Here is a 72089-nt window from a genome sequence, read left to right on the forward strand (position 1 = left end):
GCGTACACACACATAAAAATGATGCCAGTGGACACGACTTCATAGACTCCCTAGGACTCTTGAACCTAGAGCTCTGATACCAAGCTTTGTCACGCCCCGAATCGTGGCCTGGGCGTAACACGACACTCAGTGCCTGACTGCATGTGACCGAGCGAACCAACTGTATGGATGGATCAACATGTGGTATAACTGTAAGCTAGATGTAAATATATAACATGATGATTTACTAAAGAGTCTGACTGAAATATCATAGATGCGGAAAATACTGAAAGGTCTGCAAGTATAAATGAGTAGCCGACAAGGCTAACACATAAAGGCCTGCTAACATCTGACTGACTGAACTATAGCCTACGAAGCCTCTAAAAACACTGAATATGCTAATTGTTTATTGGAACAAGGTCCCCGGTATACCTTATTAACTGAAATACTATAAGAACTGAAAGAGAGAGGGATAATGCCCCGAAAGACTAAGGCTCACCAATAACTGATACGAGATGTCCTAGCAATCAAAAGCATCAACCTGTAAATCGTTGCCTGCATTGCGAGATGCATGCCCCGGGCAAAAAGGGACGTCATTACATTTGAATTGCACTGGTATGTAAAACAACTGAAGGAAATAATTGTAAATACTAAAACTAAAACGGAATTGCTAACTGATAAACTGATAACTAAACAAGGAAGTAAGGATATGAATACTCCTTCTGAATGATGAACAACCTGTTTATCTGATAAACTACAGCCTCAAGCCCTATATATATAAAGTATACATACTGCGGCCTCGGGCCCAAGTATACGTATACATAACTGCGGCCTCAGGCCCAATGATGCATAAAGTATAAACTATGGCCTCAGGCCCAAATACAAGTGTTCAACATTCATGAATTTAGAAAAGGAACTGAGAATCATACTGCAATACATGATACTGAAACAATCGACCATACTGAGTCACATGATACTAGAATAATGAATAGGACTAAACTGAGATGTGTATTCATAATAAGTTGATTTGTCATAACAAAAACTCATAGAATATTGAATGATTATGAAACTATGCCATCTAGAGAATAGAAGTTCTACTACTATTCATGAAACTAAGGCCTAATTATTTTCTGAGGAAACTAGTAATAGTCATAATGAATGAGACGTAGGGGAAATCATAGACATTCCCAAATGTAAAGAGTTAGCCTCACATACCTCAATTTCGCCCCTTAGTGATACTATAATTATCCACAATACTAAGAACCTTCAATCTATAATGGCAACATCCAATGGAACCAATATTAATAACAAATTCCATAACTTAAGCCATTTAGGCATATTATCAAAAACCTTGTAGGCATAAATCTCTATTTCTCATCACCATGTAATCAGTTCATCCAATTACTATCATTCATCAACAATTTATCCCACCATCATTATTAAACAATTTATAACTTCCAACATCACATATATGACCATCCATCCACACCCAACCAACAAAGTTCCATTAAATAATCATCTTTCAATATCTACAATAGTTATGTAATTAAATTGAGAACTTAAGGCTTCTAATCACTATACCAAGAGTTCCAATACTTATTCATTCTCATATTCCCTTAATAAATCCATACATGTAGTCTAAGGGTGTAGGATTACCTTTTTGGAAGAAATCTTGCAAAACATTCCTTTGAGTTCTTGAAGAAATCTCTTGAAGATCTAAATATTTTATGTGTAGATTTCATCAATACTAGTGTATAAATGATGGAATTCACACCAAGATAATGGAGATTGCTTACCTTGAAGATGGGAAGAGTTGGAGTTCTTGAGAGAGTGGAGAAAACCCTAAAATTCGTCCAAAAGAAATGAGGGAAGTGAACCCCCGAATTTGCTTAAAAAGACCCTAGCTGGGGCGCGCCTGATCTGGCGAAGTAAGCCTCACTTTGCTGTCCAGCACCTTCAAGGGAAGGCAGGATCCAAGCCCGGTCTGGCGAAGCGAGTCTCGCTTCACTGTCCACCAAAATAACTGGGTGGTCTAATTTTGGTAATTTGATCATAACATTGAGTAGGAATATCTAAATAACGAACGACTTGATGCGTTAGAAACTAGACTTCAAGATCTTTCATTTGATAGGTTGTGTATCACATAAAACCTTATATAAATGTAGATGTGCTCGTGCAAAGTTAGGTCTTGTGCGCACTCATTTGGAATTTTAGACTATCATGTAATTTTCCTACTTGGCTTATTCTTAAGTCTCTCATTGGACCCGAAATCACTTATGACATGCCTCGTACACTTATTATCATATCAAATTGATAACCATCACATTAATACTCATTTAATGCATCCAAAAATGATTCAAATTTACGGGGTGTTACAAGTCTCACCATTGAACTTATACTCCAAGTATTCTGTTTTGGTCTTGATCAACTTAAAACCTTTAAACTTCAGGGTTTGCCTATATACCTCTAACTGTATGTTCACACCGCATTGCGTCTCGTTAATCAATACAATATCATCTGCAAATAGCATGCACCACGGCACCTCCCTTGGATGTGATGCGTCAGTACGTCCATCACCAGGGCAAACAAAAAAGGTCTAAGTGCCTACCCCTGATGCAACCCCATCAAACCGAAAAATGGTTTGAGTCTCCATCCACCGTCCTCACTCAGGTCTTTTAATCTATAATACATATCCTTAATCACCCTAACATAGGCAACAAGTATACCTCTAGCTTCCAAACATCTCCACAAAAACTCCCTCAGAACTTTATCGTATGCCTTCTCTAAGTCGATGAACACCATATCCAAGTCTTTCTTCCTCTCCCTATACTGATCCATCAATCTCCTAACAAAGTGAATGTCTTTTGTAGTCGAACGCTCCGGCATGAACCCGAACTGGTTCCTGGAAATAGATACATTCCTGATAGCTATAGGAAGATTAATCGTAACTGTTGTAGTTTTCCATTTTTTATTGAAGTACAATTACTTTAAGAATTAGGAAAACCAAATTTGTTTATGTCTATTGAGTTAAAGTAGTTTTGAATCTTGTCGGACTTCCGTAAACTTCAAACTTTAGGCTCACTTATCTACTCTGGATAAGTTAATCAACTTCACTTTAATTTCAAGAAAATTACTAAATTATTTTTCGTAACCAAACTGAAAGTAACTCAACTAGATGTTGAAGGACCCATTTTGTCCATATATTTCCTTTTTTTGATTTCTTTTTCAAAAAATGTGTTTGTCCATAAAGTTTTGCAAGATTTTGGAAATTTTTTGAAAATGAGTTTTTCAAAAATTTCATAAAAACTTTTTCCCCACGCACAAAACTGTAATATTTTTCAAGTAAAATGCATATCCAAACTGTCATGCCCCGACCTCGGGGAGCGCGACCGGTGCTCAACCGAAATACCCGGTCAAGCAAGCCTACTAGATGCTTTCTACCCGACCTTACCCATGAATAAAGTGAAGATGTATTCTCTTAATTAGAAAATGAGAAGATTACATGAACAATACCAATTTCATAACCATTAGTAACATCATTTGCAATTTCCAAAATACATTACACATTCATAGTTTTTGAAGTGGAAATATATGTTACAAATACAACTTTTCAAGTTGACTTACCCAAATCAAAATACAATCCATGATATGTATACGGAGCCTCTAATTGATACAAAAGAGTAATATGACGGTGCCGACAATAAGGGTCTGACAATACCTCAAAACACTATACATAAGGTGCAAAAAATATAAAACCCGAATATGAAGTGGGGCTCACCAAGTCATCTGAGAAGAGGATGCACCGCTATCACTGATCGATGTCGCCTGTTGTGGAACCACCTGCATCCACTAAATATGCAATGCCCCCGGTAAAAGGGACATTAATACATATGGAATATTACTAGTATGTAAGACTAAACACCCTCTCAATAGAACAAGTAGCAGTACAATAAGAAAGAAACATGGAAATCAATGAGAGGCACAAATAATATTAAAGTGTCAAGTTAAGATAAAGATAAATCTCAAGTAAATTTTAATATTTTTAAGTTGGGAGATCTTTAGTACCTATATACCACCGTATTATTAGCACGGAATCCGATCACGACCCAATGGACTAAGCCATCTCACCTAAAGATATCCAATCACAACACCACCATGTGCGCCGTATGGTGTCCGATCTCAGCCCGATCGGCTAAGCCGTTTCACCACAATGCCGTGTGGGTCGACATCACGTCACATTCCGCCAGCAATCATGTTATCCCAATTAAGGGGAATAGTCTTAACACATCAATCTCATCCCATTTAAAGGGAATAATCTCAACACATCATTACAGGGATTTACCCCTCAATCACTCCTATACTGGCACGTGCAGTTTCGGGGTTAGGTTATTTCAACCTACCCTTCCTCGGTGACTAAACGATACTCCCAAAATATTTATTATAAAAAGGAGTTACAATTCATTTTGTAGTCTTTCACACATCCTCTTCATTTCATCGGCACTATTGGCCACAAGTGTAATTTCATTCTTGGCACGTTGGCCGTATTTCATGTTTCATACTCACCCCTTTTACTTTTCAAGCATCGTTATGGATTATCAAATACAAGGTATTTCTAATCAAGACTTTAAGTTATATATATATATATATATGATAAATAAGAGTCTTAAGCACATTGAGTTTTTCTTCCACAATTAAGCATAATAATTTGCAATTGAAATATGATCTTAAATCATAACACCTTTGATATATTGGTCATACTTGGTTATATTCTTGGGGGAGGCCATGGTATGATAAGAAAGATTGGAACACATTTTGAGAAAATACATCTTTCAACACAACACTTATTTAGAATAATCAAATTTATTAGGAAGGACTCGGAACATGAGAAATGAGAACTTGAGCCGATCATAATTGGAACTTGACATCATGGAATTCGATTCTACAGGAGGAGTTTAGCAAACATAGCTCGCTTGAGCTTTCCTTAAATTACTACAACGTTCCGAAAATCCTAGCGATTTCAATCTATTAGAGACATGACAAAGTTGAACCATAATTAGGAAGAGGTTTATGGGTTCAGCCTTTTTAAGCATTTTAAAAAGCACTAGGTGTGCATTATGATTTCAAGGTTCTTTTATGGAGGATTTCCTTCACCCACAACTCATATTAACCAACAATTCTTCCCTGGTAATCCAACAACCTCCAAGACCCATCTATCGATACATGCATGCCATAACTTCTACTCCCTGACCCACTTAGACCCAAAACAAACTTGCATGGATGATGTAGGACAAGAACTTACCCGGATTGGTGATGGCCTAGTGAGTGATTCCCTTGAGTTTTCGAGATTTGGGGCAAGGATTGATGAACAAAGTACTTGGGGATTCCTCTCTTTCTAGAGCACTCCCCTCTATCTAAAACATCAGCTGGAACCTTCTAAAATAACCCCCAAGGCCGTTTTATAGAATGGGGTCGGGTTATAAAATAAAAAAATGGACCCTCCGAACTCAACTCTGCAGTCGTATAGTGCACCGCAGATTAGGTCTGCGGCCCGCAAAATGGACCGCAGAAAGGGTCCCAAAAACTGGGCTGGCTTGGTCAAGTCTGCGGTTGTTATGCGACCCGTAGAACAATTATGCAGTAGCATAACGCGCCGCGAAATCTTCCTCCGAAATTCTTCATGCTAAATCTGCAACAAATTGTGCAGACCGTGAAATGATTGCGGCCGCATAATGGACCACAAAATGACCTTCAAATTTGGTTTAGGTCCTGTTGCCTTCTGCGGCCGATTTGCGGTCCGCGAAGAGGTTCTGCGGTCGCATTGTGGACCGCAGAAACGCCATGTTCTGCAAAAATAATTCTTTCAACTCCCTAACGCATTGCACAACCCAAACAGTCCATAATCCTCAAACACATTAGCCTACCTCGGTACCACGAAACCCCAGGTTCTAGGTAAAAAATTTACGGGCCTTACACAAACATAGTTTCAAATTTCAAATACCATTTTTTAACTTAACTCCAAGTATTATTTTTTTTAAAAAAATATATTCCCTCCATTTCAATTTAGATGAGGTAGTTTGACTCGGTACAAAGTTTAAGAAAAAAAAAAGACTTTTGAAACTTGTGATTTTAAAAACTTAAAAGGTAAAAGCTTTTGGGGGCCATGACATTTGTATGATTATAAAAACTTTTCATTAAGAGTAAAATATGTAAAATGAAGAGTTTAAAGTTGAATTATTTTCAAATTTAAAAATATGTCATTTATTTTGGAACAGACTAAAAAGGAAAGTATCTCATCTAATTTGAAATGCAGAGAGTAATTTTTATGTCCAAACGCCTACTAAGTATCACAAAAGGAAAAAGAATGAAATATTTTATTTGATACTTAGATAAAATTAATACTAGTTTTTAATTTGATTACCAAAAAAAAAGTTGGATGACTTTTCATTAAAATAAATAGGTAGCACAAAAGTCAGCAACGCTTGATAAAACTCCACGTGTGACGATTTTGAAACTCTGCCCCCTTCCGTTTTATGCATATCCCCATAAACTCTCTCTACCATACGCTTGCATAGAGTACTAGTCATGACTCAATGAGTGTCGTACTAATTTCATATCCACACAAATTTACAGTACAAAAACATTCCGCCATTCAAATCAATCTTTCACTTGCCTTTATTTATTCCTAATTCTTCACCTCTCCCGCCTTGAAATTTATACTATATCATCAGGAATATATTTAACTATTGCAAGTTACAAAAGTATTAACCGGATCAGCAAAATAAAGAAGAAGATAAATGCGGACTGAAAATTAACAAGCGTCCGAAGCTCTTTTATCCTTGCTAAAATATGGTCCAGCAATATTCAGCCTGTTTCGAGATTCACTTCATTCATTTTTGGAGAAAAGATTCAGCACTCCTACTTTTTCAGGTCAGAATAAAATTGTTCCTCCCATTAATATATTCGTTGGAGATGATTATGCCGGTAGTAGTAGCGATATTCTAGTATTTTCATATTCTTAGAATTCTATGAGTACCTGATGTTACTTGTGTTTTGGGCGTTTACTATCTTCGTTGTTGTTACTGGTTTCCTAACTTTTGCACTACTCTATTTCTTTTTTATACTGGTGTGTTTTCGTATGCTTGTGTGGAGCTGATAGTCTATTGAAAATAGCTTTCTACCTAGTAGTGTTTTTACCCGGCAAAGGGAAGGTAAGGTATATACTCACTACCCTCTTCATACTTCTTTTGGGAGATTACACTAAGGGGTCATTTGGTATGAGGTATAAGAAGGTATAAAGTCTTCTTTTTAGAAGTTATGCAATTGTCATTTTTAATATAACATATCAAATAATGAATAAACAATAATTTCAATATAACTTATACCGACATAAACCTGATATAAATAGTATTCCAACCAAACGACCTCTAAATTTGTTGTTGTTGATTATGGTTTATCATGGGCTTCTGACGTATGAGTTTGCAACCACAAGATATTCTATAGTCAATTAATAGTCTTCGGCCTACCTAATCAGTCCACTTTAATAGCGAGAGCCTGAATTTTAGTTTTTTCTCACAAGCCTATCTTCTACTTCCCCAAGGACCTTTGACGTGTCCTCCATATATATTTGTTAGTGTATCAAAGGACATGTAATTGGCTCTGACACCTTTTCTTTTAATCTGTTTTATATAAATGCTTTGTTAAATTTAAAAATAATTTAATTATATTCTTTCCATTTATATCAAGAATCTTTATTTATTTCTTAAGTTTTGTGTCTAGTCAAATACAATAATAACAATCCAATGTAATTTCATAAGTAAGGTCTGGGAAAGGTAGTATATACGCAGCTTTACCCCTATCTTAATAGGGCAGAAATATTATTTCTGATAGATCCTCGACTAAAGAAGATAAAGAAGTTATGATAGCAAGTAATGTCTAATCAAACACACTTACATAAATTTACCGAGGGTGTTATTTTCATTTCGTCTGCCAAAGGCTTTTAGTTAATTAGTTACTAGTAGCAGGGGCGGATTTAGGGGGGCGCAAGGGTGTTCATTCGAATACCCTTCGCCGAAAAATTACACTGTATATATAAGACAAAATTTGTTTTTTATTTCTATATATTAAGTTTTGAACACCCTTAACACAATCCAAAAGTATAGTTTAGTGGTCAAGGGGGTTCAAAATCTACATAAGGTCATGAGTTCAATTCTCACTAGCTAAAAAAAAAATTTTTGAACCCCATTCGTGGAGATCCTGCCTCCACTTACTAGTAGTACTTACTATTACAAAACAATCAATTAATTCCTTTCATTACATTTGAAGGATTGAAAGGTAGACCATGATGCTACGTACTTTCAGCAGGAGGACTGTTATAATGACCACAAAAATTGAAAATTCTTCTTTGTTTATACGAGAACAAATGTTGAAGTGCTTAATCCGGGCATTTTGGGATGCAGATTCCTCCAATATTCGTTCTTCAAGGCAAGGTAATCTATAAGTTTCCAGTTGAAACCTAATATATAAAATATTGCTTTTGGTTCTTCCATATATTCCAGATGATGCTATAAGTTGTGATGGAAACTCAGTAGCAACTTTTAGTGAATATAAATACTGCATATTTTGGAAATATTCGGTAATATTAACTGGAAATCTAGCTTAACATTTTCCAAGTCAAACATCATCAGATAGCAAATTCTACCAGAATAATTCGAGTTAGAGATAAGATGAATACAGAACCAGTAAGCAACAGAGAATATCCTACATTTTGTTAGCTTTCTTTATTCCAAAAATAAATTGTGAAACGTTAACCAAAGCCAGAAACATAAAGGCTGAAGAAAATATATCTGAGCCCGCTGATTTCACAGTGTATTCTTAAAGAACTTAATTCCCTCCCAGTACCAAGATTTATGATTATTTCCTTTCAGAATAGAACAGATTAACCACACTGGTGTAACGGTACTTCAAATACACCAGTGACTAGCGAACACGAATGGTAGTAGAAAATCACACTTACTAATTTAGTTTGTTAGAAAACAATGCAAAAAAGAAGAAGACATTTCAGAATTTTTGTAAAAAATTTTGAGTAACCAGATATTTATAGCCAACATGTTGAGTTACTCAAAAAGGTGTAACTCAAAAGTTGTAGCTTTTCTGGTAGCTATTTTTGAAACGGCCTTATTAGTGGCTGATTCTGCAAAACCGGCTGGAAATAAAATGAGGGAAAAATTAAATAATCGTTACAAAACGTTCATAAAATGTTAATATACAATTAATATTAACAAATAAACTTATATTTGTTGGTCCAAAAAGTTAATCAATCAATCTGAGCGTGATGGCGCCAGATTTGCCTTTTTTTCAAGTCTTTAAGAGTTAAAAGAAGCCCATTTGTTTATAAACCCAACAACTATCTTTTCCTCCTCCAATATGAGATAACGAAATTCAAAAATAACCAGATTTACAAGTGATCATTCAAAAATAGCCACAGTTTCAAAGGTAATCGAAATTTAGCCACTTTTCATGTAAAGATAGATCTGAACGAAAACACTGTTCAAAATCCAGAAAAATACTCCAGCATAATATACTGGAGTTCCAGTATAATATACCGGTCCAGCATAATATACTGGAGTTTGGAGCACTGGTGCTCCAGTCTCCAGTATATTATACTGGAGCTAGCAAAGTACACCGGTCCAGCATAATATGCTGGAAGTTCATACACAGGTGCACCGAACTCCAGTATATTATGCTGGACCGGTCTCTGTTGCAGCAAAATAGTGGCTATTTTTCAATGACTTGGCAAACACTGACTATTTTTAAATGACCAATCTGAAAACTGGCTAGACCATGCTATTTTATTGTAAAGGAAGAAAATTTAATTTTTTATTTTTCCTCTGTTTCTCATTCACTCTAAGCCAAAAAACCAAACACATTCTAGATCGACCTCAGATATATACGTACTGAAAGAGCATATCTTTCTGGCATTTAATATCTTATAGGTTTGAATTATGCGGAAATTCTTTAATTTACGACAACAAGGGTTGTTTTATGTTTGTCCTTCATATATGATATTCCTAAAAACTTATATGGAGTAACGGTATAAATATCTGCAGTCACTAATATTTTAAAGTTAAAAATCCTAAAAGCTTTCGGTTGATGTGAAATGATAGAACTCATGAAATATTCTTCGTCTTTAAAAAAAAAAAAAAAAAGAAAGGAAACGAAAACAACCATATACACAGTCAAACAATTCTATAATGATCACGTTTGTTCCGATATTTTTTGAATGCTATAGTAAAGTGTTATAGAAAATATATATTATAATATAAAAGATCGGTGTTATACACTAATTCCTAAAATATAGGTGTACCCAAGAATAGAACTACTTTCACTTGCAGATGTAGTGCTGTATTCTGGGCCGGGGCCGGGCCTAAATGGGCCAAACGGGCCTGGGCTTAGCGGTTCCGGGCTCTGGCGGTCCCGGGCCTCACGATCCCGGGCTTTGTGGGCTCAACGGGTGGAACCAGCACGTGACAGGCCTAAGCCCATATGGTCCTGGGCTAAATGGGCCGGGCTCGTGGGCTTAGCGGGCCTAACGGGCTTTTTTATTTTCGGGTTTTTTTTAAAAGGTAATTTCTTGTAAACCATATCATGACTATATAAATAATATATATGTAATATATATGTAGAAATCAAATTATTAAAGTGCTTGACGAAAAAGTAAAATAACAAAACAATAGTAAAACTAAATTGCCATGCATAATAAATTAATAAGAAAGTACAACATGAAGCATAAATACGTCTAATAATTTTAAAATAACACAAATTGTTGAAATATCTTAAAGACGAATTTGCGGATAAATACCATCAACACAATACGTTATATGCCTCCTTAAAATGCCTGTGGTACACCCTGAACGAAAATTTAAGACTCTTCCATAGTTCTTGCATTTTAATATTTGGCCTTTTTCATTTTCTTCAAGCACTTCATAGTAGTGTGAAACAAATAAGCGCACTCTTTCCGAACGAGGCATGATGTAACTTGAAAATTAAGATTGAGTATATATATATTATACTATACTAGTATACGATATATACTACAAAACAAGATTTTTCAAAATTTAAAATGAGGGCCCCACCCCCAATGACCACCAACGGCCATATTGCACAAATAGCCGTTACACTTGCAATTTACAAAACTAACCTTCTCTAACACTATAAATACCCCCTCCCTCTTCTTCATTTCAATACTCAATACTCATTTCTCAATCTAAATTTCTCTCAATCTCTCAATCTCCAATTTTCAAGACTTATATATATATATATATATAGTATACTAGTATAGTATACTATATATAGTATGTTATGTATATATATTTCCAAATATAATTTCTTATAATGTTTTGTAGTATATATATATATATATATATATATATATATATATATATATTTTCTTGTAGTATATATTGTATGTTATGTATATATATTACCTTATATATTTTCTTGTAGTATATATTGTATGTTATGTATATATATTATAGCTTATAAATAATTGCAAGTTAAAGACAAAAAAATATTGCAAAAAGATATTCAAGGGCATGTCTTATAATTTTTATTACCAAAAATGGCATATCTTTCTTAGTCTTCCTCCCCCCAATGGAATGAGCACAACAAGGTACTAATACCACCATTAAAAGGAAAAAAAACTAAAAGAAGATATGCCAAAGTACAAGGTACACCATAATCTACATTGTATCTCTAACAAATTTCATAAATCCTTCAAGGTTCGGAGGAGGTTGCGTTGGTGGTGGTGGAAAAGAAGCTTGTTCATCACCACTTCCGGGCGAAGCAGCATCCTCCGCAATTTCCGCCATCATTTCTTCATAAGCTTCATCTATCGCCGGTTGTGATTCCTCAATTCCATAGTTTCTTCTTTCCGAGCGGATCCAATCTCTGAACAGTACAGATTTTTCCAAGCTCTCCCTCATTGACGCTCTATGATCACCTATTTGAAGTCTTGCTTGACTGAAAGCGCTCTCTGATGCAACAGTTGAAGCTTGAATAGATAAAATATCCCGAGTCATCCTTGCAAGAACCGGGAAATGTTTTTCCCTTGCCTTCCACCATCCCAAAAGATCAAAAGTGCCGTCTGGATTTTCCTTTTCAAGTCCCTGCGACAAATAAACTTGAAGCTCATTTAGATGTGAAGTTTCATCATAATTATCACCTTGAAAACACCTGAACTCCGTCCAAGATTTAAGTGTTTTTAAGCCCGCAACTCTTTTAGACGATTGTAAACTAGACGAAGTAGGGGTTGGAACATTTGGCCTAGCATGCTCTAAGGCAAGTTGATAATCATTATAAATTGTTTGAGCATTGATTTTAATTGAGGCTTTTGCATCTGCAAGTGTAGCAAATTCCTCATTTGAAAGATCTAAAGCCTTATAAATATTTGAGTACCAAAAATGAGGACCTCCTAATTTCATTGTAGGATTTAACATTGCAGCAACACCATAAATAGGAGGGATAGGGAAAAAATATTTTTTAAACTTTTCTTTCATTGCATTTATAGCAAGTTGATAAATTTCCCCACCCTCCGAAAATTCAACAAACAAATCACATAGTGCTGCAATATAAACTAAACAGTTTGAAATAGTAGGATAATATTGCCCAGAAAATGCATTTGTAGCAATTTGAAAATGTTCTAAAAAATCTATAAGAATTTTAACATTCGTCCAATCTTGAGTAGTAAGCATTTCATCATCATCCTCACCACCTACCCGAGCATTAAACGTTGCATTAATTGGGTTTCTATATTCATATGCAACATCTAAATCCGGTTGGGTTTCATCTTCATCCTCATTTAAATCATCATTTTCAAAGATAGTTTCATTAGGATAAAGAGCATTCATAGTTTCATCATCTAGATTTTGACCTGGTGCAACATTATGGCAAAATTGGCTATCGGAAAATTGAAAACAGGGGTTATCACTATCAAAAATAATAGGAGCAACAGGACGTCTACCAGGTCTGGGTCGGGGAGCCGGGGGAAGGGTAGTAGGTTGGCCACTACTTTCACCAATTTTAGCTTTACCCTTACCACCAAAAATATTTTTCAAAGAAAATGCCATATTAATTATAATTATACTAAATAAAACTAACAAAACTATAATATTAAAACTTAAGAGTTGGAACGCGTTTACCGAATTGCCGAACAACTTCTTGAAAATTGAAAATCGTTGAAGACTTGAATACTTCAATTCACCAACTTCACAATTTTTCACGAAATTTCAACAATAAAATAAGCAATTATAGTAGAGAGATTGATGAATTGGTGAGTAAAAATGAAAGAATGAGGGGTATTTATAGTTGAGAATTGGGAAAAAGTGTAATTATATAAAGTTTGGGGGCCAAATGGCTATTTTCTAAACATCCAAACGGTCAAAATTGCAGCCCAAACGGCTACTTTTTAAATTTTGACTTGGAATTTTTTTTATAATAAAAACTAGCCGTTAGGCCCGGCCCAGGCCCGACAGCCGGTCCCGGGCTCGTGTGCTTTCTAGGAAGACCGGCCCGCCACAAGCTTTAAATACCCGTTAAGACCGGCCCACGAGGACCGACCCACCAGGCCCGTTAGGACCGCGGGCCCGATCCGGTCCGGTTCAGGCCCGATCCACAATACACCATTATGCAGATGGCACAAAAACATTAAATTTGCATCATATATGTATTTACCGATTTGATATATATTAGCATATATAGTTAGGTATCTCTTTTAGTTTGGACATAAATATCAAGCTAAAAAGTTGAAATCTTCTTCTATTTGAATGAGAGTGGATGGCAAAGTGGCAATAAAGTTGATTCTTTGTCTATCTGAATATATAATATTTAGAACAGAAACTGGCAGAAACTCCAAAGAAAACTCTATATTAATAGTACAATCAATATACACTAAAGCACTAGATGAAATTAAACTCTAAGAGAGACCACCAATGGTTGTAATGGTTGTGGTGATGTGGTAAGTACTTTTTAGTCCTTAACCAGATGTTTGAGTTTTGAGTCGGATATGAAGTTACCATTTGGTAGGGAGCGCTTTATCGCCTAAAATTGAAGTTAATTTCTGATGCGAATCTTGATTACTCAGGCTTCAAAGTAGCAGTCGCAAAGCAGATACCGAACATCAGGTGAGAAGTTAAGAGCCTGTTTGGTCAAGTTTCTGGGAGGCCAAAAGTAATTTTTTGGGGTCAAAAAAGTATTTTTTTGAAAAATTTAAGGTGTTTGGCCAAAATAAAAAAGTACTTCTAAGCAACAGCAGAAGCAGTTTTTCTGCTTTTGCAGAGAAGCTACAGATTCTAGCTTCTTCCAAAAAGCAGAAGCAGAAAATTAATTTGTTCAAGACAAAAAGACTTACAATAAATTTGTATTTTATAAATTATCCCTCATTAATCTAACATTTTTCTTTTCCTTTTTCTTTTTATTTCTATACACATCTCTTCTCCTTTTTATTTTAATCATATATTTATTCTCTTTCTCCTATTCCTAATAGTATATTTCAAATTTATGCTGAATGATATATTTTGACATATTTAAATTATCATGTAAACAATAAGTAATACCAAACACTCAATGTTATTGCTTTGGAATAACTATATTTTATATTAATTTATATTTTTACTTTACATTTTGTATTTTAATTAAACTCTTATATAATAAGTATTTAAATTTATTTTTCTTTTTAAAATAATACTAATCGCAAATTAAATATTTATTGTTAGTTTTTTGATACATAAAAGTATTTTTTAAAAAGATGGCCAAACACAATAAGCTTGCAAAAAGCATCATTCAGACCAAACACAAACTGTTATTTTGCAAAAGTACTTTTTTACAAAGCATTTTTGAATAAAAGTATTTTTTAAAATAAACAATTTTTGGCGGCTAGTTCATTTCTACATTTCTAGGGAGAAATAACGCACACACTATATATTTACTTTTTGTTAATGATGCAAATTGCTGATTCTATTTTTAGCCCCTGGGAGAGTGATTGCGTAGACATCCCAAGACAAATAAGATTATGCCCTTGAACAGTTTAAGATTTTGAGTTTATGAGTTTGTATTTTAAAAAAGACAGCTTACTAAATTTTGAATAAATTATTTATGCATATTAAATAAATTTTTAACGCAAATAGAGGTTGTCTAGGCCAAAACTACTGGATCCACTCCTATAATTATCCCATCAATGTTGCTGAAGAGAACTCTATAATTGCAGCTTTTTTTGGGCATCAGCTTCTTTTGATTTAAACTTTCGGATATCAAACATACTGAAGTGCTTTTACTCTTGACACTTATTTTTTGTCTTTCTATCCGGTGTTCGGTACCCGCTTTTGGATTCTAGCTAATTCGATTTTGTATTGCGTAAGATCCATTAAAAAAGGAACCGCTCCCCCTACCAAAAAAAAAAAATTCATACTCACCACAACCCTTGATGATAAGCTTTGACACTCCTTTCTTCACCGCAATGTACCTAATCGTATTCATCTGGAACTTGCACAAGTAATTAACTAGGGTGCCAAAGTTATATTTCAAGCTTAATTACTCCTCTTTGCTTAAACCCAACGTAGTCGTCAAACTAGCTCAAACCCATGCTTTCTATGGATTACTGACTAATATCTACTTGGTGAATTACTAAACAATAATTACCTGCGGTAATATACAAATACACAGAAAGAGATAGGGAGAGAGAAGAGAGGGGATTACATGTAATTGTAGCTTCATAGCATCAGACGTTTCTCTTCAGGTACATGGCATAGGACTAGAGAGATCCACTGATCTGTTAAAGGAGAAGCTGCAACGGCACAAAATTGAGATAAGCATATAGATTTATAACATTAGCTGAGTAAATTTTAGAGTTGATAACTTGTTAAAGCATAGAAATTCAGGAGTATATATATATATATATATCTTACAAATCAAGTGAAAACCGTCAATCTGGACATTATTCTATGCTTAGCGCTAATCTTGTGAATACATAAAATATCAATCTCAGATCTTCTGTACAAAAGCTGCACAACAAAAGAGGAGTACTGCAAAAAGTAGCACTCGGTTATGTGAATCATGTCCCCACCATCCGATTTCTTTCCTTTTATAGAAGTTTGTTTTTGCAAGAAATATCCCCAATAAGAAAACCTAAATTATGAGATAATTTTGAAGAAAAGGGAGAAAGAATGGTGAAGGTGATGACGGAAGCATAGAGAGCACAAATGAATTGAGATGCTTTTTTGCAGGTGCCTTCCAATCCCAGATTTAGCAGCATGTCATCATCTGTGCTCTCTATCTTCTGTCAACAATCTCACACTAGTCTCTTCATCCGCCATAAATTTATATGTAAAAATTTACCAACAGGTCTAAAAAAATTAAATGCGTAATCGTAGTTCCGCTTTTGATTCAATACACTATAAACAGGAAGGATTTGCGGAATGAAAAGCAGCAAAGAGTAGTTGATGTTTTGTTCTTTTATCACGAACAAGAATTTTCTTGGGTGGGTGGGTGGGTGAGTGATTGTGGTTGGTGTTTAATGCAGAAAGAGTTGTGGTAGGGCTATTTTTGGGGTTGCGGAAATATAATTATTTGTGGTGGACTACCCTATTTAGGACTAGCAGCGGCGGGGGACCTATTTATAGAAACAAATATGCCTGGGAATTAAATGTCCTGGTTAAAAGGGTACCACAGACTCTTCTCGAAATAAGTATGGGGGTATGGATTCCTGGTAGCAAGTGTTCTCTCTTTCTACGAGTCTTAGCATGTGTGAATTCAGATTAGTCGAGGCGCTAATCCACATATGGAACATCGGGCAGGAAACCAAACAAAAAATATAATTCCTCCGTCTCAATTTATGTGAACTCATTTGACTGGCACAGAGTTTAAGAAAAGAGAGAAGACTTTTGAACTTGTGGTGTAAAATGAAGCACATATATTTTGTGTGGCTATAAATCATTGCATAAAGGTAAATTGTTTCCAAATAGGAAAAGAGGTCATTCTTTTTGGCACGGACTAAAAAGGAAATAGGTTCACATAAATTGAAACGGAGGGAGTATGATAATTGCATATTGAAAGTGCTCGGTCAACGTTACAAAATGATAGTAGAAAATATTAACAGGAGGTAAAAAGTTCTCCGGTAGAAATAACAAAAAAAGATCTTAATTTTCATTATTTTCTCGAAAGTCAATTGATTATCTTTCTGAGGGGACTTTGTACCGTCAAATTAAACTAATAAATTGATACTGTATGAGATTACAGATGATATTATATAAGTATGTGGCTTTGACATGTACCTGGAGGTAACTTTAAAAGAGAGTGCGAAACCGACATAAAATGAAAACATTATAGCCCAATCATTCTAAATTCATGCTTGGCTCAAGTATCTTCTAATTGTGATATAATTAGCTTTAATTTGCTGCTGCATCATGCGAGTTTAATGGTTTCTTTACCTGAAGATTTCACCTTATTTTTCTACTCCAAGATCCTAAGGATACGTTTGGACATAGATTCTCAAATATTTTTTGAAAAAAAAAAACTTGAAGTTTGATCGGAAATTGAAAATATGTTTGGACTTGAATTTTGGGACAAGTTTTGACATATTAAAAAGATTTTTTATTCAGCTAAAAAGTTCCAAATGATCATGATTTGGCCCCAAAAGAGGTATTAAGCTATATTTCGGATTTGAAGGTTTGATTTTTAAAATTTCCCAAAGACTAAATTAATTCTATAAACACATATTTGAAACTCTTTTCGGAATTTTTTTTTTTCCAAAACTTATGGCCAAACGCCTATAAAACAATTAACTTTGTTAGATTACCCGGGCTGAAAATGTTAGTGATTTGTCAACCCTTTTCCCCCTAATTAAACGTTGTTTTATCCACAAACTCCCCGCTCCTTTTTTTTTTTTGGTTGGTAGGGTTGGGTTTGGTAAAACCCCTTCCATATTCGAAAGTAGATTCTATCTTCTTCTTTTGGGGTCTGTTTGGAAAGTCATCATTGGAATTGGTGTAATTACTATATAGTAATTATACAGCCTAGTAATTATACGGTATTGTAATTACGATGATATATTTGTTTGTCATAATATCATTATAGTGTAATTACAAGTGTATTGTTTGGTTGCACAACTGTAATTACATTGTTAGATTAAATTTGAAATATAAAGTTAATTATCAAAATTTAAAAGTTAAGATTTAACAAATATATGCCTTTATAAATAATATTAAATATGACATTTAAGATATACAGTGTTTCTTGAAAATATATTAATCACTAATCATATATTTGTAACTAATATTGTAAAAGTACTTGATATATATGTTTGAAATTAATAATATTTTACTTTAATCAACTATAAAAATTAAAAGTACATATTTTGTAAGAACATTATGTAATGCACGCCTGACAAAATAAATATTTATAAATATAATATTATAACATCACTCAATTTTTTTACGAAAAATAATCTATCAATTCTAACTGAAAAATGAATGGCTTGCAATATAAAATAATAAGTGAATTCTACTAAAGCAAATAAAATAGAAGTGAAAATATAACATAAATTAAAAATCCAAATAATTAATATAATACTCTTATGCAAAATTACGACATAACATAAAATAAATTTCAACATAATTTAAATAAATATAATTCATAATAAAATAAAAATATAAGTCTATAACCTCATTAGACAATGAAATTCTACTTTAGTGACATCACTCATTATATGCTAAGTTTTTTTTAATGATTCATTATTTCTAATATTAGGAGGAGGGGTTTCAAAACTAGAATAATAGCACAATTACACTAAATAAAAATAATAAAAACAAAATATAAAAAATATGAGCAACTACATGGAGTCACAAAACATAAATGTTGAAAAATGTTAATATTATTTATATATTAAAGAGTAATCTATCATTTTAATATGGTTAAGTTTGTATATAACCTCATCCTCTAACAAAGTTCAACTCTAATGACATCACTCATTATAAATCAAGTTTGTGGATGACTTATTCTTTATAAGATTACTAAGTATAATGTTGTAACGACCCAGCCGGTTGTTTCATGAGTTATAGTTCTATTCTCCCCGTTTCTGCTTCTTTATGTGTTGCTCAACTGTATTTTGTCACACCTCCTTTTTTACTACCCCGAAAGGGTATATAAGAGAGTTTTTCTAGTTTAAGTGACAATTGAAACGAGATTATTATTTAAGATCAGAGTCGCCACTTGGGATAATTTATGATGTCCCAAGTCACCGGTTTAAAATTTCGAATCGAGGAAGTTGACTCTTATTTATGGTCTGCGAACACGGAAATTCGGGTAAGGAATTCTGTTAACCCGAGAGAAGGTGTTAGACATTCCCGAGTTCTGTGGTTCTAGCACGGTCGCTTTGATCATACTTGCTTAATCAAATTGTCTAATTACTCATTTTAGAACCTATGTGTATTTGCCTTTTTAATTAAGCAACTATCTTGAAACGGGTCATGCGCACGTGTACCCATTTGTTTGGCGCGTCAAAAATCATGTCACGCGAACGTGTCCACGATCAATAACGCTTTGTTATTATTACGATTGTTTTTTTACCAAAGTTGCACGAACGCATACCTCAATTTATTTTTAAAAGAATCGTAATCATGTCACGCGAACGTGTACACAATTACAATAGTTTGATTAAACAACAACAAAAACTATAGTTCGATTATGAGAATCAGAAATTCAAGCTTATCAGCCTTATTCCAAATTAATGATACTACGACCTACTTAAAAATGAAAGAAGCTGCTTTTGTGAAAAAGTTCATTCCAATCTTCTTTTGTTAGTTTATTTCCTCAAAATGGGTAAACTAAGATTGGCGACGATGCAATAAACTTATCTTTACAATCTCAGGATCAAATGCAATAAACTTACTTTTACAGACAATACAAAATAATCACTTATAGAAACCATATAAAATATAATTTGTAACTATAATAGGAATAGAGATGGACCTTAGAAGGAGTAGGTGAGTCCATGAACAAATAAGAAACCAGTACAGGATCACGATGAAACGGAATCTCGTCGGACGACACTCTAACCTCGACGGAACTGAACAGACCCAACGAACAGAGCTAGCGACCTATGAACGGGCTTTAAAGGGACTCGATCTCAACAGAAATGTTACACTAAATGGAACAACGAACTTGAAACTCAGTCGACAACATCAAACGAACTCTCCACGAGCTTTAAATGAACTCCATTGACGAAACAAAATTTTGTCGCCGGTTTCCGGCCATCTCCGGTGGTGAAGGAGCAGCAACCGGTCTGCTGTGAGGTGAAGAAGAAGGAACGGTGACGAGGGGTGTGTTGGTGAAGGTTTTGCCGCTGGCGTGAGGTCGGATCGTTCGGTTGCTTCTTCTCCTTTAATCTCTATGTGTTTTTGTTAATGAAGATGGTGAAGAAGCAGAACGGATGGGAGGGTATGACTCTTGGCTGAAGAGAGATTCCTTTGGTCTCTAGTGTTGAAATGGACGATATGGAGATGGAGTTTTGCTAGGGTTTTGTTTGTGAAGAAGGAGATGAACTGGTGGGGGGGTCTCGTTTTGTGTATTGCGGCGGATCTCTTAGGCGTTAGGAAATTAGCTCCTCATTTTTTTTGTCCAAAACGGTTGTCCGCCCCTAGAGTGTATAGGTTTAGGTTAGTTTTGTAGGTTTTTTAGGTTAAGGGGTATGAACCTAGGAATTATGGGCTAGGGACGAAAATTAGGCTTAAAATGGGTTGTTTGAGCCCAAATTTTATTCTTTCTCTATGTACAAGACTAAAAATACGAACTCATTTGCCAATTAATCCTACTTAAGTAAAATAACTATTAAGATAAAACTAATCGTTAAAACAAACATATTTTTTTTTGGTATTTTCAAATATCATATTAAAATAAAATAAGGTACTATTTTTTAGTTTTACGAAAGGTATATAAAGTAAAAGCAACTAAAAAGAAGAAATATTTTTTGTAATTTTTATTTTTTTGATAAAACAAAGTGAAAGAACCAAAACTAATTGAAATATCGATATTAAGCATAAACTAAATATTTTACGCCAAAATGGGTGAAATCTCGGGGAGGGTCAAAAATCACATGTCTACAGCTGCTCCTCTTTGATTGGAAATGCGAAGAGTTTTCAGACAAAGAACGACTATATAGGTTTTTTTTACCCGACCCTTATTTAAGGAGACCAAAAACTAAGAGAAAGGAGAGTGTGACTGAGTCCTGGTATCTGAGTTGCCTACATATCCTTGGCTATCAAGAAATCAGGCCACGTATAGTTCAGAAGTAGAAATAGTGATGGCGTATACTGAGGTGGAGAGCCGGTCGAGGTGTCGTTCTGTCGAGGTTCCGGTCTGCGGTCCTGTTGTTACATCACAATCAAAAAATGAAAAAGACTAACTAAGTTTGTCAACTATGAGTTACAAGATTCCTATTTATAAGTCTTCTGAAGCATGAACTTGAGTCTTGAATGGTTCTTCATGCAGACTTTGGATTTGAACCTTGATTCTTGCTAGTTGCAGGTGCTAGTTCATTCTTCTTCAGCTTTTCGGATCAAAACCGGACATACCATGCTTGTGACTTCAGTCATATCTTGAGCAGCTCACATCTTTCATCAACTTCTGCATTTGGATTCACTTCTTGCGTTTTTTTATTCTGGACTGTGACTAACTTCCGTTGATTATCTCGGACTTTTGACTCGCATTCTTGCCGCGAGCTTCTTTTGTTGTTGACTTGAATTGCATTCTGAAGTGAATTCCCTTGTTTTTCAAGTGGGTGCCTGATTGCCAAAACTTGAACTGTCTTCCTTCCAAACTTGAATTGTCTTCCCTTGTTCTCCAGGTGGGCGCCTGATTGCTGAACTTGAACTGTCCTCCTTCGAAACTGCTTTCCCTTCAAACTTGAATTGTCTTCCCTTGTTCTCCAGGTGGGCGCCTGATTGCTGAAACTTTTTGTGTTCCCTTATTTTCCATGTGGGTGTCTGCAATCAAAACAAACAACACAAATGAAATTTTCTGTCCCAGTTTGCACTAGGAAGATTTGTGAGTTGTTAGCAAAACTGTAAACCACTTGTGCTATTGATGCAATGATGAGAGTAAACTAAAGACTCGACTAGGATATGCATCTCCTGTGAGTAAAACCAAGAAACTTTTACCAGCAAATGCGTCTGCTAAAAATAAAAACTAAATGACCCAGATCAGGAAATGCGTGTCCTAAGGGTGAAACTTGAATGAACCAAACTAGGAAGTGCGTCTCATATACATTGAATTTAAATGACCAAAGCTAGGAAGTGCGTCTCCTAGGGGTAAACTCTCAATTTAAGAAGTGCGTCTCATAAAACATAATATAACTTGAAAGACCCAGACTAGGAAGTGCGTCTCCTAAAACAAACATATAACCTGAAAACCCAGACTAGGAAGTGCGTCTCCTATGGGTGAAACTTCAATGACTCAAACTAGGAAGTGTGTCTCCTATGAATGAACTCTCAATTTAGGAAGTGCGTCTCCTAAAAGTATATCCTGAAAGATCCAGACTAGAAAGTGCATCTCCTAGGGCTGAAACTTCAATGACTCAAACTAGGAAGTGCGTCTCCTACGAATGAACTTTCAATTTAGGAAGTGCATCTCCTATGGGTGAAACTTCATTGACTCAAACTAGGAAGTGCGTCTCATACGAATGAACTCTCAATTTAGGAAATACATCTCCTAAAAGAATAACTTGAAAGACCTTGATTAGAAAGTGTGTCTCCTATGAATGAACTCTCAATTTAGGAAGTGCGTCTCCTAAAAGTATATCCTGAAAGACCCAGACTAGGAAGTGCATCTCCTAGGGGTGAAATCTCAATGACTCAAACTAGTAAGTGCGTCTCCTACGAATGAACTCTCAATTTAGGAAGTGCTTCTCCTATGGGTGAAACTTCAATGACTCAAACTAGGAAATACGTCTCCTACGAATGAACTCTCAATTTAGGAAGTGCGTCTTCTATAGGTGAAACTTCATTGACTCCAATTAGGACGTGCGTCTCCTAGGGGTGAATTTTAAATGACCAAGACTAGGAAGTGTGTCTCCTAGGGGTGGAATCTCGATTTAGGAAGTGCATCTCCTACAACAAAATATAACTTGAAAACCCAAACTAGGCAGTGTTTCTCCTAGGGGTGATGTGTGATCTTCCCAATAGCCTTTGCGTAAGCAGAATTGGGGCATTACACCTGAAAAATTCAAACTTCCAATCTTTGATATGAACATAACTTTCGTCCCTGTTTCAGAAAAAGAAACCTTGTGAGTTTAAACATGGTAGTTGGATTTGTGGCCTTGACTTTGAGGGGAATTACTCCTTCACTTGCCATGATAACTTTGATTTCAACACGAAAGACATTGCTTGTGTATTGACCAACCACTTTCTCTGTCACCCTTATCACAGAAGATACCTCTGATTCATTTAAACCCAAACCCCCTATATGTTGCATTGTGCTCATTAATTGACATATACCGAACCTTTGTATTTCACATGAATCCCAAAGCACGTTGATTGTTACCAACTCAGTGCGCTTGCTGTTCTTTCCTAACGTATGCCACTGGCCTTGGCCTTGAGGTCTATTGCTCCTTCACTTGCCATGATAACTTTGATTTCTACTTGGAAGACCTTGCTTGTTATTGGTTAACCACTTTCTCTGTCAACCTTATCACAAAAAATACCTCTGATCCGTTCAAACCCAACATCCTCTATTTGTTGCATTTTGCTCATGAATTGACATTTACCGAACCTTTGTATTTCATATGAATCCCAAAACACGTTGATTGTTACCAACTCAGTGTGCATACTGTTCTTTCTTGACTTATGTTGCTTTGATGTGCTAACCAGATTCCGTTTTGCGCAATCGAAAAACTGGTAGCAAATTTTGAAGTCATTTGTCACTTGTTCTAACCAAACAGACTCAGGAAGAAGAAGTAAACAAAACAAAAGGACCAGAGTAAGGGACAATGGAAAGAGATGATACCTAACGAGAAAATTACGAAGTAGAAACTTATGAGATGTGGATACCAACTTTAATGACCATGACATGCACCTTTGGATTAAGTGGCCTAATCTGTCAAGTAAATCTACTGTTAAACTCTTGTTGTACCTCTTTGCCATGAAACTGAGCTTCAATGCTCCGATTATCCTATCTGATTTACGATCCTTATTCGACTTGTAGTACCCGAAGGGTTTTCACCATCAAGCCTCTCTCATTTTGTTCTTTCTCTCAACTCACTGTCGCCTTATGGTGCCTGTGAAGGTTTTCACCAATAAGACTCTTTCATTTTGTTCTTTTTCTTCTTATTTCCTCTGATTTTGCAGATGACAAGGCCTTAACCATGGTAAAAATATCATATGCTCTTGGCATGGCTAACTCAGCACTCTCAAAGATTATCTGGGAGGTCTTTTTTGAACTGTAATGTGGCTTTTGGACAGGGTTAGAAAGAAAGGATATCATAGAGGCTCAAAACAACTAAGATAACAGGGTTAATTTATTTACAACTTTTGGAATCCATTTTAAACTTTGCCCCAATTTCTAAAACAAGAGAATTTGATTTTCTTTTTTTTTCTTTTCTTTTTCTTTTTTGAGATGGTCTTTCTACGAAAGACTGCCCCACTCTTGGGTTTGTGGGATTATGGAATTTTTTATTTGGTATGACCGAACCGTAAGACTGCCTACGTATCTTGTGGTGACAAGAATCAGGTCAAACGTAGTTCACAAGACTACTTTTTTTTGTTGCTATTCTTCTTTTTTTCTTCTCTTTTTTTTCTCTTTTTTCTTTTTCTATTTTCTCTTTTGATTTTTCTTTTAGAATGAACTTTCTAAAATAAACCTATGGGGACATGGATTTTTTTCTTTTCTTTTTATGAATCTGACTTGATTCCAAAAGAGGGGAGGTCAAGAAAATTAGCACAGGCTCACAAAGGGGTAACGAATGGTATAAAGTGTTTGGGCAGCTGAAAGAGGGCCTCCTAATCCCTGAAAATGCCAAGTATAACACATGCGACTTGAAAAATGAAAAAGAAAAATCATGCACAACATTTCTTTTGCAGCTTCGACATTGATATCACTGATATTCCTTCCATTTTCTTTAGTGCCTTGTCAAGTACAGAGCTCTCGTTGGGTAATTTCTTCTTCACAATGAATGCCCTCCATCTGTTTGGAGAAAACTCCCTTAGCTTTATCTCGTAACTTGAGATGCACTTGAACTCAAAGTTGCTCACTTCACGTTGTTGGGACGCACTCTCTTGTAATAAATTCCTGTCATCCTCTCAACTTTCCAAACCATCTGCCCTAGTTTCACACAATTCGGGCTTTAAATGATCTCGAAATATCCAATCTTTACTTATTTCCCTCAAATATCCTTGTCATCTTCAAAATTATTTCATTGTTTCATGATTAAACTAACTTTTAAGACCAGACTGAGAATTACGCGTGCATGTCATGTCACTAGAGTCAGCAGGAAAAGAACTATAAAAGGAAAAGAGAACTAAACAAACATTGACTAGAAATAACAGAAAATAGGAAATTGCATTAGACAGATGGTGAAAGGGTTCGAACAACAAAACAAGTAAAATAAACTAGGGTTACAACCCTGAACAAACCTAGATAACACTAAACGGATTACTACGACTAAACGAACCAGACAAAATAAAAGGATAGAAGGGTTTGAGGCACAAGACAATATCCGGATTACAACCCTGAAATAAGTCGGACAACAGAAATGACAACAAAATGAACAACCAAGACTCCTCCCTAGCTAGCCAAGAAAGGAACGTCTTTCCAGTTACCAAGTTCGACATCTTAGCCACTGAGTTTCGCATCAACATTACTAGAACCTTCACACGTCTCCATCACATTGACCTTAGTAAATTACTTTTGGGTCCTTTTTGCCAACTCATTCTTAAGATCAACTTTTGGAACCGAGACTGATAGCGCTGAAAACTTTGCAGGTGGCCTTCCAAGGAACTCAGAAGAGTTTTCATATTCATTTTCAACACAAATCATGCCCACCTCATGCGTCTCATTATGAACAGGCAATGGACTTTGGCTAGTATCCGCTGCATTTGGATTTTGTACGGTAATGTCACCTGCATCGACAAGTTTCTAGACTGCTCTTTTCAGACTCCAACACTTTTCTATGTTGTGCCCTGGGGCATTAGAGCAATATGCGCACCTTTGAGAATAATCAAAATTCTTTGGAAGAGGGTTCGACATTTTTATCTGAATCGGCTTCAACATATCCAATTGCCTCAATCTTTGGAATAGACTGGCATATGATTCTCCAATAGGAGTGAAAGACTTTTCTCTTTTTTGCTGCCTTGTCATTTTGGACTCCGGCCTTGGTTGGAACCTTTTGCGGGTAGGTGGTTGATATGCTTGAGGAGTCGGGTAAGATATTTGCAGAAATGGTGCAGGCCATCGCGGGTCTAGTGGGTATGGAGCATATGACGGTGCATTGTAGATAGAGTACTGGGAAGGTGAGGTATGACCTTGGGGATTTTGTGGAGAAAAATAGCATTGGGGAGGATTATCTGGAGCACAGGGATATCCATGGAGTCGATATTGAGGCTGAAAGCGTTGAGCAGGAATGCCCACTGGATCTTGTCATTGGCGGGGCTCAGCAACATTCTTTTCTATCAATAGGAGGACTATCCCAGGCCACTTGTTCATTCCATCTGAACCAAAACTCCCTACAATATTCCTTGGGTTTTTTTTCCATCTGAGATAGGGAGGAACGATCTGGGGTAATGTCTAGATTGTACTGAAAGTGTCGAACAAAATCTTGAGCCATGTCATCACATGCATGCCACTTATTAACATCTTGACGAGTATACCATTCCAAAGCTGCCCCAGTCAAGCTCTCACTGAAATACGCCATCAACAAATCATCTTTCCCGCCAACACATCTCATTTCACTGCAGTAACCTCTCAGATGGGCTACTGGATCTCCACGTCCATCATATAAATTAAGCTTTGGCATTTTAGACCCTTTCAGCTTTCTGGATAGCTCATCTTTCTCCACTGTCTTAGTAGGCTTTGCAGTCTCACCAGGAGGCTCAAAATGAGGAGCGTAAGAGTACGGACCAAAGGCCTTGAAAATTGGTTCTGGAGCATAGTGTTGGATATCGAGGACTTTGAACACAGTCTCGCTAGAGGATCGAGGAAGAGTAGCTAGAGGAGGGGCTACAAGAGCATGAGTGGCCAAAGGGGCGGGATATGAGGTGGTTTTGGGGGGTAGAGTGTGAAAATGTTGTGGGGAGATATCAGCAGCAGTGAGAATCTGGATTTGTGATAGTGGTGGGATAGTTATCGGGTTTTCAATGTAGTTAGTGGGAAATGAAGGTGGAGGATGCCCCCTGATCCAAGACTGATACATTTATGTCATCTGTTGTTTCAACATTTGGACCTCCCCTTTCAACTCAGATTCTAATTCAACAATTCCCTTAGACGGATCAATAACCCCTGTGTCCAAGTTTTTGCTAGCCATGACTACCTTGCTCTTTAACCTTGTGTTGTATGGAAAAGTTACCAGTTTAAAAACCACAAACCAACAACCATTCTGCTATAATGAGGATAACAAAGAGGAACAAAATGAAGTCATCATGTTAGTGTTAGGGCATTTAACACCTAAAAATATCACATTACGTGCAATGCACCTAACAACAATTAATGGTTCAAGAATGACTTCGAGGGTCACAAGGTCACTTGGCATCATCCCAATTTGTCCATTTGAATCTTCTCTTTTCTTTTCTAACACTTCTTGGCTTGCTCATTTTCCTTCCTCTTCTCTTTACTTTTTTAATCATCATTCTTTTCTTTCTCTCATTTCTCACATCCCATAATTTCGCCTCTCTTTTTTTTCTTTTTTTTCCTTTTCTTTTAATAGAAAAAAAATAATTCGATCGAACCCTATGTAGGTTGCCTACGTATCATGACGTCGCATGAATCAGAGTAGTTCGGAAGATCGAGAATAAAGTAACCAAACTAACGTTCTCTTTTTCTTTTTTTTTCCTTTTTTTTCCTTTTTACCTTAATGACTACTCCGATGAGAAAAGAGAAATAAGAGACTCAAATCTTTTTTTTTTGAATTTTCTAGACTTAATGTTCTATAACGTATTCTAAACTCAAACTTAACAAGCATATATTTGTTTTCCTTTTTTTTTTCTTTTTGAAACAAATACTCTATGGGAAATTATTAAGGAAACAATCCTAGAAGAGAAAAATATTTTTTGATTTTTTTTAGGAAGGAAATCTAAAGAATAAACCAAAGAAAATATCTTAAATTTTCATTTGATATCCCTGAAGAAAGATTTTGAAACGAGAAATGAACAAGATAAAAAATGTTTTTGGATTTCAGTTTGATTACCTAAGGGAGAAACTTTAAAGATAAACAAAAGATAAAGTATGTTGTTTTTCTTCTTCTATGTACAATATACTAAAGTTCTAATGAACATAATTTATTTTTTATTTTTCATTAGTTTCCCAAAGAAGAACCTCAAAAAAAAATCTTTTTGGATTTTTGCAATTAATACCTTAAAGAAAACATTTTAAAGAGGTAGTAAAAGAAAATTCTCTTATTTTTAGTCTTAATGTACTAAAAGGAAGTATAAAAGTAATTTTTTATTTTGAGTTCTAGATATTAATTTCCTAAGGAAAACCACAAAAGAGTTTTTTTCGAACTTCTAGAGTTAGTATTCTAAAGAAAACATCTAACAGAAATATAAAACGTAATTTTTTTTGGATTTTTGATTTGTTACATATCTTTTTTTCAATACAAAATAGGAAATACAATAACAAAAGACTCGACATTACTGTACAAAATTAGAAGGTAAAAGACGACATAAAAATAAAAACATATTCAAAACATAAAAAGAAAAATCTACTTAAGCAACTCCTGAATGAGCGATCCTAACTGGATGGTCCTAGGGCGTCTGTCATGATCAAACTCGGATACATCTGCATGAGAAAATTAAGACCAAATAAAGTTAAAGACCTAGAATGCTATGTGAGACAATAACCCTTCCTGTTGGACACATTCAAGACATGATTGTGACTATTTTTCTAAAAATTAACCTATGTAGCTAAAGGTGGCTAAAAATGCAAGATTTGACTAAGACCCCGCGAAGCCAAGAACCTAAACTCACTAGGAAGACCAGACCCTATGTGGGTTGCCTACGTATCACGCCTTGAAAGACGAGAATCAGGTATGCGTAGTTCGGGCAGATTGGTTACGGACATTAGAAAAAATAACTAATTTAGAGAATATATATTTTTTGTCTTTTTTTTTTGAAAAATGATGAAACATGTAAACTCTTTTTGGTCTTTTCTTGAAAAAGTGAGAAAGAAAATTATAATTAGGCCCTATTTTCTTTATATTCACACCTCACCCTCTTTTCTTTCTAATTTACCCTCAACCAACATTGGTCCGCCAAATGACCCGTTTACCCTTGAAGATTGCAACATGTAGCACATAGAATGCATCAGGTTGGTCTTTTATTTTTAGGTACATCTGTCCTAGACGGACCCAACCCCGGTGTTGAGTCCTCAAAGTCAAATACACGTGATGCAAGTAAATGTTCCTACTAGGGATCCGACATGAGGTTATGCTATTCTAAGTTTAAACCTGAGGTTGTGTTCTTGACCTGGCTTACCCGAGCAGACAACTCGAGCCGAAGAGGGGGCAACGTACCGGGAGCACTAAAGTATACCCGGCCTTGCTGTTGGCCCAGCCTTGTTCTATTTGGTATAACTTCTACAGAAAAAGTGGGCCACGCGAACGTGTGCACCATTTTTAGAAGACTCAGAGGGGTGGTGTAAGAAGACAGTTATATACAATTCAAATAATATCAAAGCGTTAAATAAGAGGTAATTAACACATTAGGCCCACAAATACAGTAATATCAACAAACAATAAAGCCAAGCATAAATGATATTAACAACCTCGAATTCTTGAACCCTGAACCAGAAGTTGGGGGTTCTTGTCCCCAGCAGAGTCGCAGAGCTGTCACACCTCCTTTTTTACTACCCTAAAAGGGTATATATGGGAGTTTTTCCAGTTTATGTGACAATCGAAACAGGATTATTATTTAAAATCAGAGTCGCCACTTGGGATAATTTATGGTGTCCCAACTCATCGGTTTAAAATACCGAATCGAGGAAGTTGACTCTTATTTATGGTCTGCGAACAAAGAAATCCGGGTAAGCAATTCTATTAACCCGGGAGAAGATGTTAGGCATTCTCGAGTTCCGTGGTTCTAGCAAGGTCGTTTTGATCATACTTGGCTTAATCAAATTGTCTAATTATTCATTTTAGAACCTATGCGTATTTGCCTTTTTTAATTAAGCAACTATCTTGAAACGGGTCACACGCACGTGTACCCATTTGTTTGGCGCGTCAAAAATCATGTCATGCGAACGTGTCCACGATCAATAACGCTTTGTTATTATTACGATTGTTTTTGGCCAAAGTTGCGCGAACGCATACCTCAATTTATTTTCAAAAGAATCGTAATCATGTCACGCGAACGTGTACACAATTGCAATAGTTTGATTAAACAACAACAAAAACTATAGTTCGATTATGAGAACTAGAAAATCAAGCTTATCAACCTTATTCCAAATTAATGATACTACGACGTATTTAAAAATGAAAGAAGCTGCTTTTTTGAAAAAGTTCATTCCAATCTTCTTTTGTTAGTTTATTTACTCAAAATGGGTAAACTAAGATTGGCAACGATGCAATAAACTTATATTTACAATCTCAGGATCAAATGCAATATACTTACTTTTACAGTGATCCACCAACAGGCAATACAAAATAATCACTTTTAGAAACCAAAAAAATATAACTTGTAACTATAATAGGAATAGAGATGGACCTTAAAAGGAGTTTTACTTCTGATCTTTACAGTAGGTGAGTCCAAGAACAAATAAGCAACCAGTACAGGATCACGATGAAGCGTAATCTCGTCGGATGACACTCTAACCTCGACGAAACTGAACAGAGCTAGCGACCTACAAATGGGCTTTAACGAGACTCGATCTCAACTGAAGCATTACATTAAAGGGAATGACGAACTTGAAACTCAGTCGACAACCTCAAACGAACTCTCCACGAGCTTTAAACGAACTCCATCGACGAAACAAAATTCCGTCGTCGGTTTTTGGCCATTTCTAGTGGTGAAGGAGCAGCAGCCGGTCTGATGTGAGGTGAAGAAGAAGGAACAGTGACGAGGGGTGTGTTGGTGAAGGTTTTATTGCTGGTGTGAGGTCAGATCGTTCGACTGTTGCTTCTCCTTTAATCTCTGTGTGTTTTTGTTAATGAAGATGGTGAAGAAGCAGAACGGATGGGAGGGCATGACTCTTGGCTGAAGAGAGATTCCTTTGGTCTCTAGTGTTGAAACGGCTGATATGGAGATGGAGTTTTGCTAGGGTTTTGTTTGTGAAGAAGGAGATGAACTGATAGGGGTGTCTCGTTTTGTATATTGCGGCGGATCTCTTAGGCGTTAGGAAATTAGCTCCTCATTTTGTTTGTCCAAAATGGATGTCCGCCCCTAGAGTGTAAAGGTTTAAGTTAGTTTTCTAGGGTTTTTTTAGGTTAAGGGGTATGGGCTAGGTCCGAAAATTAGGCTTAAAATGGGTTGTTTGAGCCCAAATTTTATTCTTTCTCCGTGAACAAGACTAAAAATACGACCTCATTTACCAATTAATCCTATTTAAGTAAAATAACTATTAAGATAAGACAAATCGTTAAAACAAACCTATTTTTTTTGGTATTTTTAAATATCATATTAAAATAAAATAAGGTACTTTTTTTTATATTTTTTACTTTTACGAAAGGTATATAAACTAAAAGCAACTAAAAAGAAGAAATATTTTTTGTAATTTTCATTTTTTGATAAAACAAAGTGAAGGAACCAAAACTAATTGAAATATCAATATTAGGTCTAAACTAAATATTTTACGCTAAAATGGGTGAAATCTCAGGGAGGGTCAAAAATCACATGTCTACATATTTCATCATATCGTGTTGGTTATTCTACGTTCGGAATGGTCATAGAGTGAAATGAGATACTTAGTCTCTTATTTGGAAGTTTAAGTTGGAAAAGTCAATCGGATGTTGACTTATATGTAGAAGTTCTCGGATGGAAATTTTGATTGTCCGGATAGCTTCGTTAGGTGATTTTGAACTTAGGAGCGTGTTCGGAATGTAATTTGAAGGTCCAAGGTAGATTTAGGCTTGAATTGGCTAAATTGAAAATTTGACATTTTCCGGTCGAGAGTGGAAATCTTGATATCGTGGTCGGAATGGGATTCCGGAAATTGGAGTAGGTCCGTTGTGTCATTTGTGACGTGTGTGCAAAATTTTAGGTCATTCGGATGAGGTTTGATAGGTTTTTGGATCGGTTGCGGAATTCGGAAGTTTGGAAATCTTTAGGCTTGAATCCGAGAGTGATTTGGTGTTTCTATGTTGTTTTAAGTGTTCTAAAGGTTGGAATAAGTTTGAATAGTGATATATAACTTGTTCGTCTTTTTGGTTGAGGTCCCGGGGGCCTCGGGATGAATTCGGAAGATTGTCGGAAAGATTGGAATTGTAATTGAGCAGCTTCAGATGTTGTTTTCTGTCATAACCACACCTGCGGATTGGGGACCGCATGTGCGAGACGCAGAAGCAGAAAAGAGATCGTAGAAGTGACATTGGTCACTGGAGCGGAAGGCTAGACTGCATCTGCGAGACTGTAGGTGCGAGACCTGGGTCGTAGGTGCGGTGTCTGAGGAGTTAAGTGAATTCCGCATGTGCGTATTTTTGGGCGCAGAAGCGGCCTGTAGGTGCGAAATATTGTTCGCAGATGCGAAAATCGCTGGGTAGAAAGTATAAAGGCCCTCTTCGCGAATTTTAGTCATTCTTCCACCATTTTTGGTCGATTTTGGAGCTCCAAGTTGTGATTTCAAGAGGGGATCAAGTGTATTTAGAAAGGTAAGCTACTTGGGCTTTGTATCTTGTGTTTATGGTGATTATTCTATTGTTTAATCATGAAAATTTGTGGGAAAATTAGAGTAGAAATTGGGAAATTAATGCTTGAAATTGGAGGGTTTGAGGTCCGATTTTGATAATTTTGGTATGTATAGACTCATGAGAGGATAATGATTCTAGTGTTGTGATTTTTATCGGATTACGAGACGTATGCTCGAGGGTCAGGTTTGACCAATTTTGGGATTTTGAGTTTAATTTGATAATTTTCGCGTGGGCTTTGCCCCTTTGGCATGTATTGATGATTTAATTCTGATTTTGGATAAATTTAGGACGATTTGAGGCCGAGTCGAGAGGCAAGGGCATTGCGGAGTAGATTTTTGTCTGGTTCGAGGTAAGTAACGATTGTAAATCTAGACCCGAGGATATAAAACTCCGGAAATTTGTACTATTTGGATAAATGAGGTGACGCGCATGCTAGGTGACGGGCGTGTGGGCGTGCACCCGTAGGGATTATGACTTGGTCCATCCCGTGGTAGCTGTAGAGTTGCATATTTTGATAAACTCGATATGATATCTATGTGTTTTAGAAATGAATCTGTTAATTTGGGTTGAATGTCATATTTGGGGCCTTGTGCCGAATTGTTTGGACCCTCAGGGTACTTTACTACTTTCCTCACACTGTTTTGATTCGAAAGTATATCCTCTGTCATTATTGTTAGCTGTTTATTGTTTGATTCAGTTTCATTACTCTACTTTCAAATATATGCAATTGTTTGGGCTGAGTTCCCTGATTTTCACTGAAATACCGAGTGGCTGTAAGGTTGATGACTAAGAGAGGTTGAGGACCTGATGGTGAGGATTATATATATTTATGGATCGGACTGCACGCCGTAGCGATACTTATATGTATATGGATTAGGCCGCATGTTGCAGTGATATGTATTGGATCGGGCTACACGCCTCAGAGATAAAGCACTTGGGCTGTAGGAGCCCCTCCCGAGTCTGTATACCCCTAGTGAGCGCAGTCGACTATATATATTTATCAATCGGGTTGCACGCTGCAGTGATTATTATTATGAGATATCTATTGAGCCGGAGTGCTGAGTGTGAGTGCTGATTGATGAGAGTTTAGTCACGAGAGACTGAGAGGCTTGCCCGATGGGCTATATATATATGAGTGACCCAAGGAGCTTGTTTATGAAATTACTATTGTTACTCTTCTTTTATACTGAGCCTCTATTGAAAAATGTCGAACCAATGTTTTAAATAACTTTCATTGAAACTGGAGTTTTTACGAGATGTTCGAAAATTGAACCATAGATTTGACTTTGTTATTTCTATTGAGATTTTATGTTAGATTATGTATATGTTTTAAATGTTCGTCATTGCACTCGGCCTTTATTTACTTTGGTTACTTACTGAGTTGGCGTAGTCACGTGTTTCCCTACACCTTGTGTGCAGATCCAGGTGCCAGAGCATCCGAGTGAGAGCATCCAACAACTTCTGAGTATTTTCCGAAGATAGCAAGGTAGTTGCACGGCGTTCGCAGCCCTTCCTTTCTCCTTCCTATCCTTTATATTATCTATTTCAGTCTTATCTTGTATTGAGTAGACAATATTGAACAATATCTTAGTGGCCCATGACTAGTGACACCGGGATCAGGAAGTATTGATGTATTTGCGTATTTGTCTTTTCGCATATTTTGATATATTAAAATGAAAGATTGGAGATTATATTTGATTATAAAAATGAATTTGCAAAAGACCTTCATGTTGTTAGTGTTGATTCAGCTGGCCTAGTACTGTGATAGGCGCTGTCACGACCGGGGTGGAGAATGTGATGACGTTTTCACTTGCTTTAAAAGTCAATTCTGTGTTTCGAGGCCTTAAAAACCTCCTTTTATCGCACCTCGATTTGCATGCACAGTCCGGGCGTATATCCAGAAAGCCCTTATGTGAAAAATTTGAGAAAATGCTAATTTTGCCTTTAAAATTGAATTTAAGTTGACTTTGGTCAATATTTTGGGTAAACGGACCCAGACCCGTGATTTGACGGTCCCAAAGGGTCCGTAGAAAAATATGGGACTTGGGCGTATACCCGGAATTGAATTCCGAGGTCCAAAGCCCGAGAAATAAATATTAGAAAGAAATTGTTTAACTGAAATTATAAGAGTTTTTGGAAATTTTAAGATGTTTGAATTTGAGTGTATCGGGCCCGTATTTTGGTTCCGGATCCCGATACATGTTTAATATGGTATTTAAGTTGTGCTTTTAAAATTTGGTAAGAAACAGAATTTATATGACGTGAATCGGACCCTCGGTTATGAAAATGTAACTTTAAGAGTTCTTGAGATTTTTCTATGATTTTGATGCTAAACTTGTAGTTCTAGGAGTTATTTTGGCGATTTGATCGCAAGAGTAAGTTCGTATGATGTTTTTAAGTTAGTATCCATGTTTGGTTTGGAGCCCCGAGGGCTCGAGTGAGTTTCGAATGGGGTTCGAGATGTTTTGAGACTTAGAGATTCTGTTGTCTTAGCTGTTGCAGGTGCACAGGGGTTTTCTTCTTCGCGTTCGCGAAGGAACTCTCGCGAACGCGAAGAGTAAAGTTTGTCTGAAGGAAATTCCTTCTACGCGAACGCGAGGCACAGGTCGCGAACGTAGAGCGTTGGGGGCGTTACCCTTCGCGAACGCGACCTGGGTATCGCTAACGCGAAGGCCATTATGGTTGGTGTCGCGCTCCCTTTTTTCCCTTTTTGCAGGAAAGTTCGGGTTTCGACATTTATGGGGGAACAACTCGTTTCCTTTTGGGAATTGGGTATTTGAAGAGTCGCCACCTAACGGATTAAGGTGCGTTAGGGCACCTAGAGCAATTAACTCATATAGCCAGTTTTGCATTACCAGAGATTAGGATAAGGGCTCGAAATAACTTTGAGGGGAAGGTATTAGGCACCCCTCGCAGTCCACAATGGTGGGTCCTGGCCGAACTTAAACTATACGAATTAGTCAAGTAAGCAGTCTTAGCACATATTTGCAAATAAAGGTGGTTTTCACAGTCTAAATACATATATGATCAAAGAAGCTGAGATGGTCCAATGCACATATATGAAAGAAGTTTAGATAATTTAAACACATATAGGAATTGGGAAAGGAAAGTCCTAAGTTGATTAGCCTACAGGATCAATCTGTGCAATGCCCGATAATCCTCCTCAACTAGAGGGGCTACACGTGACATTAGCGCGCATGTCATCATATCCTTTTACTATCCATTACCCTCCCCTTAATGGTTATATAAGCGAATTTGATGAACGACCTCTAAGCGTGCTATTACCCGTCCCTTCCTTGTGGCTCTGGAGGAATTTAGGACCTCTAAACTTAGGCACATCTAGACAATCCTAAGATGTTTAAAGGGGAAAAGTCTAGGCGACAACAAATAACACATAGGACTGCCAATTAAGGAAGCATGTAAAAGGCTCATATTTACCTCCACATATACATAGGCAAATAAACAACACGTCTCAAATAGCTGATTTTGAAGAAGTTCAGAAAGCCTAGGAACATGATATCTAGATGAATGTTACAGACACAAGATATGCAGCGTTTGTTTTAAGGGAAGTGGTAGAATCCTAACCAGTTTGCGTACTGGTTTTCAAAATCTGTTAGACTTAAGCAGTTTATAAACAATCAGAACACAGTTTTCAGTTTTATACAAGGACATTAATCACCTAAGGCTTGCTTAGGCGTGAAACTATATGCAATCACACTTACATGTGCTGTTTAAACAATTTGGAATTATTCAACCTATAGGCATGCTGATCTGGGTGATACAGATTATAACAAGTGATTCATACCAGTTTACATTAGAATATGACACCTATATGTAAGGTTGTTTTTAAACCTTTTTGTGAATAATTATTTATATAGTTTAAATAGACAGGATCCAAAACAGATGCAAACAGAGTCCTAAGAACAAGATATCTAATGCACGCAGAGATGACTGTTTTTATTAGGCAGGATTATTTAGCTGTAGGATTTTTGAGTGACAGTTCGGTTGCAGAACCAGCAATTGAGTAGTGATCTATAACATGTAATATGCTAAAGCCGTAAACGTGAATACCCTAAAAACAGGATGTCTAGTGTACAGGTTTTGCATGGTTTGAATGCAAATAGACACAACAATCCTAGAACATGATTTCTAATGCAGATTTTTATAATGTAAAGCCTAGAAACATGATTTCTACCCAGCTTTACCAACAGGATCATATAACTACCCTCCCTTTTACTAGTTACCCCAATATCTGTTTACAAATGATTATTATAGACCAGAATTGAATAAATTACATAAATTCAATATAGATTAAACTATAGGGAGCCTGATGCAGGCCCAAAGCAAACCTGGGAGTACCAGGCCTTCAGTAGTCTCAAATGCCAAGGATTTCATTGCCAAATTTGTGTCTAGGTGTGTCAGAGTTCCCTAAGGACCTCAAAGATCTAGGGCAGTACTCACACCTAGACTTTTCATAATAGGGACTAAATATGTGCAGTATGGAATAGCCAGCCTTAGTATGCCAGAGTTCAAAGGAATCTCAAGAGGATCCCAAGGTAGTACACACACTGGAGGGGCATAACCTATTGACTTAGGAGTAAGGTGAGAGTGCTTGACATAGTTTTGAAAGGATTTTTGAAAAAAATAGTATAGAGATGACTCTAGGAGTGAAATTATTTTCTAAAATAGGAACTAGTTTGGTGGTAAAATAGTTTGAGAAAAGTATTAAAACACTTTCGAAATCAGAACACAAATCACAGAACAACCAGATTCAAAATACTTGGCAAACAGATTCTATACAGAGATAAAGGTGTTGGGGACACATAGAATACACATCAGCGTATAGGGAAACATATAAACAACAAAATGCACAGAATTCTTAAGAGCTTTATAGAATTAATAGGTTAGTCATGACAGTGGGTAGTTGAGACACATAGCAGGGATATAGCAAAATCATGTTAAAAGCAGGGGGTATTGGACAAAATCATGCACATAATTAGGATCAATCGAAGCCCCAAGAGATTAAGTATAATCTCATCAGTAAAGAAGAGCAGGCAGGAATTTAAACAGTCATGCTAGACAAATATCACATAAGCATTCATAATTTAGTCATGCTGGCTACATATTGAACAAACAAGATTTAGACATGCTAGATAAAGCAGTAAACAAGTAGTTATAGTTTAGACATGCTAGTTACATATTGAGCAAGACAATACTTTAAACATGCTAAGCAAAGAAGTAAACGGGAAAAACATATTGGATACATGGCTAATGGAATAGTGCAGTAATGAAACACATAGAGTTTGAGGTTTTAAAACTTAATCAGAGACATACCAGTTAGGGAAAAAGAACACAGAGTGTGAAGCAGGTGTAGTGCAATATCTAGCTTTGGCTTACGACCAGCTAGATTAGTGAATATCCCAAGTAGCAGAGAAGACAAGAGAGTTTTAGAGTGTCAGTGTGTTTATGAACTAATGTCCGTGTCCCAAAGGTGAGAATAGAGGAGAGTATATATAGCAGTTTAGGAGTAGAGCAGAATAAGGTAAAGAAATCAACACTCAGCAATTAAGGAAATCGCAGGATCAATTACACACAAAATCAGCATAGTATTCCCTTAATTGAGGATAACTACTCAACGGTTAAAGGATTGGAGTCATTTAAGGAAAGAAATCAAATCAGACCTAAGTAAAGAGGTAAACAAACATGAGTCTAATTAAGGAAATAATCGTGAATAATCAGTAACATTACAGGCTATTAAATTAAATAAGGTAAGAAGAATAATTAAAATCATAAACAAGGGAATAAATCGAGAATCAGCACATAAGTTTTAACCGAGCAAATCAGTAAATCAAAATTCAAAATAGTACTGATTTAGGGGGGGGGGGGATATCGGTTTCCACAAATAAACAAATAGGCTACATAAAATTTCATAAACACAAAGAAATTAGCTGAGAGATCGACTCAAAAACTCTAGTAGAGATGAACTAAGGTCAAAAGTCACAAGATACTGAATTAGACTAAGGAGAAATCATGAAAGTTAAAGCACAAAACGAAACAATGCAACGAGTAACACGGAAGAGCCTAGATAGGAAGCAAAAGTATAAGAAAATTGGGGCTTTAGCATAAATCGACTAGTGTCCAGACAATCTTAGCGGAAATCAATCAATAACACTTAAGAACAGATGATTAACATTCAAAAATCAGAAAATCTTTAGAGAACATGACTTAGGGTAAACCTAGTTTTAGGAAAAACGACAAATCAGTTGAAAAAACCAAGAATCTTTCAAGGAAACATGTGAAATACGTTCAATCGGTCTCATATCTGTACAGATCTGAGAAGATCAAAGGTATAAATTAGGGTTTTTAGAAGTATAACAGATATGAGGTCATAGACTTAGGAAACCATGGATTTAAGATGAAAATGAGAAAGATCTTACTCAAGGTCGAGCCAAATGGCCTGAAATAGGCAAGAAAATCCAAAGGTGTATAGCAGACTTGCCCTGGTCCCTTGAGAATCTCCTCAAGGATCTAGGAGATGGAGATATCATAGCATATAGGAGGCCATTAGAGGCCTGAGGTGGTGAAGAACTACCATAGAACGACAGTAGGCTAGTGACAGCGGGGTGGGGGGATTAGGTTTTCTGTTAGAGGGCGTTTGAGAGACGAAGAGAGGAGTGAAGGCGGGGAAATGGGGGAAATGGTTAGGGTTAGGGGGGTCTTTTGGTTTAATTAAGGTGGGGGAGTCCTGGACCGTTGATCAAAAGTGATCAAAGGTTTGACCAAGGGGTTTAGGTTGGGCAGGTAGGGAATTGGGCCTAAGGGTTTGGGCTAATTTTATAAGGGGTATTGGGCTTGTTAGTTTTAGGCTAAAATTGAAATAAAAGAGGTTGTTTATTAAATACCCAGAGTAACTGAATAAAATTAATTTGTAAAATAATTAACTAATTACAAAAATGATTTTTATGCATGGAAATATTTTATAAATAATTATTTAGTATTTTAAAATACAATGGACTAATTCCTGGTAAAAATGATGCAAAATATATGCATGGGCTATAATTGCAAAGTTATTGCAATTATAGCCAAAAGATGCCAGTTTGGCTATTTATGAAATAATTTGGACTTAATAGGATGATAAATGTAGTATTAAATCAAGAAATATTTTGAAATCATTTTATAAATAATAGGATTTTTATGTGCAGTTTCAGATTTATCAACGGAATAGACCGATGAAGTCATCGCAAGAACGTACACGATATTTCGGGATAGGTGAAAGAATGGTTTACGGTGAACGGTCAAGTTTGAGGTAGTTGAAAGGAACAAGAGCGAGATCACTCCTGTTGGGATGGTGGTTGCTTACCAGTCACCTGCAAATAAAGAGATACTACGAGCATATATTCGTGCGGGAATTTAAACATGATGCAGATTCCTTTCGGACCATGAAAGTTGTCTTTGGACGGTTGAGGATGACGTCCTTATACTATGATGTCCTGGGCCATGAATTGTTAGATAGAAGATTCGCATGCCATGAAATGATGTTCTCAGGCCATGGGGATGGTGCCTCCGAACCATGACGCCTTTGAATAATGATATGCAAGTATTGAGAGATCCTCAGGCCATGACATGGTGTCTTCAGGCTATGAGGATGATGCCTTCGGACTATGGCGCCTTTGGACAAGTTGGCTATATGTCAGACCATGAAGTGTAATAATATGATGCTAAATTTAACAAGACAAGGCTTAGTCTTGTGATGTTGAGGGCAAAGCTTAGCCCAAAAGAGGAGCAAATAGATAGCGCCAGAATATAGCAATATTTATGCACGGAGGGACACCGCTTAGTTCCATGAGAAGGCGGTGTTTAGCCTTATGCAGAATGGAGACAGAGCTTAGTCTCATGCAAGATGCAGGATAAGGCTTAGTCCCATGCAAAATGAAAGGCAGAGCTTAGCCTTATGCAAATATGGAGGCAGGGGATAGCCTCATACAAGGTGGAGATAGAGCATAGTCTCATGCCGGATGTGGGATATGGCTTAGTCCCATGCAGATGGAGGCATGACTTAGCCTCATGTAGATAAAGGCAGAGATTAGCCTTATGCAAATGGCGGTAGAGATTAGCCTTATGCAAATGGAGGCAGAGCTTAGCCTCATGCAGATGAAGGCAAATATTAGCCTAATGCAGATGCGGGACAGAGCTTAGTCCCATGCAGATGAAAGGCAGGGCTTAGCCTTATGCAAATATGGAGGCAGGGCTTAGCCTCGTGCGAATATGGAGGCAGGGCTTAGCCTCATGCAAGGTTCGGGACAGGTCTTAGTCCCATGCAAGATCGGGACAGGGCTTAGTCCCATGCAAATGGAAGGCAGATCTTAGCCTTATGCAAATATGTAGGCAGGGCTTAGCCTCATGCAAGGTTCGGGACAGGGCTTAGTCCCATGCAAATGGAAGGCAGTGTTTAGCCTTATGCAAATATGGAGGCAGGGCTTAGCCTCATGCAAGGTTCGGGACAAGGCTTAGTCCCATGCAGATGGAAGGCAGAGCTTAGCCTTATGCAGATATGGAGGCAGGGCTTAGCCTCATGCAAGGTTCGGGAGACGGCATAGTCCCATGCAAATGAAAGGCAGTGTTTAGCCTTATGTAATATGGAGGCAAGGCTTAGCCTTATGCAAGGTTCAGGATAGGGCTTCCCATGCAGATGGAAGGCATAGCTTAGCCTTATGCAGATATGGCGGCAGAGCTTGGCCTCATGCAAGAACAAGTAGCAAATAAGAGTAGAGTATTTCTTAGCTTGAGATATGTTCGGTATCTGGTGGCCTGATTGATAGTGATTTTGCTCCGTGTATATATATTTGCAAATGCTACTGCGACGTCAGATGTGCCTGCGCCCAAAGAAAAATTGTAAGTTTTGTAAAGGGGAGGTTGGTTTGTGCCTTCATTTTCTAGCTCTGCTCCTCCGTTCTGGAGGTCTTGTTTGAGTTTCCCTAGGTAACACCTGGTTGTTACGGAAATAGGGTTTTCGAAAATATGCAATTATTGATGAAAGAAAGGAAAAAAATAGAGTTCTTTTAGAAGCATGGTGAAATATCAAGTGATTTTTAGATGAACTAGTGACTGTAACATATTTCAGAGACATTGCAACTTTCTTGTGTTAGAATTTTGAGGGTCCTCCTCAAAATTTTGCCCCAGTTTGGTAGATTATCCTCCGACCGTTTTCGGGTGACAGAACTTTTGAACCTTCTTCAGATTCTGCCCCAGTTTCTTAACCAATTTCTGACTTTCTGATATGCGATGGCGTTGGCTGGACTTGCTCCGAAATTTTGAGGGTCCTTCTCAAAATTCTGCCCCAGTTTCTAATCTTAGGGGGAAATGGAAATTTTATTATGATATGACCGAACCCACAGGGCTGCCTACGTATCCCCTCTTAAACGGGAATCAGGTCAAGCGTAGTTCAATTACATCTGATGAGGAAATGTAAATAGTCTAAACATAGTATCTTTTGACTGCGTCTGAATTGATTGGTTTTGGCCAGACTTCTCCGTCCATTTCTGCAAGTATGAGCGCTCCTCCTGTTAACACCCTATGAACCATGTAAGGCCTTTACCAGTTGGCATAGAATTTCCCTTTGGCTTCATCTTGATGTGGGAAGATCTTCTTCAGCACCAGCTGTCCTGGTGCAAACTGTTTTGGTTTGACCCTTTTGTTGAAAGCTCTGGACATTCTGTTATGATAAAACTGACCGTGACATACTGCGTTCATTCTTTTTCCATCTATAAGGTCCAATTGCTCATAGCGGCTCCTTATCCATTCTGCATAAGTGAGTTCGGATTCCTGTATGATCCTTAAAGAAGGAACTTCTACTTCGGCTGGGATGACAGCTTCGGTACCATAAACCAGCATGTAGAGAGTTGCCCCCGTTGATGTGCGAATTGTAGTGCGGTATCCCAACAAAGCGAAGGGTAACTTCTCGTGCCATTGTTTGTGGTTTTCTACCATCTTCTTTAGTATTTTCTTGATGTTTTTGTTGGCGGCTTCTACGACTCCATTCATCTGAGGTCTATAGACTGTGGAATTCTTGTGCTTGATTTTGAAAGTTTCACACATGGCTTTCATCTGATCACTGTTGAGATTGGCAGCATTATCAGTAATAATGGACTCGAGGACCCCAAATCGGTAAACAATATGATCTTTGACAAAGTTTGCGACGACTTTCTTGGTTACAACTTTGTAGGATGTAGCCTCCACCCATTTTGTGAAGTAGTCAATTGCTACTAGAATAAATCTGTGCCCATTTGAAGTAGTGGGCTCAATCGGACCTATGACATCCATTCCCTAGGCAGCGAATGGCCAAGGTGAGCTTGTTGCATTGAGTTCATTTGGCGGCACTTTTATCATATCGTCATGCACTTGATATTGATAGCATTTGCGGACATACTGGACGCAATCTGTCTCTATAGTCATCCAAAAGTAACCGGCCCTAAGTATTTTCTTGGCCAAGACAAAACCATTCATATGCGGGCTGCAGGTCCTAGCATGTATCTCCTCAAGTAGCTTAGAAGCCTCTTTTGCGTCGACACATCTTAGCAATCCCAAGTCAGGAATTCTTCTGTACAAGTTTCCTCCGTTGTGGAAGAAGTGATTGGACCATCTCCGAAGTGTGCATTTCTGAGTATGGTTTGCATGCTCCAAATATTCTCCTTTTGCCAAATATTCTTTGATATCGTGAAACAAAGGCTTCCCATCTGTTTCTTCTTCAATATGAGCATAATACGTCGGCTGATTATGAATTCTCACTGGGATGGGATCAATAAAATTCTTATCTAGATACTGTATAATGGATGACAAAGTGGCCAATGCATCGACAAACTCATTCTAAATTCTGGGCATATGCCGAAACTCTATCTTCATGAACTTTTTTCTCAATTTCTGTACATGGTGCAGATATGACAATATCTTGGAATTCTTGGTGGCCCACTCTCCTTGTATCTGGTGCACAAGCAAATTTGAATCACCGATTACCAGCAGCTCTTGAATATTTATGTTGAGTCCTAGTATACAGGCTTCATACTCTACCATATTGTTGGTGCAGGGAAATCTGAGTTTAGCAGACACCGGATAATGCTGGCTAGTTTCTGATACCAAGATGGCTCCAATGCCCACTCCTTTGAAATTTGCAGCTCATCAAAGAACATCCTCTAACCGTTGTATGCTTTAGTAATGTCCTCTCCTATTAATGACACATCTTTATCAAGAAAATACGTTTTTAAGGGTTCGTATTCTCCTCCCACGGGATTTTCAGCAAGATGGTCTGCCAATGCTTTTCCTTTGACCGCCTTTTGAGTTACATAGACGATGTCAAACTCACTTAGCAGTATCTTCCACTTGGCTAACTTCCCAGTTGGCATGGGTTTCTGAAATATGTACTTCAGGGGGTCCATCTTGGATATAAGGTACGTGGTGTAGGCAGAGAAGTAATGCCTCAATTTTTGAGCTGTCTAAGTCAAAGCACAATAAGTGTGTTCCGGCAGAGAGTATCATGCTTCATTAGGTGTGAATTTTTTACTCAGGTAGTATATGGCTTGCTCCTTTCTCCCTGTCTCGTCATGTTGAATGCATCCAAAGGCTCCATCTAATACAGATAGATAGAGTAGCAAAGGTCGACCTGGCTCTGGCTGGACCAAGACCAGTGGTGTGGATAGGTACTCCTTGATTTTGTCGAAAGCTTTCTGATAATCGTCGGTCCAGCTTGTTTCGGCATCTTTCCTCAACATCTTGAAGATGGGTTCACATATAACTGTGGACTGTGTGCTATGAAGCGACTGATATAGTTGAGACGTTCTAAGAAGCTCATCACGTCCTTTTTTCTCCTAGGTGGCGGTAACTCCTGAATAGCCTTAACTTTGGACGGGTCCAGCTCGATCCCTCAACAGCTGACAATGAATCCAGTAACTTTCCTGCGGGAACCCCGAAGGCACACTTTGCGGGGTTCAGTTTAAAGTTGTACCTCTTTAACCTGTCAAAGAACTTTCTCAAGTCCGCTATGTGATCTGCGGCGCTATTGGATTTGATAATGACGTCGTCCACATATACATAAATTTCTTTGTGTATCATATCATGGAAGATGGTTGTCATAGCTCTCATGTAAGTAGCCCCGACATTCTTTAAACCGAATGGAATCATCTTGTAGCAGTATACCCCCTACGGTATAATAAAAGTTGTTTTCTCTGCGTCTTCTTCATCTATCCAGATCTGGTGATAACTCGCAAAGTAATCTACAAAGGATTGGAGTTCATACTTGGCGCAATTATCGATAAGGATATGTATATTTGGCAGTGGAAAGTCGTCCTTGGGACTTTCTCTATTTATGTCTCAATAGTCAACACATACTCTGACATTCCCATCTTTCTTCGGAACTGGCAAAATGTTGGCTAACCAGGTTGGGTATTCAACTACCTTGGGACTTTGGCTTTGATCTGCTTAGTAACTCCCTCCTTGATTTTCAGGCTCATATCTGGTTTGAATTTTCTGAGTTTCTGCTTCACCGGCGGACACATGGGATTGGTAGGCAACTTGTGAGCCACTGTGGACGTGCTCAAACTGGTCATGTCATCATATGACCATTCAAAGATATCCTCATACTGCTTCAAGAAACGAATGTACTCCTCCTTCTCTGTCGGTGGTAATGAATGCTTATGCGAATCTCCTTGATGGTTTCGGCATATCCCAAATTCACTACTTCGGTTTCGTCCAGGTTGGACTTAGGCTTATTCTCAAAGTTCTCAACCTCTCTGATAACTTCCTTAGGTATTTCATCTTCTTTATCCGAGTCACTATCCTCAGATTGCGTTGCCTTATTGCATGTCATAGTCACCGGTTCATCAGGAAAAGTAATAATAACGCTATAGAAAGAAAAAATGTGGAAGATAATAACGAATAATAAAGAGCAATGCATTTGATTAAAATTAAAAACATCCAAACAAGTACGAATCGATGAATCGAGCATTTATTTTGAAACAAGTAAGTCTTTAAAACAAAATTACTGAAAATCTTAGATGCCTAGAATGGATATAGAAATAAAATCTGCCAAGCTACCTAGGGACTCGGCAGACCCAGGATGGTGTGGCAGTCCAGTTCCTGAGAACAGCTCCCTTCTCCATAGTCTAAATAGTGAGGCCTTTTTCCTTATCCTCCTCCTCAATTATTGCACTACAATCCACGTCTTCGTCCTCCAGGAATAGATTCCTCAGCCCATCTAATGCTTCTTCTTCTGCAGTTCCCCATATTGTATCAGCTTGGTGGAAAGTTTGACCCAGATGTGGCACTGGTTGCTTGAGAGGGTAATAGGGTCCACGCCATGGAGGCGACCAATCATCATACTCTTGCCATGTATATTGGTATCCGAGCCCGAAGGTATTACCATGACGTTTCATCTGTATCGGTTTGGTAATACCCTGGAGATTCTTCCCAAGCCCTTTGCCGGACTCATACCCAGACCAAGCCAGTATGCTTTCTATTTTGTTACTCCACCATTTGTCTTTCTCAACAACATTGACAAGTTCGATGTGATGATAGGTTTCCCCTCCTAGCCTTCTTCTGTTCCCGATAACCGGGATGGTTTGACTGGTGTAAATGGGGTTACTCCCGTCCCCGTGAATGATCACCTCCTGATGGTTCCATTCAAATTTCATGGCTTGGTGTAGTGTGAAAGCCACAGCCACAGCAGCGTGTATCCATGGTAGACCAAACAGAAGATTGTATGAAGCTGATATGTCAAGTACTTGGAATTCAACGTCGAACCATGTTGGCCCCATCTGCAGACAAAGATTAATCTCCCTAATTGTGGCCCTTTGAGACCCATCAAAGGCTTTCACGTTCATGCTTCCTGTCCGTATTTCATGAAAACCTTTACCCAATCTTTTTAGAGTATCCAATGGACAAATGTTGAGGCTTGAACCTCCATCATCAGAACTCTAGCAATGAATTGTTTTTCAAATTGTACCGTGATATGTAATGCTCGGCTATGATTCAACCCTTATGCGGTATCTCATCCTCACGGAAGATTATCTTATGACTTTCCAGCACCTGCACTACCTTGTTGGCCATCTCTCCGTAGGTGATATTGTTGGGTACGTAAGCTTCACTCAACACATTCATCAGAGCATTCTTGTGCGCCTCTGAATTTTGCAATAGTGATAGGATGGATATCTGAGCTGGGGTTTTGTTCAAATGATCAATGACAGAGTATTCCCTCACTTGTACTTTCCTCCAAAGGTCATCTGGTCTTGTTTCAATGACAGGCTTCTTGGTAGTGGAATCCTTACTTGGTCCTCCCAAGTGTTTAGGTGTATAGATTCTTCTGGTCCTAGTCATTCCTTGTGCAGCATCGGATTCCTCCATCTTTGGCTTTCCTAGCTTCAACAACGTAATCCCAGGGTATTGCTTTTGAATTGAAAGGAGGTGTGGTTGATACTGCCGCTGTGAAAGATGTGGCCACTTCCACTTCAAATGGAACAAGGGTGGTCGCAAGTGGAGCTACCTCTACCTCAAATGAAACTGATGCAGCTACCTCAACCTCGGTTGGTGGACAAGTCTGTACTACAATAGGAGTAAGTGTGACTGCGGGTTTAAAGTCAACGCCTTCTCGAATAAGCCCGATTAACCCCTCAGGATCCCATTACTCGTCTATCTCTATCACATGTATCCCACCACTCCTATGATCCGGGAGAGGATTGTTGTGGGCATTGGGTGCAGCTTCTTTCGCCTGTATGACATTATTGTGCATCAGTGTCTGGATTTTATCTTTCAATATTCGGCACTCGTCAATAGTGTGCCCCTTCATACCGGAATGGTATGCACAGATTTTGTTTGGGTTGATTCATTGGGACAGGTTCTCTACTACCACAGCGGGAATATGAGTGGCATACCAGCATCTTTCAACCTTTCATATAGCTGGTCAATGGGTTCAGCAATAGCGGTGTATTGTCTGGGTGGTTTGCGGTCAAAATTGGGTCGTGGTCTTGGATAATTTTGGCGAGTTGGAGGTGACTAGAAATGAGATGGTTGGGAATTATAGGTATGATAGACAATGGCCAATTGGAAATATCTGGGAGATAAGGGTTGATATGTAGGTGAAGGTGCTTGCTATGTGGGTGGGGGTGTTTGGTATGTGGGTGGAGGTATTTGGTATTGTCGCGCCTCATTTTTCTCACGAAATCGGGTTTATGATATTTGGAAGGACAACTCGTTCTTTTAGGAACTGGATTTGCATTTGAAGAGTTGCCACCTAATGATTAGGGTGCATTAGGACACCAATGGAGTTCGATTTGAATAACCAGAGATAGGGTAAGGGCTTGAAATTATTCTAAGGGGAAGGTGTTAGACACCCCTCAGAATCCACTAGTGTGGTTTTCGGCCAGACAGTTATTGTGAATTTGGGTGCAATTAACATATCAGCAGATAAGGCTCAAATAAGAGGGGATTTCAATACATAATGGTTTGAAAGTAAACAAAGTTTGAAAGGACAATTAAAAGAGCTGATTTTCTTTAAATAAGGAATTACAACGATACAAAAATAAGAATAAAAGGAAGAGGGGTCCTAGGTTTATTAAAAATATGGATCACCCCCACACAATGTCCGGTAATCACTCCTCAATGAGGGGCTACACGTGACATTATCGTGTGGTCATCATATCCATATCTACCCTTCCCACCCTATTAAAGTATTAAAGCACGGATTGGTCTCGATTACTTATTGCATGCTATTACCCATCCCATTCTTATCAGTCCCGGAGGCACTTAGGACTACTAATCCTAAAAGGGAGGGATATTAGGCTTACTTGAAGCTTCAAAGGTAAAACTTCTAAGGCGACATACAAAACACGTACTGCATGTTTGGGGGAAACATATAAACAAACAAAGGCTCATGTATACCTCCTCAAAACAAACACATAAAATAGCATGTCTTACACATACTGCTTAGGCCTGATTTAAAAGTATTAAAGACGAGGGAGAGGAGATTGTTAAGGCAGTTTTAGTTTATTACATAACTCAGATAAGAAGTCCGAATCAGGCCTGCCTGCTGGTTGTAGCAATTAACAGAAGCAGATTCAGTTTACAGTTATTACTCTAAGGCTTGCCTAGTGTTTAGACGAGGTCCTATAAGCATGATGTCTACTGAATTCAGAAGGTGATGAGACAGTAAAAATTCGAAATGAATTGTTTGAAATCCTGTATGCATACTTGCTAGACCTTGTTAAGCAAGGGAATTAGATTATTAAAAGAGGTTCAGAAGGGACAAATTAAATTAAACTAGTTGCAAGCTCTGCAGGTGATAGTATCTACCATTACAAATTTTTTTATCCCTATGAACATGATATCTAATATTGACGGTGAATGAAGCAAATCAGGTTTATTTAAAAGTCCCTATAGACATGATTTCTATGCGTTACTGATTTTAGACCCTTATAAACATGATATCTAGATGGTGACAAACATGCAGAACTTCAGAATGAAATCCTATAGGCAAGTCATCTAGATGTGAAGTTTGAACAAGCAATCCTATAGACATGATTTTTAGATGCAGTTTGCAGAATTAAGTACCCTATATGCATGGCTTATAAATGAAGTTTGCATAATTAAAATACCCTATAGGCATGGTTTCTATATGTAGTTTGAATATGCAAAATTAAAACACCCTATAGGCATGTTTCTACCCTTGCATGCATAATTACCCAACCTTTTTCACTAGCCAGCCCCAAATGTTCATTACAACTTATTACAAACCAGGATAATAAATTACATTAGAAAATACAAAGAGAAGTACAAGCAGAGGAAGCCTGATTCTGACTTCCTCACTGAGTTATGAGATAAACCAACCCAAAGACTACTGATCCAAATCCTTTCTCAGACTTGAGTGTGTTAGAGTTCCCTAAGGGCCTCAATAGGACCACGGGCAGTGCTCACACCCAAGTTTCATACCAGAATAGGGACAAGTGCAGTGTGGAAATGCCAGCCCTCATATGTCCAAGTTTAGAGGGAGCTCATGGGTCTTAAGGCAAGGCTCACAAGAGGAGGGCAGAACTTAAGTCTAAGAGAGAGTGGAAGTGCAGAAACAGAGTTCTAGATAAAGGAGAGGGGTAAAGGGAAACAGTTATAGATTTTAACAACTTCATAAAATAGGGGTTCAGGGGTTGGGAATTGCAAAGAACCTATGTACTTAGGCAAGGGTCAGCTTTGGGCATGCACGACAATAGAAGATGCTGGCATGCCTATAAGCCTACCAGAACACATAACACTAAGGAAAAACATAAAGGTTATGATCCCAGGGGGATCAAGCTTGAGTTATAGACAACAATGTTCAATACTACCATGACTCAAACAAACCATAAGTATCACACATCTTGGGGTAGGGGTTTAGGATTCGTAATATATAGATTCAGAATAGGAAGAAAGAAATTACAGCATGCTAAAATAAAGTAGTGAATTAGATACAAGCAGTAGGCAGACAAGAATGCAAGAACATTAAGTAACCATGTTGTTGTTGAGGCTGAAAACTTAAATAGGACATACCAGTTCAAAGAAGCAAAACGTAGTAAAGAAAGGTGGCAGGATTTTTGAAATATAGCTTTGGCTTTCAGCCAGCTAAATAGGCCACAGTAGAAGTAGTAAAGCAAGAGAGAATGTTTTTGATTGTAAGTGAGTTCAGAACTAAGAGTGTTCGTGTGTTTGTGTTAATGAGAGAGTATATATATATAGTAGTTTGAAACCATGTAAAATAAGGCAAGAATTACAATTGTATAGTAATTATGGAACTCAGAATCAATTAAAGAAAAAATCAGTACAAGCGCTCCCTTAATTTGAGGGAATCAGTTCAAACGGTAAGAACAAGTAGCAAATAAGGAAAGAAATCAATGCAAGTATTCCTTCAATTAGGGAGCAATCAACCAACGGTAATGGACAGAAAATATTTAAGGAAATAAATCAGGTAGAGCATCATGTACAGAATAGACAATTAAGGGTAAGTACATAAGGGTTCAATTAGGGAAACAACAAAGGAAGAATTAGTAAAAAATACTCGATTAACCAAATAAGGTAAGAAACACAATAAATTTGCAGAATATAGAGACAATCAGCACATAGTAAATCAAGGAGTCAAGGATTCGAAATTACTGATTTAAGGATAATCACATGGATTCCTAAAAATAAGCAAATAACCCAAGTTAAAATAGGAGAATCGAAAGTTTAAAGGGAAGATTTCAAATCAAGCCAAGAAACAGGGAACTCAGAGTCAGTCAAAGAGAGAGTCATGAGTTCTGTTTTAGCATATAAATAGAGTGAGATATGAGTAACCAGACATAGCAAGCAAAGAGGCAAGTCTTGACTAGTCAAGACAAACACAAGCATGTAATTTAGGCATACGAAACTCAGTAGAAACACATTCGAAGTGAGATAGTCACAGAAACTCAAACGAGAGTAGGCCAGTCACAAAGTTAAACGAAGAACCCTAGAAGAATTAGGGCTTTCAACATAGGCGAGTTAAAGAGAGGATAAAAACCCAGAATCAGAAGAATCACACAAAAGGCACAAGAGATTTCGAAAAGAACTTCTGCACTTAAACGAATAGTCTCAGACCCAAAACCATAAGATTTTCCACAATGGGAGGGTTTTAAAAAGAGGATAAATAGACAGATCAGACAAAACTCAGGCAAACAACATTCACTTAGGAAACAGTTAAAGAAATTAGGGGTTTTAACATGCAAACCCAAGCAGTAGGATAATACAAACAAACATAGCAAAACATATCAAAGAAAGTTTCGAAATAACTTAATAGAATCTTAATCAGAAAGATAAGAAGTTTTGAAGGTAGAGTTTTAAAAGAAACTTTGAGAAAAACGTTTAGAAGTTTAGAGCAAACACAGATCTAAAAGAAATCGGAAGAACCTTAAAGGTTAGGGTTTCAGAAGAACCCCAAATGGTGAGAAAGATTTTGAAAATCATTGATCTAAGCAGGAGAGTCAAGAGTCAGACTCGAATAGCCATGGCTGGCCAGAGAAAAGTCGGAGATGACCGGAAAATAGCCAAAAAATGAAATCAACCAAGGTCTGAACCAAACTTCTTCAAGATCTGGCCTTGAAACCATAATAATCGAACACATAGAAGCCAAAGGAGGTAGATACATGCCTCCAATGACCTTGGAAGCCATGGATTTGAGAGGTTTTAGGGTGGTAGTTGAGGGTGGCGGCTAGGGTTTGAGAGACGATTGAGAGAGAAGGGGGATTTAGAGGTGACCGTAGGTAAGAAATGGTTAGGTTTTGGGGGTAGTTGGGAATTAATTTAGGAAAGGGTTAATGTGAGCCGTTGATCTAAGCGATCAACGGTTGGGATTAAATGGGAATCCTGGCAAGTTGTTTAAAAGGGTCATGGGTCGTTTTGAATGGGAATTGGGTCGGGGTAAAATTGGGTTTAAATCGAATTCAATTGGGGTCCGAATTGGGGCTATAATCGAATGAAATTGGGCTAACATTTAAATAGCCACTTTTCCCTATTTGATTTATAAAAAATAGTAAAATAATTTCTGGAAATAAATTAAAGGTAGTAAAATGACTAATAGTACATAATTATCAAATTAAAAACACTGGACTTATTTTTTATAGATATAAACGTAATTAAATCCAAAAGAGGCTAATATTGCAATTATATGCAATTTAGCTTTAAAAATACTAAATAAATTTGTAAAAATATGCAAAAAAAATATCTTAGCTGTATTTTAGAATAAATATGAGAATCCAATAAATGAATTACCAAAATGATAAGTTTGGGAATTGTTATTGGGCTTTTATGAATAAAATAGGGGAATAAATTGGTTTAAAATCTTTAAAAATTAAGGAAAAAATGATTAAACATTTGGACACACTTATATATGTATACATATGCTATTTTAAAATTATTTTTGCATATTAAAAATATACAGAAAAAAATTGGGTATCAACAGTATGTGAGTGGAGATTTTGGGCCTTGAGCCACCATTACTGCCCTGACGTCTTTCTTCTTTGATATGACGCCTGATTGTAGTGCTTTGTTTGTGGCCTGTAGTGCTTCAAAGTTTGTTACCATCCCGCTCTTGATTCCTTCTTCGATCCTTTCCCCAAGTTTGATGATGTTAGAGAACTTATGGTTTTCAATAACCATCAACCTTTCATAATATTGCGGATCTTGTGCTCTGACAATGAACTTGTTCATTGGTTCCTCGTCCAATGCTGGCCTAACCTTGGCTGCTTCCGACCTCCATCGAGTAGCATACTCGCAGAAAGTCTCGGTGGGCTTCTTCTTGAGGTTTTGAATGTAGAAAACATCTGGTGTATTTTCTGTATTGAACTTGAATCGGTCCATAAAATAAGATGCCATACTAACCCAGTTGGACCATTTCTTAGGATCCTAGCTAATGTACTAGGACAAAGCATCTCCCGTAAGACTCCTCATAAAAAGTTTCATCCAGATTTTTTCATCCTTTTTGACCCCGACAAGTTGTCACAACAGGTTCTTAGATGGACCCTAGGATCACCTGTACCGTCAAACATCTCGAACTTGGGAGGTTTGTAACCCTCTGGCAGTTCTACATCCGGCTGTATGCATAAGTCTTCATAATTCAAACCCTCTATCCATTTGCCTCCTTCGACACCCTGAACTCGACTTGTCAATTTCTTGAGTTCCTCAGCCATGTTCTTAATGAAAAGGTCCTTCTTAGTGGATTCTGGTGTATAGGAGGTTGGTTGAGTAGAGTGAGGTACGATTTCCACATATACAGGGTTATTTTGATGAGTTCCAGGAATCTAGATGTGGTGGTCATTGATTGAATTTTTAGGGTCATGAATGAGTTGTGGTGTGTTCTGGGGAGTGTGATAAGTAGCGGTTGGTGGGTACTGGATTGGTTGATGGTGGTGTTGTGGCGGAGTTGGTATCAGTAAGGGATTGAGATTTTGAGGTGGAGTTGCATGTTGATACGGTGCAGAAAGGTTTTGTGGATGTTGGTTTAGTGTATTTTGGGGAGGTGCTGGGTTTTTGGCATTTTGTTGGTTGATATCGGGGACATTCAAGGTGAGGGATAAGTTTGCCAAGTTGTGGACCTACTCAAGCTCTCCTTGCAGCTCTAGTATCTTTTGTTCTAACCTCAAAACTAAATCATTTGGCGCCGGAGTACTCCGTCCGTCTGAAGTTTCTGCATTTTCCGTATTTTCCTTTCGAATACCACTTAAGTCATCCATTTTAGCTTTCCTTTTGCTCTTTGTATTACTTGGAGGAGGAGGAGGGCCTCTAGATCTGGTGTGATACGTTGATGATGCCAGTATGTGCGAACCAACCTTAGCGGATGGAAATAAAGAATAAAGAAAAACAAAAGGTAAACAAGTCAGTAAGGGTTCTGAAATATTTGCAGTATATAAACACATATTGCGGAAATGTAAATTTGCGTCCTAATTTGGGAGCCTCATTGTGCCTGATGTAGGCCTAGTGACAAATAAATTTGGAGAAATTCAGTGCCAATAATTGCCTCATTTCATTAATGTAAAAATAAACGACCCAAAACGACACTAAATAAGATAATATTGCTAATGACACTTGGTTGTATTACATTTAAAAGAAAAGCAAGTAAACCTAATCTACTTGGTCCCAGAAGGACCCTCTCCAGACCGGATGCTGTTGTCGATCAACTCTCCCAGCCTGCGCAGGTTCAACAGTAAGAATGCCCTCATTCGTTTCCCTCAGCATTCTGGCAATCATCTCTTTCTCATTTTCCCTTCCAGTTCCATTAGACTGTACGCCAGATATTCCAACCTTATGCTGGATTTAACAACTCTTTCTTTCCACTTGTTGATCATTTCCATATCGGCCTTCTGCTGCTCCATATGTTCATCTTCAGACTCTCAAACTCTTTTGCGCAGCTTGTTGTACTTCACTTCTGCTTCGGCAAACTCATCTATGACCCTATTTCCTGGACCGACCCTTGGATCAAAGACTCCTGACAGATTATCATCCAACCATAAGGGGTAAAAGAAGAAGTGGCTAGCATGGTATCGGTCCGGCTCGATGGTATCCTTCTCCACAATAATCTTCAAAGTCCACATATGTTGTGTTTCATTCTTATACAGGATGGCGTTACCCTGGAAATCAGCTATGAAGTGACTCATTTTAGCAATCTATGGTATGACTTGTCTCCTTCCTGCCTGTCTCATAACCCTGAGGGGAGCATAAGGGTATATCCCCCTTAACCCAATTACCACCAAATGTGGGACGTCTCTGGATCCAATGATGAACTCGTCGGTGGGGAACCACTCGAACATCCACTGAACCTGGTCCTCAGTCAACTTGTTAAAGAACTGCACCCATCCTATAGCATCCTTAGGTTGAGCAAACATATCCGGAATGTAAGTCATTCTCTTAGGGTGATGGAAGGCTATGTGGTCGTTCCATGGCCTTCGTGGAAACTCTTGGTGGTATTGGTCCCTTTGGAGATGTTCTAACAACCAGACTTATAATAGCAAATTTCAACCCTCAAAAAATCTGGACCCCTTTTGACAGCGTTCCAAGTCCCGATACATATCCGCAATGATCATAGGGACAATAGTATATGTGTGTCCCTCGATCCCATCCATCAGAGTTTTGGCCACCATGGCCAGCCTAGTATGGATTCAATCCCCTTGGATTGGGAATACCAGCATGCCCAAGAAGTGCACAATGAACACGAAGACCCTACGATGAACCCAACCCAAGGAGGTGATTTAGAATTCATCATCAAAAATACGGTAAGAACTGCTGTGATCATATCTTTCATAAAGGAAGGCAAAAGGTATGTAGGAGTTTTTCAGGCACTCCAAATCATCATTTTTCTTCAGCCCCATCATCTTAAGGAATCCTCTGGTGGTGCGATTTTCAGGTGCTAACAGACTAGGGCTATACCAAGGCAACCCAGCAAATCCTCCTATTTCTTGTAGGAGGAGAGTCATTTCTATATCCCCAAAATGGAACACAACCCTTTCCTTATCCCAAAACAAAGTGGCGGCCTCAATCAACATTTTATTCGGTTGAAGATTCAATAGTGACGGCAAATTCCCTAAGACTCTTTTCACATGATTTTGGTCACTTGAGGGAAGGTCCCTCCACCAATCTAGAAAAAGTGGAGGTATACTACCGACCATACCAAATCTGGGACTTCGTGCCTCATTTTCTGCAAAACAAGAGATAGTTAGGCCCTTTCCCCCTCTAGGTTAGTCTATTTATACATTAATGATTAGTATATTGGCACTTATTTCTCCAAATTAATGCACACAATCATGATTACGTCTATCGAGATTGTGGAAAATCCGATGGACGTTTGGATGAGGCTTGCCTTAAAAGGTTATTATGCGGACACATATTAACCCGACTAGGTTTGACCATGATGCATGCACAATTAATCAGAGTAAGGCTGCTATATAAGTCTAGACTAGGACTCTCAAGCGAACAACTTGAGAGGGAAAAGCACGAAATCATCGAACACACTGTTAATCGACTAGTTTTATCGCAAATACGCCTTTCCGAATTTAAAGGGTGATATATAGGAAGTGTACAAACACTCATCAAGCATTGCTATGTGATTGATTACGCACGAGTGGAATATGATGTTGAGCATGATTTATGCAACAATAAACAACATGTTGTCAAGTATTTGCACGTAAAAAATGATAAATGCAGTATTTAAATAATTGAAAGACAGTTACGAAAAAAGAAAACAAAGAGACAAGTCAGTTTAACAAAATAAACAAAATCATAAATAATCAGTTAAATCCAAATAAAGGGGAGAGGTTACACGGGATAAAACATGATTAAGACTAATTTACAAAATAAGTTCGTTATGGTAAGAGCCTAAAAAATATCCTCAGTGGAGTCGCCATGCTATCGCGCCCCCTTTTTTCCTTTTTTTGCGGGGAAGTTCGTGTTTCAACATTCATGGGGGAGCAACTCGTTTCCTTTTGGTAATTGGGTATTTGAAGAGTCGCCACCTAATGGATTAAGGTGCGTTAGGGCACCTAGAACAATAAAATCATGTAACCAGTTTTGCATTACCAGAGATTAGGGTAAGGGCTCAAAATAACCTTGAGAGGAAGGTGTTAAGCACCCCTTATGGTCCACAACAGTGGATCCCGGCCGAACTTAAACTATGCGAATTAGTCAAGTAAGCAGTCTTAGCACATATTTACAAATAAAGATAGTTTTCACAGTCTAAATACATATATGATCAAAGAAGCTGAGATGGTCCAATGCACATATATGAAAGAAGTTTAGATAATTTAAACACATATAGGAATTGGGAAAGGGAAGTCCTAAGTTGATTAGCCTACAGGATCAATCTGTGCAATGCCCGGTAATCCTCCTCAACTAGAGGGGCTACACGTGCCATTAGCGCGCAGGTCATCATATCCTTTTACTACCCATTACCCTCTCCTTAATGGTTATATAAGCGAATTTGATTAACGACCTCTAAGCATGTTGTTACCCGTCCCTTCCTTGTGGCCCCGAAGGAATTTAGGACCTCTAGACTTAGGCAGTTCTACACAATCTTAAGGTGTTTAAAGGAGAAAAGTCTAGGCGACAACAAATAACACATAGGACCGTCAATTAAGGAAGCAGGTAAAAGGCTCATATTTACCTCCACATATACATAGGCAAATAAATAGCACGTCTCAAACAGCTGATTTTGAAGAAGTTCAGAAAGCCTAGGAACATGATATCTAGATGAATGTTACAGACACATGATATGCAGTGTTTGTTTTAAGGGAAGTGGCAGAATCTTAACCAGTATGCTTACTGGTTTTCAAAATCTGTTAGACTTGAGCAGTTTATAAACAATTAGAACGCAGTTTTCAGTTTTATACAAGGACATTAATCACCTAAGGCTTGCTTAGGCGTGGAACTATATGCATTCACAGTTACCTGAGTTGTTTAAATAATTTGGAATTATTCAACCTATAGGCATGCTGATCTAGGTGATACAAAATATAACAGATGATTTATACCAGTTTACATCAGAATATGACACCTATGTGTGTGGCCGTTTTTAAACCTTTTCATGAACAGTTATTTGTTTAGTCGAATAGATAGGATCCAAAACAGAGTCCTAAGAACAGGATATCTAATGCACGCAGAGATGACTGTTTTTATTAGGCAGGATTATTTAGCAGTATGATTTTTGAATGACAGTTCTGAAGCATAACCAACAATTGAGTAGTGATCTATAACATGCAATATGCTGAAGCCGTAAATGTGAATACCCTAAAAATAGGATATCTAGTGTACAAGTTTAGCATGGTTTGAATGCAAATAGACACAGCAATCCTAGAACATGATTTCTAATGCAAATTTGTATAATATAAAGCCTAGAAACATGATTTCTACCCAGCTTTACCCACAGGATCATATAGCTACCCTCGCTTTTCACTAGTTACCCCAATATCTGTTTACAAATGATTATTACAGACCAGAATTGAATAAATTATATAAATGTAATATAGATTAAATTATAGAGAGCCTGATGCAGGCCCAAAGCAAACCTGGGAGTACTGGGCCTTCAGTAGTCTCAAAAGGATTTCATTGCCAAATTTGTGTCTAGGTGTGTCAGAGTTCCCTAAGGACCTCAAGGATCCCGGGCAGTGCTCACACCCAGACTTTTCACAATAGGGACTAAATATGTGCAGTGTGGAATGTCCAGCCTTAGTGTACTAGAGTTCAAAGGATTCTCAAGAGGATCCTAAGGTAGTACACACACTGGAGGGGCAGAACCTATTGACTTAGGGGTAAGGTGAGAGTGCTTGACATAGTTTTGAAAGTTTTTTTGGAAAAAATAGTATAGGTATGACTCAAGGAGTGAAAAGGTTTTCTGAAATATGAACCAGATTGGTGGTAAAATAGTTTGAGAAAAGTATTAAAACACTTTCGAAATCAGAACACAAATCACAGAACAACCAGATTCAAAACACTTGGCAAACAGATTCTATACAGGGATAAAGGGGTTGGGGACACATAGAATACACATCAGCGTATAGGGAAACACATAAACAACAAAATGCACAGAATTCTCAAGAGTTTTATAGAATTAATAGGTTGGTCATGACAGTGGGTAGTTGAGATACATAGCAGGGGTATAGCAAAATCATGTTGAAAGCATGGGTATTGGACAGAATCATGCACATAATTAGGATCAATCGAAGCCCCAAGAAATTAAGTATAATCGCATAAGTAAAGAAGAGCAGGAAAGACTTTAAACAGACATGCTAGACAAACATCACATAAGCATTCATAATTTAGACATGCTGACTACATATTGAACAAACAAGATTTAGACATGCTAGATAAATCAGTAAACAAGTAGTTATAGTTTAGACATGCTAGTTACATATTGAGCAAGACAGTACTTTAAACATGCTAAACAAAGAAGTAAACAGGAAAAACATATTGGATTCATGGCTAATGGAATAATGCAGTAATGAAACACATAGAGCTTGAGGTTTCAAAACTTAATCAGAGACATACCAGTTAGGGAAAGAGAACACAGAGTGTGAAGCAGGTGCAGTGCAATATCTAGCCTTGGCTTACGGTCGGCTAGATCAGTGAATATCCCAAGTAGCAGAGAAGACAAGAGAGTTTTAGAGTGTAAGTGTGTTTATGAACTAATGTCCGTGTCCCAAAGGTGAGAATAGAGGAGAGTATATATAGCAGTTTAGGAGCAGAGCAGAATAAGGTAAAAGAAATCAACACTCAGCAATTAAGGAAATCACAGGATCAATTACACACAAAATCAGCATAGTCTTCCCTTAATTGAGGATAACTACTCAACGGTTAAAGGATTGGAGTCATTTAAGGAAAGAAATCAAATCAGACCTAAGTAAAGAGGTAAACAAACATGAGTCTAATTAAGGAAATAATCGTGAATAATCAATAACATTACAGGCTATTAAATTAAATAAGGTAAGAAGAATAATGAAAATCGTAAACAATGGAATAAATCGAGAATCAACACATAAGTTTTAACCGAGCAAATCAGTAAATCAAAATTCAAAATAGTACTGATTTAGGGGGGGATATCGGTTTCCACAAATAAACAAATAGGCTAAATAAAATTTCATAAACACACAAAAATTAGCCGAGAGATCGACTCAAAAACCCTAGTAGAGATGAACTAGGGTCAAAAGTCACAAGATACTGAATTAGACTAAGGAGAAATCATGAAAGTCAAAGCACAGAACGTAACAATGCAACGAGTAACATAGAAAAACCCAGAAACGAAGCAAAAGTATAAGAAAATTGGGGCTTTAGCATAAATCGACTAGGGTCCAAACAATCTTAGCGGAAATCAATCAATAACACTTAAGAACAGACGATTAACATTCGAAAATCAGAAAATCTTTAGAGAACATGACTTAGAGTAAACCTAGTTTTAGGAAAAACGAAAAATCAGTTGAAAAACCAAGAATCTTTCAAGGAAACATGTGAAATACATTCAATCGGTCTCAGATCTGAGAAAATCAAATGTAAAAATTAGGGTTTTTATAAGTATAACAGAGATGAGGCCATAGACTTAGGAAACCATGGATTTAAGATGAAAATGAGAAAGATCTTACTCAAGGTTGAGCCAAATGGCCTGAAATAAGCCAGAAAACCCAAAGATGTAAAGCAGACTTGCCCTGGTCCCTTGAGAATCTCCTCAAGGATCTAGGAGATGGAGATACCATAGCATATAGGAGGCCATTAGAGACCTGAGGTGGTGAAGAACCACCATAGAACGGTAGTAGGCTAGTGACGGGGGGGGGGGGGGGAAATTAGGGTTTCTGTTAGAGAGCGTTTGAGAGACGAAGAGAGGAGTGACGGCGGGGAAAAAGGGGAAATGGTTAGGGTTTGGGGGTCTTTTGGTTTAATTAAGGTAGGCGAGTCCTGGACTGTTGATCAAAAATGATCAACGGCAAGGATTGACCAAGGGGTTTGGGTCGGGCAGGTAGGGAATTGGGCCTAAGAGTTTGGGCTAATTTTATAAGGGGTATTGGGCTGGTTATTTTTAGGCTAAAATTGAAATAAAAGAGATTGTTTATTAAATACACAGAGTAATTGAATTAAATTAATTTGTAAAATAATTAACTAATTAAAAAATTATTTTTATGCATGGAAATATTTTATAAATAATTATTTAGTATTTTAAAATACAATGGACTAATTTCTGGTAAAAAATCATGCAAAATGTATGCATGGTCTATAATTGCAAAGTTATTGCAATTATAGCCAAAAGATACCAATTTGGCTATTTATGAAATAATTTGGACTTAATAGGACCATAAATAATAGTATTAAATCAAGAAATATTTTGAAATCATTTGTAATGCAATTTTGTATTTATTTATTAAAAGTAAAATACTATGCAAAATTAATTTAAAAAATTTAAAATTGTGGAAAAACAAAATACCAATTGATGCTAATGCATGATTTTGAAGGCATATATGCATTTTAAAACTATTTTGAAAAAAATTGGGTATCAACAACAGAGAGCTGGGGGAGGGGTGAAATACTCATCGCGAGCGCGTCACTTGGATCACGAACGCAGAGGTTGGGGGAGAATGCCTTCGCGAACGCCGTGGGTATCTCGCGAACGCGAAGGATTTTGACCGCTGCGTCTCGTGAACATGATAGGCTTCTCGCGAACGCGAAGAAGGCCTGTCCAACAATTTAAAAACAGAGGCAGAACGGGATTAAACCCAAAATTTCATATCTCCTTCCCTATAATCAAACCTTGGGCAATTTTTGAAGGGGGATTTCATCACCAAACCATAGGTATGTGTTCTTAGATTCATTTCTTTCATTTTTCATCAACACCCATTATATTTCTAGGCCTAAATCTTGTTCTTTAAGGGTAAAAATTAGGGATTTTAAGAGAATTGAGGATTTTGCAAATTTGGGGATTTATACCTCGATTTGGGGTTGAATTCCGAAACTAATTGCATATTTGGGTTCATGGGTGAATGGGTATTCGGATTTTGGTCCTAACCTTGAGTTTTGACCAAGCAGACCCGGGGTAGATTTTTGGGTTTTTGGGGAAAATGTTGGGAAAACTATAATTAAGCATTTGGTATGAGTTCTTTATCATTTATTGATGTTAATAAGTTAATATTGGCTAGATACAATTGAATTGGAAGTGGAATTAAAAGGGAAAGTGATAGTTGAGGCTTGATTCGTGGTCGTGGAATCGAGGTAAGTGTTTGGTCTAATCTTAGCTTGAGGGAATATGTGTTGTGCCTTATTTGCTATGTGCTAGTGTAGTGTACGACGTATAGGTGTGGTAATGAGTATCTATACGTTAGTGTCAAGAATGTCTGTGAGTCTTAAATTGTAATCGTTGTGAATCTTGATAAACACTATAAATGCCTAAATTGTTGATTTTCCATGTTGAGTAAGACTTATGATCATTTTTCGTAGTATTTGTCTATCGTTGAGCACTGACTCTAGTTGAGGTTCATTTGTAAAGTTAATTGTTGGAACAAGATTGGTTATAGCTGATTCCCTTGCCGAGTGGTATTTAATTCTTATTGTTGATTCCCTTGTCGGGATGTATTTATTCATATTGTTGATTCCCTTGCTGTGATGCTGATTGTTACCATTGTTTGGATAAGGAAAGAGTGATAAAGCACGAAGGGTGATGTCGTGCACATTCATACTTATGCATATGGCGAGGAAAGAGTGATAAAGAACGAAAGGTGATGTCGTACATATTTAATTAATATTGATGCATATCGTGTGGAAGGGAGATAAAGCACGAAGGGTGATACCGTGCACATTTCTAATATTTATATGGTGAGGAAAAGGGATAAAGCACAAAGGGCGATGCCGTGCACATTTTCATTATTGATTGCATGTTAAGGATTGAGAGTAAAAGCATGAAGGGTGATGCCGTGTATTTATTGCCAGTTTGTTATGATTTCTTGTTGTTATCGGTTCAAGTGCCTTCATTGTTTCATTCCGTTAAATCTGTGATTCTTTATGTTGGTACCCCCATAGTATGTTACCCCTCCCCGTTACTTTTGATTTACTTCTATTACTGTTATTCTATTAGATATTGTTTAATTGCAGGTTATGTTATTTGTTGTGTTCTAGCCTCGTCACTACTTCGTCGAGGTTAAGCTCGACACTTACTCAGTACATGAGGTCGGTTGTACTGATACTACACTCCGCACTCTTTTGTGTAGATCCCAGTATTGGAGCATACAGACCATAGTTAGAGGTTGTTGCCTTCAGTCCAGCGGAGACCCCAGGTAGTCCTGCAGGCGTCCGCAGGCCTTGGCGTCCCCTTCTATCCTGTTTCTTTCTGTTCTTTTCTATTTCAAAGACAAACATGTATTTTCTTTGTTCAGACCCTATTTGTAGTATTCGTAGATAGTCCGTGAGATTGTGACACCAATTTTGGGTGGAGTATTGTTATGGATTTTGTATTGGTATTAGCTAAACTATTAAATTATGTTCTTCTGCATTTCTAGTTCTGCTGTATGCTTGCATTAATTTGGTAAATTATTAAAGATAAAGGTAAAAAGGTAGAATAATCAATAATGTTGGCTTGCCTAGCGGGTTCAATGTTAGGCGCCATCATGGTACTGACGGTGGGTAATTCGGGTCATGACAAGTTGGTATCAGAGCCCTAGGTTGCTTAGGTCACACAATTCAAGGACAAGCTTAGTAGAGTTTGAGGGATCGGTACGGAGACGTCTGTGCTTATCCCCCATAGGCTAAAGTTTAGGAATGACTCCACATCTATTCTTCTCTATCGTGCGATTTGGTTTCTCACTACTAATTGAACTTCTACTTTAGTATTTCACAGATGGCAAGAACACATGCTTCTCTATCCACTGATCAGCAAGCCGAGCCCCCAGCAGTAGCTCCCATGAGAGGCAGAGGATGAGGCCGTGCTAGAGGCTGAGGCAGGGGCAGGGGCAGAGCTCAGCCCAGAGCAGCAACAACCGCAACAATGGTGGAGCCTTAGTTAAAGTTTGATGATAAGGTTCCGGCCAGACAGTTCCAGCGGGCCCAGCTCAGGTCCTAGAGGAGTTCATCGCTACCTCGGTACTTCAGGATGCTCTGGTCTGTCTAGTGGGCCTTATAGAGAGTGTCACCCATGTAGACTTACTTTCTGTAGCACCAGCCGTCTCTCAGGCTGGGGGAGGAGCACAGACTCCCGCTACCCGCACTCCGGAGTAGATGGCTCCCTAGTTTTAGACTCTAGCAACTCAGCCAGTTGGAGCAGTTCAGCTGGGTGTAGTAGCTCAGATCGGTGATGGAGCAGTTATGTCTACCAATGCTTTGTGGACGTTGGACAGGTTCACCAAGCTCTTCACTACTACCTATGATGGTATATATTCAGAGTCCCCAGGATTATTTAGACACTTATCATAAGGTTCTTCAGAACATGGGGATAGTAGAGACCAATGGGGTCGAGTTTTCTGCTTTCTGTCTGTCAGGTTCCACCAAGAAATGGTGGAGAGATCATTGTTTGGCCACACCAGCTAGATCACCAGCTCTCGCTTAGGACCAGTTCTCACAGCTATTTCTCGAGAAGTTCCTTCCCATCACTCAGAAAGAGGAGTATCGTAGGCGGTTCGAGCATCTTCAGCAGGGTTCTATGATTGTCTCCTAGTACGAGATGATGTTTATTGATTTGGCTTATCATGCTCTTCTGATACTCCCCACCGAGAGAGAGAGAGGGTGAGGAGGTTCACTGAGGGACTCGCTCAGCCTATTAGACTGCAGATGGCTAAGGAGACAAGTAGTGAGATTTCTTTCCAGGATGCGGCCAATGTGATCAGACGGGTTGAGATGGTTCTAGCTCAGGGGAGCGGTCAGGGGTCTGATAAGAGGCCTCATCATTCTAGAAGATTCAGTGGTGCCTCGTTGGGAGGTAAGGATTTTTTTGGTAGAGGCCATCCTCCTAGGCCGTTTCAGTCAGCACTTTAGGCTTCTTACAGTGCTCCGGGTGGACGTGGTTCTCATATGCAGTATTCTGATTAATTTCCCTATAGTGCACCACCAGCTCCTATCAATGCACCTCCGCTCTAGAGTTTTCAGGGTGGTTATCCAGGCCGTCAATTTTAGGGTCAGCAGTCTCAGCAGCCGAAGTCTTGCTATACTTGTGGCGATATGAGACACATTGCTAGATTTTACCCTCGAGCAGTTCTCAGCACCGGGGTTCTTGTGCTATGGTTCCAGCACTGGGTGTTCTACTACCCACTTAGCCAGCTAGAGGTAGGGGTAGAGGTGTTAGAGGTAGAGGTAAAGCCGCTAGAGGTAGAGGCCAGCCAGCAGGAGGTCATCTTAGGGATGTAGTTCAGAGTGGTGGGGCCCAACCCCGATGTTATGCTATTCCAGCCAGACCTGAGGCTGAGGTCTCCGATGCAATTATCATAGGTACGGTTTCAGTTTGCAGTAGAGATGCCTCAGTTCTATTTGATCCAGGGTCCACATATTCTTATGTATCATCTTATTCTGCCCCTTATCTGGTTATGCCTCGTGACCTTTTGAGTGCTCATGTATATGTGTCTACACTGGTGGGTGATTCTATTGTGGTAGATCATATTTATCATGCTTGCATGGTCGTTATTGGGGGTCTTAAGACCCGTGTAGATCTCCTACTTCTCGACATGGCGAATTTCGATGTCATTTTGGGGATGGATTGGTTATCCCTTTATCATACTATATTGGATTGTCATGCCAAGACCGTGACCTTAGCATTACGGGGTTGCCTCGTTTAGGGTGGAGAGGGACTTCTGGTTATTCTACCATCAAGGTTATCTCATATATAAAGACTCGGCATTTGGTTGATAAGGGATGTTAGGCCTATTTGGCGTATGTTCGTGATTCTAATGTTCAGGTTCCTTCTATGGATTCTATGCCCGTTGTTCGTGAGTTTCTAGAGGTATTTCCTTAAGACCTGCCGGGGATGACACCCGATAGGGATATTGACTTTTGTATTAATTTAGCTCTACCACTCAGCCCATTTCTATTCCGCCATATCGTATGGCCCTGCCAGAGTTGAAAGAATTAAAAGAACAGTTGTAGGAATTGTTGGATAAAGGATTTATTAGACCGAGTGTCTCGCCTTGGGGTGCGCAATTGTTGTTTGTTAAGAAAAAAAGATGGGTCGATGAGGATATGCATATATTATCGGAAGTTGAACAAAGTCATGATCAAGAACAAGTATCCATTACCGAGGATTGATGATTTGTTTGATCAGCTTCAGGGTGCCAAGGTATTTTCGAAGATTGATTTGAGATCTGGCTACCATCAGTTGAGGATTAGGGCATCCGATGTCCCTAAGAAAGCTTTCCACACTCGGTACGGGTATTATGAGTTCTTAGTGATTTCGTTCGGGTTGATCAATACCCCAGTAGCTTTCATGGATTTAATGAACCGAGTGTTCAAGCCTTATTTGGATTCCTTCGTGATTGTCTTCATTGATGATATTGTGATCTATTTAGCAGCCAGGAGGAGCACGAGCAACATCTTCGAGTCATTCTTCAGACTTTGAGGGATAGTCAGTTGTATGCAAAATTTTTGAAATGTGAGTTCTGGTTGAGTTTAGTTGCATTCTTGGGTCATGTTGTATCAGCAAAGGGTATTTAGGTGGATCCTAAGAAGATTGCGGCAGTTAAGGACTGGCCTAGACCCACATCAGCTATAGAGATCTAGAGTTTCTTGGGTTTGGCGGGCTATTACCGTCGGTTTGTAGATGGGTTTTCATTTATTATAGCCTCGATGACCAGGTTGACCCAGAAGGGTACCCAGTTTAGGTGGTCGGACGAGTGTGATGCAAGCTTTCAGAAGCTCAAGACTGCTTTGACTACGACGCCGGTGTTGGTTTTACCCACAGGTTCAGGGCCATATACGATATATTGTGATGCATCTCGTATTGGACTTGGAGCAGTGTTGATGCAGAATGGCAAGCTTATTGCGTATGCTTCGCGGCAGTTAAAAATCCATGAGAAGAATTATCCAGTTCACAATTTGGAGCTAGCAGCCATTGTTCACGCACTGAAGATTTGGAGGCATTATTTATACAGCATATCATGCGAGGTGTTCACAGATCACAAGAGTTTGCAATACTTGTTCAAGCAAAAGTAGCTAAATTTGAGGCATAGGAGGTGGTTGGAGCTATTGAAAGACTCATCTTGTATCATTCGGGAAAGGCCAATGTAGTGGTCGATGCTTTGAGTAGGAAGTCAACCAGTATGGGCAGCCTTGCATATATTCAGGTCGGTGAGAGGCCGCTTGATTTGGAAGTTTAGGCTTTTGCCAAACAGTTCGTGAGGTTGGATGTTTCTGAGCCCAGCCGTGTTTTAGCTTGCACAATCGCTCATTCTTCATTATTTGAGCGTATCCGAGATTGGTAGTATGATGATCCTCATTTTCTTGTCCTTAGAGACACAGTGCGGCACATAGGTGCCAAGTAGGTTACAGTCGGAGATGATGGAATATTGAGGATGCAGGGTCGTATTTGTGTGCCTAATGTAGATGGACTTCGTGAGTTGATTTTAGATGAGGCCCATAGTTCCCGATATTCTATTCATCCGGGCGCCGCTAAGATGTATCAGGACTTACAGCAACATTATTGGTGGAGGAGAATGAAGAAGGATATTGTTGTATATGTAGCTTGGTGTTTGAATTGTCAGCAGGTAAAGTACGAGCATCAAAGTCCTAGTGGTTTGTTTCAAAAGATTGAGATTCCTGAGTGGAAGTGGGAGCGTATCACTATGTATTTCGTTGTTGGACTTCCAAGGACTCAGAGGAAGTTCGATGCAGTATGGGTTATTATGGATAGGTTGACCAAGTCAGCGCATTTCATTCCTGTGCCAGTTTCCTATTTTCTGAGCGGTTGGTAGAGATTTATATCCGAGAGATCGTTCGTCTTCATGGTGTGCCCGTGTCTATCATTTCTGATCAGGGTACGCAGTTTACCTTGCATTTTTGGAGGGCAGTACAACGTGAGTTGGGTACACGGGTTGAGTTGATCACAACATTTCATCCTCAGACGGACGGATACTCCGAACGTACCATTCAGATTTTGGAGGATATGCGTCGAGCATGTATTATTGACTTTGGAGGTTCTTGGGATCAGTTATTGTCATTAGCAGAGTTTGCCTACAACAACAGTTACTAGTTGAGCATCCATATGTCTCCCTATGAGGCGTTATACGGTAGGCGGTATCGGTCGCCGGTTGGATGCTTTGAGCCGGGAGAGGCTCGGTTGTTGGGTACAGATTTAGTTCAAGATGCCTTGGATAAGGTTAAGATTATTTAGGATAGGCTTCGTACGGCTCAGTCCATGCAGAAGAGTTATGCCGACCGTAAGGTTTGTGATGTGGCATTCATGGTCGGAGAGCAAGTGTTGCTTCAGGTGTTGCCCGTGAAGGGCATGATGAGATTTGGGAAGAAGGGCAAGCTAAGCCCTAGGTTCGTCGGTCCTTTTGAGATCCTTAATAGAGTGGGAGGGGTGGCTTACAGACTTGCGTTGCCGCCGAGTTTATCAGCTGTGCACCTAGTGTTTCATGTGTCCATGCTTCGAAAGTATCACGGCGATCCATCCCACATGTTAGACTTCAGCACTGTCCAGTTGGACAAGGACTTGACCTATGAGGAGGAGTCAGTGGTTTTTCTAGGCCGGCAGGTTCGTCAGTTGATATCGAAGAGTTATCTTTCTGTTCGTGTTCCGTAGAGATGTCAGCCTATCGAGGCAGCTACCTGGGAGTTTGAGTCCAATATGCAGAGCCGATATCCCCATCTTTTCCCTGACTCAGGTACTTTTCTATGTCTGTTCGAGGACAAATGGTTGTTTTAAAAGTGGAGAATGTGATGACCTTTTGGGTCATCACTTGTTTTAAAAGTCAATTCTTTGTTCCGAGGCTTTAAAACCCTCATTTTGTCTCACCTCAATTTGAGTGCACAATCGGGGCGTATATCTGAAAAGCCCTTATGTGAAAATTTTGAGTAAATGCTAATTTTGCCTTTAAAATTGAATTTAAGTTGACTTCAGTCAACATTTTGGGTAAACTGACCCAGACCTGTGATAGAAAAATATGGGACTTGGGCGTATGCCCGAAATTGAATTTCGAGGTCCCAAGCCCGAGAAATGAATTTTTGAAAGAAATTGTTTAACTGAAATTATAAGAGTTTTTGGAAATTTAAAGATGTTTGAATTTGAGAGTATCAGACCAGTATTTTGGTTTCGGAGCCTGGTACAGGTTTAATATGGTATTTAAGTTGTGCCTGTAAAATTTGGTAAGAAATGGAAGTTATATGACGTGAATCGGACCCTCGGCTGTGAAAATGGAACTTTAAGAGTTCTTGAGATTTTTCTTTGATTTTGATGCTAAACTTGTAATTCTAGGTGTTATTTTGGTTATTTGATCGCACGAGTAAGTCCGTATGATATTTTTAGGTTGTCTGAAGGAAATTCCTTCTGCACAGGTTGCGAACGCGGAGCGTTGGGGGCGTTACCCTTCGTGAACACGACCTAGCTATCGCGAACACGAAGGCCATTATGGCAGGGACCTGGGAGAGGGGTGAAATACTCATCGCGAACACGTCACTTGGATCGCGAATGCGGAGGCTGGGGGGAGAATGCCTTCGCGAAAGCCATGGGTATCTCGCGAACGCGAAGGCTTTTGGCCGTTGTGTCTCGCGAACGCGACACGCTTCTCGCGAACGCGAAGAAGGCTTGTCCAGCGATTTAAAAATAGAGGCAGAACGGGATTAAACCCAAAATTTCATATCTCCTTCCCTATAATCAGACCTTGGGCGATTTTTGAAGGAGGATCATCACCAAACCATAGGTATGTGTTCTTAGACTCATTTCTTTCATTTTTCATCAACACCCATATTTCTAGGCCTAAATCTTATTCTTTAAGGGTAGAAATTAGTGATTTTAAGAGAATTGGGAATTTTACAAATTTGGTGATTGAGACCTCGATTTGGGGTCGGATTCCGAAACTAATTGCATATTTGGGCTCGTGGGTGAATGTGTATTCGGATTTTGGTCCGAACTTCGAGTTTTGACCAAGCGGGCCCGGGGTAGATATTTGGGTTTTTGGTAAAAATGTTGGAAAAGCTATAATTACGCATTGGGTATGAGTTCTTTAGCATTTATTGATGTTAATAAGTTAATATTGGCTAGCTGCAATTGAATTAGAAGTGGAACCAAAAGGGAAAGTGATTGTTGAGGCTTGATTCGTAGCCATGGAATCGAGGTAAGTATTTGGTCTAACCTTAGCTTGAGGGATTAAGTGTTATGCCTTATTTTCTATGTGCTAGTATCTATACGTTGGTATCAAGCATGCCCGTGAATCTTAAATTGTAATCATTGTGAATCTTGATAAGTGCTATAAATGCCTAAATTGTTGATTATCTATGTTGAGTAAGACTTATGATCATTTTTCGTAGTATTTGTCTATCGTTGAGCACTGGCTCCAGTTGAGGTTCATTTGTGAAGTTAATTGTTGGAACAAGATTGGTTATAGTTGATTCCCTTGCCGGGATGTATTTATTCTTATTGTTGATTCCCTTGTCGGGATGTATTTATTCATATTGTTAATACCTTGTCGGGATGCTGATTGTTACCATGTTTGGGTGAGGAAAGAGTGATAAAGTACAAAGGGTGATGGCGTGCACATTCATAATTATGCATATGGTGAGGAAAGAGTGATAAAGCACGAAGGGTGATGGCGTGCACATTTACATTGATATTGATGCATATGGTGAGGAAGAGAGATAAAGTACGAAGGGTGATGTCATGCACATTTTTAATATTTATATGGTGAGGAAGAGGGATAAAGCACGAAGGGTGATGTCATATACATTTTCATTATTGATTAAATGTTGAGGATTGAGAGTAAAAACATAAAGAGTGATGCCGTGCATTTATTACTAGTTTGTTATGATTTCTTGTTGTTATCGGTTCAAGTGCCTTAATTGTTTCATTCTGTTTTTTTCATTGATTCTTTATGTTGGTACCCCCATAGCATGTTACCCCTCCCCATTACTTTTGATTTGCTTTTATTACTGTTATTCTGTTAGATATTGTTTAACTGCAGGTTATGTTATTTATTGTGTCCTAGCCTCATCACTACTTTGCCGAGGTTAGGCTCGACACTTACTCAGTATATGGGGTTGGTTGTACCGATACTACACTCCGTACTCTTTTGTGCAGATCCCGGCACTGGAGCATATGAACCCGGGGTAGTCCTGCAAGCGTCTGCATGCCTTGGCTTCCCCTTCTATCCTGTTTCTTTCTGTTCTTTTCTATTTCAGAGACAGACATGTATTTTCTTCGTTCAGACCCTATTTGTAGTATTCGTAGATAGTCCATGAGATTGTGACACCAGTTCTGGGTGGAGTATTGCTATGGATTTCGTATTGGTATTAGCTAAACTGTTAAATTATGTTCTTCCGCATTTCTAATTCTGCTGTATGTTTGTATTAATTTGGTAAATTATTAAAGATAAAGGTAAAAAGGTAGAATAATCAATAACGTTGGCTTGCCTAGCAAGTTCAATAATAGGCGCCATCACAGTCCCGACAGTGGGTAATTCGGGTCGTGACAAATGTTTTAGAATAATGACATAGCTAAGTGTAATTAAAAAATAAAGAAAAATAATTAAGAAAGAAACAAAATATGAGAAATTATGTAGAAACACGTAAAATAAATGTTAGGGAATAAGAAATAAGAAAATATAAAATAAATAATGTAAAACAATATATGAAAAAATGAATTTTAAAAGTTTAAAAAAATAAATTAAAAGTAAAAAAGAATAAAAGTAAAAAAATAATTAAAAGAAAAGAATAGAGATTCAAAATAACATGGTATTTTCGCCATGTAATTACGAGCAATTCTCAGCTCCCCCTTGAGATCTGCAGAGTGTAATTACTCCCTCCCAATTACATCCAATTACATGCTGACCAAGTAATTATTTAGTTAGACAAATATGCC

The 72089-nt window shown here is 38.1% G+C and overlaps 2 protein-coding genes across 10 annotated transcripts; one reads left to right on the top strand and one right to left on the bottom strand.

Annotated features, from left to right (window-relative positions):
* Window positions 1-6543: 6543 nt before the first annotated feature.
* Window positions 6544-34772, top strand: LOC104210952 (uncharacterized). 9 transcript variants are annotated; one of them, XM_070171419.1, is made up of 5 exons: window positions 6544-6906; window positions 8302-8465; window positions 21869-21953; window positions 25998-26125; window positions 34484-34772. In XM_070171419.1, exons 2-5 carry the CDS (start codon window positions 8318-8320, stop codon window positions 34507-34509), a joined length of 387 nt encoding a protein of 128 aa, XP_070027520.1. In that variant the 5' UTR covers window positions 6544-6906; window positions 8302-8317; the 3' UTR covers window positions 34510-34772. The 9 variants fall into 9 exon arrangements, 2 of the variants coding, with proteins under 2 accessions (XP_070027520.1, XP_070027521.1); XM_070171420.1 differs by having other exon boundaries at window positions 8341-8465; XR_011406329.1 differs by lacking the exon at window positions 21869-21953.
* On the bottom strand, window positions 11562-16656 carry LOC104216806 (zinc finger BED domain-containing protein RICESLEEPER 4-like). Its single transcript, XM_070171418.1, has 3 exons — window positions 15936-16656; window positions 15727-15814; window positions 11562-12143 (listed from the first exon to the last, which is right to left on the bottom strand). The coding sequence occupies exons 2-3, from the start codon at window positions 15742-15744 to the stop codon at window positions 11718-11720; spliced, it is 444 nt and encodes a 147-aa protein (XP_070027519.1). The 5' UTR covers window positions 15745-15814; window positions 15936-16656; the 3' UTR covers window positions 11562-11717.
* Window positions 34773-72089: the final 37317 nt, after the last annotated feature.

This window comes from Nicotiana sylvestris, chromosome 3 (genome assembly GCF_000393655.2).
Source record: "Nicotiana sylvestris chromosome 3, ASM39365v2, whole genome shotgun sequence".
Taxonomy (NCBI): Eukaryota; Viridiplantae; Streptophyta; class Magnoliopsida; order Solanales; family Solanaceae; genus Nicotiana; species Nicotiana sylvestris.

Excerpts from the sequence above, each read along its gene's own strand:
- LOC104210952 (XM_070171419.1), top strand. The coding sequence starts at position 8,318 with ATGATGCTACGTACTTTCAGCAGGAGGACTGTTATAATGACCACAAAA. Across the intron at positions 21,954-25,997 it reads TGTCTTCCCTTGTTCTCCAG|GTGGCCTTCCAAGGAACTCA; the intron begins GTGGGCGCCTGA and ends AAAACTTTGCAG. Across the intron at positions 26,126-34,483 it reads CTGCATTTGGATTTTGTACG|ATCCAGGTGCCAGAGCATCC; the intron begins GTAATGTCACCT and ends CCTTGTGTGCAG.